This window comes from Anopheles bellator, chromosome 1 (assembly GCF_943735745.2).
Source record: "Anopheles bellator chromosome 1, idAnoBellAS_SP24_06.2, whole genome shotgun sequence".
NCBI classification, from domain to species: Eukaryota; Metazoa; Arthropoda; class Insecta; order Diptera; family Culicidae; genus Anopheles; species Anopheles bellator.
In genome coordinates this window covers 23,280,307-23,350,600 of record NC_071285.1, presented here as the reverse complement: position 1 = coordinate 23,350,600, position 70,294 = coordinate 23,280,307, and the positions used below count along the sequence as shown (strand labels likewise).

Below are 70,294 nucleotides of genomic sequence, written 5' to 3'. Positions count from 1 at the left end.
GCCGCCAGAGCTCTCGCCGAACTCTCGCGCGCCAAACCAAAGACCGGCGGTTGTGGCCCGTTGACGCGAAGCGATTAATAATTAATTCCCACTATAATTTGATATGACACATGCGAGACTGTCGCTGCCGTTGCTGGTGCCGTGGCCGAGGTTTTCAAGTGGCTGACTTTACGATTTGCATGATTCATGCCATGCCAATCGGGTCGGGCCTTCGGTCTCGGCCGGTTCGCCGGCAACGAGCTGTGAAATTTAGGCAATAGGCACGGCCCCTGATTAGGCCCGCCAGTGTCCGCCTGATAACGACCCACGGAAAGGTGGTTTCTGTATTATAAAATGAAACGCATGAAAAAAAAAATTGGACGTTTTGCTGATAAAATGTGGGGAAAAAAACGACCAACTTACTCTAACTGAAACCGTCCACCGTGCGGTCCATTTCAAAGGAACCGCCTAATGCTAGTGGATGGGGCTGTGACGTTCGCCAGTCTCGAGTCGCGCACTCCGTTCGCTAATTATAATCCCCCCGGGCGAAGCTACGAGGAATTCGCCACATTCTTGTCAGGCGGCGTGAGGTGCCCAGCCGCCGTCGGATGACCTGCCTCAACCACGGATCGACGGGGCCCGCTTCGATGTTGATTTCGGTCAAGTGACACTGCAAAATGTCCGAGCCGGCCGAGCTCGCGGCTCGATGTCGGGTGAGTCGAGACAGAGTTTCTCAAGCCACAGGCAGGGGCGGCGGGGTCCTGGGGCGGGCGGGAGTGCAATGCTCGGTAGTTTAGCAACCGCAACTCACCGTCATCGCTTCCTTCGCCGCCTGGCCGGTGGTCACAAACCACATTTGTCGCCGGTCACCGCTCGTGACTCTCGGCGATGGCGTCCGAGCGTTGCCGGTCGTAGACGAATTTCTGGCCGTCTCGGTCCGAACCGCAGTGTTCGCTTACTGGCGGCACTGTCTGGCCGAATGGTTGGCCAACGGATCGATGCAAGTTGCAGAGTAGGGCCTGTTATGCGGTAGATGCTAATTAGGATATTTGTGTGTGCTTCTCACAATAGTGATCCGGGTTCAGACAGGCTGGCTTCGCGACCGCGGAAGTGGTTTTGCATCGAGTATTAGCAATTTTATAGTTCGTTTTACAATACGCATTAACTGAGGAGTTCAGATTCTATCAAAAGTAACAGGAGAGCATACCTTGCCGATGGTTTTACTGGGGATAGTAGCTTTTGCACGAACCAGAGGTGACAGGCGAACTGAGTACTGTGCTCTACGGTTAGTTTGTAAAACCGCAATACTCGTGTCGCCAAAGAACAAGAATTCCTGTCTATACTCTCGGTTGGAACAATTGCCCTCTGTATCACTTTTGATGAATGCTCCAACAGTCTCAATCCCGAGATCGACACACCAACTACTGTTGCCAAAAAATACCGGAAACTTCCTCATGATGTTTTTGTATCGCATTTTTGTGATCATTTCGTGGTGGAGATAAGAGCCGAAACGAAGGATGTGTTTAATGTTATTGCCACATAGGACTTTTCAAATCGTTTCAAAAAAATATAGACGCTGATGAATTGCATAGAATAAGGATTATTTGAAAGGTTATGACATAGATTTAGAAAAAAAGGAAAGATTTTTAGATTTGTAAGCGAATTTCCGACCTTTTTTGCCACAGCATCCAACGAAAAGCCTCATAAGATCAGCATATAAACAAAATAGTTCATCTAAACCCATGTGAAAGAAGTTGAAAATTGTCAGCCAGAGCGATTGGTTATCTTTTGGTTCGCACCGACAACAGTACAAAAATCAAAATCATGATAGAAAATGGTTCGTTTCATCATTTATCATAAGTAGATTAAACGGTATTTTTCGAAACATGATTAAAAATCATTGAAACTTGTAGATCATGGCTTAGTATCGTTGAGAAAAGCTAACAAGTTAATTAAAAAACCCAAACGTGACATTGTTTTAAAAACCTCAAGCAAGGAAACTAACGTTCGGCCAAAACATGTTAATGGACACTACTAACTAGCCATATGAATCAAAGAGGAGCCTAATGAACCGACACCAAAAAAGCTGCTTCGAAGCAAAGGGATATTACACTAATCAACCACTTGTAAAAAGGGGTCCACTTGTCGAACCGCAAACTCCGATACACAGACCTTAATCACTTAACGATGGCGGGCAATCATATCAATTTAAAGGACACCGAATCGCCTCCTCGAAGCACCTCGAGGGTTGCAGGAAACCAGCCATCTTCAGCTGGTCGCAAGCCAAGCCCTCGGGTGGTTCCACGGCCCCCGGTTAGTGTCGGTTGGAGATAATTACTTTCCACTACGACCGGGCCGAAGGGATGGTGAACCGAAAACACGAACGCAATGCTATAAAATTTAATTTCGCCCCGTTTTTCGGTGTCCCGACGATACGGGTGTAATCCCTTCGGGAAATTGGGTTTTCCCCTCTCGCAATCCTTTCGGACCCCAAGCGCTCAGCGCTACCTTGTCAGATGGAGTTGTTTTTTATTTATTTTGTGACAATGTCGTCTCGTTTTTTGTGTGACAAGTGCTGCTTTCTTCATTTGTTGGCTCTTTCTCACTTACGAGAGAGAGAGAGAAAGTGGAGATATAAAAAATGCAAAAGATTTACACTCAGCACACCCGAAGGACACTCGGGCCCGGGCGAAAAAAACCGAGGGTTCCCTGGGCACATTTGCCACTTCAATTTCTCGCCCATTAGTCCGGGCCAACGGCACGATAGCGAAGATCTGGTGTCCGCTGCCAGCCAGCAACAGGATAACGACCGAGCCGAGCCCGGTTAAAGCAAGGAGTCCTGGTCCACCACCGGGGTGGGTAATGTCCTCTCCCACCCCGTCGTATCCCGCACCGGAAGTGTGGTGTAAAAAAGGTGTACGGTACGGATGTACATTTCGCTGCCGCACAGGACTTGGAGATAATAACCAAGAGGCAAAAGAAACAGAAACAGGGAAGACAAGCGAACCTCCCACAAGGGGGCTATGTATCCTGTGTTTTTTCCATGCTTCGGGAGGGCCAGTGAAAACTCGGAAAGATTTTTATTCGACTTTCATTACCCATAATGGACCCACTCTGCCAGGACATGCACTATCGGGCGGATCTCTGGCTCTCTCGCTCGCAGGATGTGTGTGGCGCTGAACCAAGTAAATAGCCCGAAAGGAACGTAACAATCCGACACCGAGGTAAAAACCAGAAGAATTGATTACCTTCGGACGGTGGCCCACTACAGCGATAGTGCGGATGGTCCTTAAAGTTAAACAGTTACGTTTGGTTGCGCCTTGTAACCTGACCTGATGCAGGGAAAATCGTTTCATATGCGAAAGATATCACTTAAAACTCCGACAATGCATCAACTTGAACGCAGAGCTTATGCAATAATCCACAACCTTTGCATCCAATCGGTGTATAAAGCAAATCATTTATGTGTCATGTTGTCGGACCGATAATAAAATAACGATTGGAGGAAAAATGAACTACTTTATCGTGTTGCTATAGATTGTTGCGGTTAGGAAGAAAATAGGTCATGAAATTCATAATAAATCATAATTCGTCCGTAGATCATCCGCTTCGCGACACCGATTGATCGGATTCTATGTGAATGACGTTCGTTTTAAACCCTGACAGGGCATCAACTGGAGAGCAAAAGTATAATCTTATGCTTAATACGGTTCTTCCAGTTCTAATGATAATAAATAATACGTAAGAATCCAAATTCAATTAAATCCCACATAGTCCAATGGATCTGTTTATGTAAAGGATATTAGAGTTTTATAATATTTATCTTACTGTATGTGGCGGCACGTGGACGTTTTGTTCTGCAATTCGTTCACATGCTTCACGATAAACAACATTAAATTTTTATTGCGAAATTAATCAATTGCTAATCGGGTTTCTTTCTGCGATGGATTTTGTTGAGTCTGCTTGCTGCTATGGCTCATAACAATGTCAGGTCAGGAGCCTCAATTTATTTAAAAAAATCTATGGAAACCCAGAACCTTAAATACAAAACAACACATGCGATCATAAAAATTGTGAAAGAAAGAAGAAAAATCTCCACTTAATTTAATTTAAAAACGCGAAAAATCATTTCCCTTTCGCTGCCGTGCCAAGTTGGGTCCTACCGTTTGATAAAGTGCTTCCCGGAGTGGCACGCATCCCGGCAGCGCGGCAGTCCCGAGTGCAATCCGCGTCATATTACTTACCCGAAGAGGGCTCGGCTTTCCAATTACGCCAGCCGGATGGAGCACCGGCACACAACTCTTTGAGTGATATTATTTTTGTAATTTTCTTTTTCGTCTTCATATCGTCCCACGTAGCCCTCCCCGGTGGCGTCACTTCGCGGGCTGCCGGTGAAAAAGTTGAGTCCCGGCGGCACCGGAACCGCTCGCAGCCATCGCCGTTTCCTGCTCCCGGAAGGCGTCCCGTGTTTTAAAGTGTTCATTTTCAGTTCTGTTCCTGCATCCGGCGCACCGGTGATGAAGTTGCTGTTGGAGTTCCCGAGCTGGGCGACTAACCTGGCGAGTGCTGTTCCACACCCAAATCAAATTAAAACGGCGCTGAAGAATGGTGACTGGTGGCAGTTATGGATGCCGGGCCACGAGTGTAGAGTACGGTGGAGCGCATTTTTAGATTCGATTTGACCGGTTTGATCTAATATATTGATTTGTTTTGCAGACTTTTTCTCATCACAAGTTGTCCTTCGCAATGGTTGAACCAACGTGAACTACTTGGTGTGTATTTTATTGACAAATGTTGTATTATACTCTGTTCAAAAAGTCCAAAACACGAACTAGCTTAAAAGAATTATTTCAAAACACGGATTAATAAGGATTGAATTTGAACAAGTTCAACATAAAAATTCCCATTACTTTTTGGCCACATGGGGTTATGCAAAATGGGACTCACGATTTTTGTAGTATTTTTTCCCTGCAAATGAGCTCTTTTCGCGGCACAGAATTTAATTAAACGTAGAGAACCTGTGGGAGTTTCTTGAAGTCCCGAAGGTCCACAAAAACCAAAACCTCCCCCGGGAATCGTGTTACATGGTTCGGCCATGGTTTTTGCTTCCATTGCTTCCACCAGCGTTGGTCCTTTCATTCCAGTCGTTCCCTCGTCGAGCCAGCAGCAGCGTGATAATTTAATGATTAAACATTATCGGCCACCCAGAGCCAACGATCGGCACGGCCCTAGAGGGACGATTCGTTGTTTTCTTTTTTGTTTCTACGCTCAACACTTCCATTTCGTTCCTCTCCGACGGGCACTGGGTTGGGTTTCGAAGTTAATTTTCTGTTTTTCTCTAATGGAACGTTCCGAGGCGCTGGCCTCTTGGCCCGGCACCACTTATGCTCTCTTATTGCGCATTCCACAGCGCGCCCGGTTAGCGGACGGTACATTTCTAATCACGAGCGCGCAAAGTTTGGGCTCAAGGACCAGGGAGGATTCGCGCGAACTCGAGACGTGCCATTATTTTTCTTTCTCACAGTTTTCCCGTGAAGATTGTGCATAAATTGAGGGTGCCAGAGTTTGCGCCCTCGAGAAGGCGCACTCGAGAAACGTTCCGTAACGGTGCCGGGGGCTCCATTAAGCCAACAAGCCCAGGGACAGGAACCAAGCCGAGACAGGATGTCGGGATGAGGGTGACGAAACGCACCCGTCAAAGATTATCCCAAAGTCGAGCGGGGCTCACTCCCTCCTTACCGTGCTTCTCTCCCCCGGGTTCGCGTAAGGACTCCCGGAGGGTTAGGAGGGCGATTTAATCCGAAGGTTGTCCCCGGGATCAGACCACCAAGACCTGGCGAGCCGGCGGGGTGTGCTGTCGTAAAATAAAATACGATGAGGCCAACGAAGGCTGCTGGGCCTGGATGGGACAGGATGGGCAGGTCCTGCGGTCCTAAGCCTCGCTCGAAGGGCACCCCAAATATTTGTCGCTTAAAAAGGCAAGTGGTAAATAAAAGAAGAAAATCAATAAGACACCCGCCTCTGGGAACTGGGTGAAGGTTGAGCGAACCGCTAACCGTTGCACATGTGTGTGTTTGGGTGTCCTTTTGACGATCGCCAGGGTAAGAAATTCGCCACGTCCGTGGCGAGGACGCCGCAGGGCGGTTTTACCGGCAGCGTTCTCGGGCTGCTTGGAAGGTCCCGAAGTTGATATGACCGACACTAAATGCGAGGTAATATTCATGGGATTTGATGGGTAGCCCGGAGTTTGGTCCATAGAGGAGATTTCAACACCGGCCAATGATGTGACAAACATGTGCGGCCATAAACAATAGGCTTTGAGTGGTGGAAACCAATACGTAGGCCGGACGTTAGCAATCGGAGGGCCGAGAAAAGGTGTAGGGGCGTTATTGTTCATTAATAAGAAATTATGAATTATGTGGAAAAAGCATTGATCAAGTGAAGTTTCATTAGAATTTTGGAAGACGTGAAGAACGATGTACTTATACACGAAACTACACGAAAGACAAGACACATGAAACAAGAAAAAGGTAAATGGAAAATTAAGAGTAGAAAACATGAATAATGAACACTTTTTACAATATTTGAAAGCTTGACTGATGCAAATTAAAGCTGTATCGGGAAACAAGTTAAACATTACAAAAGTCAATAAAAAATATAAAACAAGCATCAGAGACTTATAACGTTGAAAGCCAAATAAAGAAGGTCAACATATGAAACAATTCCGTTGCCCAATTAGAAGAACAATAAACTTGCAAGGAGCAAAAAAGAGGAAGCCAAAACGAACAGATGTTTCGCTCAAAGTTTATTAATTAGAAACACAGTGCAAAGAATGTTCATGTAGATGTCGGGAGAATGGAAAACAATGCCCAAACAACCGGACCGCCGGGTTCCGGGGGCAGTCATATTTCGAAACCCCGAAAGCCCAGGTAAGACCCGGTGAAACACATGTTGCCCTTCGGCCGGCTTGCACTTAGCCGGGCTCCTTCCTTCGGTCCCAACTCCCAGCGGCCAATTGAACGGAACGAATCGAACCGATGTTACCGGCGGTAGCTTGGGCTGCCTGCCGACCAAGGCCTCTTAGCGCACCACCGACACCCGGCGGAATGACAGGGTGAGAAAGAGGGGAAGAGAGAGGGTGGGAGGGTCAGCAATCGGGTCGTGGTGACTGTTTTACATCCCTTACCGCCGCTGGCATCGAAGGTCAGTGGGCTTATACTCATTTTCTAACCGCCCTAGGGGTGTTGTGTGAATGTGTGCGTGCGGGGGAAGGGACGGCCACGGTGTCACGGGGATGTCTACGGCAAAGTTTAGCACTTTCGAGCCCCGGTTACGGGTGGGCTTCCAGGAAACTAATTACATTAGACCCTTCGGGAACCCGGCTCCTGCTGCATAACGGTCCGCTGCGCTGCGCTGCAGATTGCGCACCTTTTCTCCAACATACCAATGGATCTAGCGACAGGGATGCGGCCTCCAAGCGGAGGGCCAGCATACATTTTTAATTTCCAGCCCACTTCATCACACTTCAGGCAAGCCTCCCAGCCGGCGGGCCCATCGGGACGCCAAATCCTTTTCCCGCAACGGCGGGCGAAACGAACCGAAATTGATTGCTTTGACTTCTCGACGGGTCGAGTGCGGGGTGGCTCGATAATTCCTCCGCCCACCCGCAAAACCGAATGGACCGGCTGGGCCGGTGCTATCATAACCGGGGCTCTACAGGTACCCACAAGCACCCTTGATCCTTGAGGAAAGGACCACGACGACGTTTAACCCGATCGTTACCGGAGCCATTTCGGAGCCTTTGGGCACCGGTGGCGAAAGCGAGACGAAGCGATCCTAGCAATCCCAGGGCGGCTCCTGTGGCCGTGTCCTTGGCGACGGTGGATTTAAGCCGAACCCGGCCCATGGGACGATGTTGACGGTAAATTGATTTCCAATTTACTCACTCTCGCTCGCTCTCTCTCTCGGAACCATCCCTTGTGGATGTGGATTGGTACGTGCCTTTTTGGAAGTTGTCATCTAAGCCTTACGGCGAAGGCCACCGTTGATAGGGCTTTTTTGCTATCGAATGTGATTAAACTGGCGACGATAAGGGAAACAGATTGTGTGATTTAACAAATAGTTATTACCGTAACGCTAATACTAGAGCTTATCCAACCATTCACTGAACTGGTGCCGTTAATAAAGTCCTTGTAAATATTGATGCCTTTTCGTTGTTGTATTGTAACGGAAAATTTTGTTAACACGACGGGTTTTGTTGGGTTTTCTTACATTTGGCAAACCAACAGCACAGAAACGAACGACGAAAATGAAACATTTCACTTTAGTCATTTACAACTAAACATTATGTAAGATATGTAAATGGCGTCTTTAAAAATGACGATGATGAAATGACGAAAACTTGCGCCGGAACGATGATCAGGTTTCAAAACTTTATGCCCTTTGATAAATTTTAACATTCTCAATACGAAACAGGCATTTGAACGAGAACATCAAAGTGGACAAGCGAACGTCGTACCCAACTTTGTGTCTTTCATTTCCAAAACACCAAAAAGCTAGAAGAGACAGGCCAACATTACACATGTGTCGGTTGTCAATGTTGCATGTTTCAATCACCAAATCAGTAACATCAATCGGAGACCTTCATCGATCACTCTCTGATGCATCACAACAAATGTTTTACTACCACAGCGACAGACCTTTATCAGACCGTTCGAAGGAAGGTTTTCAGTTGAAAACTTACTATACAAGTAGATAAAGTAAGTGCAGCAAGCTCTGGCACAAGGACTTATGGAGCTGCGTAACGCAATACTTTCTATACTGTGGCTTAGCGAAAAGTTTTGCAGGACTTAAAGGAACTCGTTTTGGAAACTCACTTTAAAACTAAAATCCAAAACCTTCGGAGCGATGCCTGTAAGCCGGCCATTTTTTTGGGTCGCTTTTCCGATTTCCCGGCACCCGAAGGAAAACCAAGGTTGACAACCGGGGAGCGGCTGGGAGGGACCAGTTCCATTTGGAAAATTCAGTCATCCTTTTATGGCGAGGACGAGGGCACCCGGAAGTGGGAGCTGATTTGAATCATTCAACCAAAGTATAATTGAAGAGCCTCTTCTCCTGGTCTCTGGCCTCGGCCGAGAGGTCGCAGATCGCGCGACCAAAGGACCACGCGTCTCAAGGACCCTCGTCAAAGGTGGAGCGGAAAAAAGCGCCGCCGGGCCCCCCTCTCGAGTTCTGTCTTCATTCTGTGCGGCCGACAACTGAAGAAGGCCCCGGCTTGAAGTCTTCAGAAATGGTACTGCGAAGAACGAAGAACTCATCCACCATCTCCACCACGAGGAGATAAGAAAGATTCGATTCGAGAGACGAGTCCGCCTCCGCGCAGGATGGGTCAAGGAGTGGATCCGGTCGAGTAGAGCTTCTGTTTGGGTCGCCTCCCGCTCGCCGTCTCGGGTTCCTTATTATTTATTTACCCAGGAATTAAGGCCCCGAAGGGTCCGGGAGCAAAACGAAAGTCTTCTTCGCTGGCGGCGGCGGCGGCGGCGGAGCGTCCTTTCTCTACCCCGTTCTCTCTGTTGCTAGGTAATAAAAACACCTTACCAACCGCCCTTACCGGTGGCTGTTGGCCATTTTTTCCCCGTTTCTCGGTGTGCGTGTTTTTTTGTTCGTTTTATTTTCGCTAAGGTTCCCTTCGCACCCCCTGCGGCTGCTGTGCTCTTGCCAGCAACAATGGTGCTCTGCTTACCTCGTCGCCGGAGACTTTCTCGACGAGACCCTCTCGGGCCATCGTTAGTCGCCTCTTTAAGATCTTATCGCCCTTCCGAGCGCAAGGAGCAACGGCGACAAGACGGATGGAAACTAGACAACAGAGAGTGAGAGAGAGCGAGATAGAGAGAGAGAGAGACTGTGACAGCAAACAGAATTCCGTGCGCACATCTGACTGGCAGCAGCATTTATGTATGACGCTCAACCGAAGAAGTCCCCGCTAGGGATTTGAAGATATTGAAACGTACACAAAAACCCGCGCCCTAGCAACCTAATCTGCCGTGTGCTGAGGACCGAAGAAGAGGCAACGCGGAACACCAAGAAGACGAGCAGTTCGCTAACGGCAGAGTGAATAAGGATCTGTAATAATAACAGAAGCAAAAGGAACAGCGCGCGTAACCCCCGGGGGCCGCGGCCAAGCCAGCAAAGGGCGAAATTAGTGTTGCATTATTTATTTTTCCTTCCCAATTTCCCAACCGTTATCTGGCCGTCGCCGCCGTCATCGCCGTCATCCTTCGTGTGAATTCGTCCTTCATTAGGAGTGAGAAAAGAAAGAGGACGAAATACAAGAAAACAAGTTCGAAGCGAGACAAAAAACGAAGGCCAATGGACGCGAAAGATGCGAATATTACAAGACGAAACAAGATAATAAACTAGCAGACAAAAAAACAAACACACGCACGATACGATTGATAGCTTATCGAAGACTTTGTTTACAGGCACAAAAAAAACCCGGGCACCCGGAAGATCTGCCAAGCTCAAGATATGGTCAAGAATTCATTCTTCTGTTTCGAGCGGCGAATGATTTGCCGAATTTTTTCTGCTTGCTCCCCATTCAGGCGCGTGTTGCCGTGTGCGGCATATCCTTATTTGAGTTGATTAATGTTTGTGGTGTTGACTCGATTTGATCCGATTATGAGTGATCATTTATCTCTTTTTCATTATGGGTGTTTCTTGCTGTTTTATTTGATTTCGGATGCTCTGACGCTCATTCTCATTCATCACATTTATCTCCTTTTTTTCTTTTATGCTCTTTCCTTCAGTGGGTGTGTTTGGTACGTCATTTCATTAATTTATTTATGATTTCTCTTCGTGATGATTTTTGTCTTAGTTTTACTGAACTTTTGTAACATTTTTCTTTATCCCGATGCTTGTTGGCTTATTTGTTTATTTATTAATTACAAAAACACAGTCAACGGCCAACGTAGCCTGATTGAAAACGTCAAGAACTAACTGGCAACAAATAGCACAACTAATCAGTTAACAGTTACCATGAAGGCATGAAAGACAAAAACTATCACGACACTTAGCAAGAAACACATTAAAGTCAAGAAGTGATGAAAATTGGTTATAGGTTATTGTACAAAAAACCTTTTAAACGTGCTAACTGTTTGATTGGAAAACTATTACGCTCGCTTTCCAATCTAATATAATCCATCAAATAAAGCTATTAAAGTCAGGTACCAAGGGTGAACGCGTTCCGCGGAGTAATCATTTTCCGATTTAATTTTCCAATTTCTTTCCTTCAATTTCCCATCGTCGTCGTCGTCGTCACCAATTCGAGGTGATTCTTGTTGCGTGGTATCGCGGAACGCACCCACGACGAGGACGACGAGGACGACGACGGTGTTAACACCACAAACAACCCCCCACAAGGCGCAATAACGATAAACATTACGGCCAAAGTGGATGTATGAAATCAATTCGAAACCATTTTAGATTGTTGATGATAGGGAGCTAATGGCGTTTTTTTTATGTTGCCGCCGATGTTGCCGCTCTCCGGCGGCGCAGAGGCGGCCGGAGCATACGCTCGCCGCGGTTCGCCAAAAAGGGCTCCGGGGCTGGAATCGACACCACGATTCGCCACGCGGCACCCGGGGCTGAGATGTGTCTAATTTTCGTGACTAATGTCCGTAAAATATTCCAATAATCCCGTCCCGAGTGGCGGCTACGTCTGGAGAGGAAATCTATTACTTTCTGGGATCGAGAAGGTGACATTCAGAACGCCATGAAGTCATTACGCTCTTTCATAACCTCCAATCGAGTACCGACGTGACGAGAAAGTTAATTTTCTTTCCATACAATTTCATCATGGGGATTAATAGTCCAATATACCATAATCTTATTAGTAGAACGGATGCGAAATTACCTATCTGGCATTTATTTCATCGAAATTGTCACCTTTCCCATTGTATTGTCCTGTGGTGATAAGATGTTGAAAGAGAGAACTATTGTTTCTTGTTAAACTGCTTCAGAAATATTTTCCAGAAAAAAAGAGACATTGACCTTGTCGCCAGCATCTGGAGATCGTTCGTCAGCTTTTTCAAGAAACAGTTAAGATAATATATAACTTCGGGTTGCTATTCTGAGGGCCAAAGTGTCTTCGGCCCGTATAGAAATTGATAAATTTGGATGTTTGTCTTGCATTTGCGTTTTTGATAACCTAAACTCTTCCTAAAGAACATCCACGTATTACTGTTGCGTGATGGTTCTATATTTTCCAACGTATTTCCACATTAGACAATATTTCCAGCACCCTTAAAAACTTTCTTAATTTCATTCATGACCCTTCCAGAGTCTATTTGTAGTCTAAAGTGCTTTTAATTCAACAAAACAGTAGATTTTCTCAAACATAAGGAAGCAAAATATATTTCGGTCAACAAAAATTCAAACAAAACCAATATTTCTGTTTTTTTGGAATTATGTTACACATAAAATATGTAAGCCATGCACATTTAGACTTACTACACGTTTTATCCAAGGCCACACATTAGTCGACAGTTCAAACCTTATTTTCATGCTCCTTGAGGTACTGCGTGACTATTTGTGGTTTGTGGATTGGTGCATTCTACTGTTGTAGCGTAAAATCTTAACCAATAGGACATTTTTCTTCAAGAATGTGGTTTTCTTACATCAACTCCATCAGGAAAGGTCACGAACTTGCCAAAAATGCATCCCTAGGCCGTAATGCTGGAAGAAATTGCTTCCCAAAGTTGATTTAGCACACTTATAGGAGGCAAGTTCAACTCTTCATAACTGGAGTTGAGTCTTACTTAAAGTTCAAGTCTTGCAGTCTTGAAAGAGCATCCAGAATAAACGGGGATTTAAAGTGAGTGAGGTTAATTTAACCATGTACATGGTAAAATGCGATTCTTTGTTTCAAACTGACCTTAGGTGCAGTTCTTGTTACTTTTGTCGCGCAAACTCGTATTTATAATCATTTGAAGTTTTTGATCGATTAGTTTACAATATTGTTTAGCTATCTATGCTTCTATCTAACTATTCACACTTGAAACGACCCTTTTTGTCAATTGTCTAAATGTCAATAATTCATCATAGTTTTCATGTTTCATTTAACATCCAAGGAAGATGTAGCCGAATGTTTACATAATATTCAAACTTGGTTGATGGACTTGGTTTCGCTGGTCTTTTGCGCTTTTGGTTATCCTAATTCTTGCAGTCCAATTGCGTTGTGTTCATTGATTGATCTTCCTGATCGAAGGCTAGTCTAGACTCAAAAAGTCTAAACTCTCCAGACGTGTTCAGACTTTCTAACGAAAGAACATCGATCGATGACTCAACTTTGACAATTTCTTGACAATAAAAATAGCAATTAAACTGGAGTGTAGTGTGACCGTTTACTCTATAACAGGCGGACCTCCTACAATAGGCAATTCTTCGTTGAACCCCTAGTTGGCGTTTCAAAGACTTTTGTGGAATTAAAATCGGAGCCTTCTCCTGTCATTGAAATAAGGCTTCACTTGCCTTCAAAATTTGCGTTGGCTGCGTGTGTGTTTGTGTGCATCCGATCGGCGGAAAGTGCATTCCACCCGCCACGGCGGCCCGCAGTGCAGCACCCAAAGATTCCGGCCACTGCTCTCCTGTTACCAGCCCGAAGGCCCGACGCCGCCGCCACCGCCGCCGACGCCCGTTAATCATCATCGCCGACGCCGACGGCGGCGGCAATCGTTTCCGATTTATTTATTTAAATTGTTGTCCTTCTGCTGCACCTCACCTCACCGATCCCTCCCGACGCTCCTACGCTTTAATAATGTCAATATACTCGCGAACACACGGGCGGGCGACCGACCGAACGAAACTCAATCGCGAGGTTCGAGATTTCGTCGAGTCCGCGCTCCCCTCCAACCCCGACACCTGCCACCCCGCGCCGGGAATCGATCCGCGGCTCGCGGCAATCAACAAAAAACTTCTTCCCAACAACAACAACAACAACACCCTGGCCGGGTTCATGGGCCCGGTGAGGGAGGGGTTGGGGGGTTCGTGTGGGTGGTCGGGTGGCGGGAGAGAAATATATTTTCGCTCGAAAAACCCCAACCCGCGCGGTGTGGGGGAAGTTGCAGAGGGGCGCTCGAGCGCGCGCGCGCGCAAGGAATGAGGTTTTCGGGTTTGTGCTCTGCGGTCGGTCGGCGGTGGGTGGGTGGGTGCGGGTGGGTAGCAGTGGCCGGGGAGCATTATTGAAGAAACGTTGAATGAACGACGAGCATCGGGTGGCGGTTGCGACGGCCACGGCGGGTGAGATTGTCGAGGAGCGACAACGACTAAAATACGCGGAAAGCCCCCACCCCAAAGGCAGGAGGTGGGTTGGATGGGTGGCGGGGTCCGAGGGGGGTGTAAGCACGAGATCTAGAATGATTGGTTTGCCATGTGGGTGTGCGGTGCGGGGTGGGATGGGTGGTGAGGCGGCCCCCCGGTATGTCGTTGGCGGTCGACTGAGTCGGGGGGGGTCTGGTCTGTGTCATGAGGTGGTGGGGTGTGACGAGTGGGTGGGTGGAAGGGGGAACCGTGGTGCTGGCAGCTGGGCAAAGAGCCGAGGACGCAGGTAGAGGTGGTGAGCCCAGCGGCAGGGTGCGAAACGAAGCGAAGAAGACCCTGCCCCGCCGCCCCGGCAGCCAACCCCTTCACGCTTGACATAAACCCTCGTGCGCGCCCACACAGGAGGGAACGGGAGGCCCCGAGCGAGAGCGAGGGAGAGCGAGTGAGAGAGAAAAAAGAGAGGTTTCTTTTCATAAATAGCCGCCGAACGGAGGATTTTCATTGGTCGAGAGCCACGCCGCCGCCTGCTGCTGCTGCTGCCGGTTGCTGCGTTGTAATAGGGGTTGCCATAGGGGTGACTCCACGTGGAGTCGAACCGAACCCGAGTCTCGCTCTCTCTCTCGCTCACACACAGTCGCCGTCTCTGTTTACACGCAACACTCGAGCGGCCGAGTCGTCGTCGCCGCCGCCGTTCGTTCCGAAACTCATTTCAGAGTGTGGTGTGGTGCGCCCTTGTCACGGAGGGATGGCTGCGGAGCCGGGAAGGAGGGGTCCTCTCCTTTCCCGCCACCCGGCAGCCCATTAGACACACTCGCCTACTTCGATCCGACCCCGGCGCGCCGGACGGGCTCACGGGACGGTCGGACGGAACGTTTTCATTTGTTCGCCGTCGCCTGCTGCGTGTTGTTGGACGAAGAGGGGGTTGGGATGGTTGGTAGGGTCGGCACTACCTGCCCTGCCCTACCCTGGGTTCTTCTTCTTCGTCGCCGACGGCGGCTGACAGGAGCGCCCAGCAGGCAGCGCTGAAGATGGGAAAAAAGCGAAACAACCCAAACAGTTGTTCCCTCTCGTCCGTCCCCGCCTCTTATTCCTCCTCCTCCTGCTCCTCTTCTCTTTCTCCTCTTCTCCTTCTTCTTCTGCTTCTTCTTCTGTTGCTGCTGCCGCTGCTTCTGCTGCTTCGTGTTCTGTTAGGGGCCAACCTCAACACATCACTCGACGACCACCACCGGATGGTTACCCACCACCACTACCCTCCCTCCCCAGGAGGTCTGCGCACCGCACCCAACCCCCTACCGACCGACACATACACACTTGAGGGCCAGAGTTTATCCTATTTTCTGTGCGCGTTTGGCCGGCTGGAGTGCCTCGCCTTCCGTGCCCTCTTCTTCTTCTCCGACGCTCCTTTTCTGATAAACCACTTCATCTAACGATTTCCGTACCCGTGCCCCATCTCGCTCACTCACACCGCTCTCTCGCTCACTCTCGCACTTCTCACGCGCCAGCAGCGCCCGGAAGCGAGGCGAGTGAGTGAGTGAGCCGCGCGGTTTTGCGAGTCCTATTGCGTGTGCATGTGTGCGTGGTGCATCGCGGTGCACTTCTTCTTCCGCCTCTTCGGCTTCATTCGCCCGCGAAGATGACACAAACCTCTCAGGATTATTTCTTCGCCTACTTCTTCGCCCGTTTCTCTTGGTGGCGTCCTGGAACGGGGATGCCTGGCCCGGAAGGACACTCCGGGCTCCTTTTGCGCTGCGTCTCCTTTGTCCGACTCGCCTTGGCGTGCCATTTGTGTGCCTGCCGCTGTGTCCTGAAGCGCGCCCAAGTTTGCCTTACTTTTGTCTGGAGATTCTTCCACGAAGCGCCTCCTTTTTGGGGCGCAGAGGTGGTGCACCTTCGTCCTTTTCGTGCTGTGCCGGTGAACCCAGATAATTTGGCCTCCGCTGGCGGGATCACTTTCCGCGGACGCGGGCATTTCTATTTCGATGTGCCGTCTGCTTCCAGGGCTCCAGGTTTTGGATTCTATTTCACTGGTCGTTGAGCCAGTTGCACTTTCTACGCCCATGTCCTGCGAGCGTCCTTTTTTGACTTCTTTCGCCCCCGGGTTCACCTGTTGTTCGATTTTGCCCTGTACGTGGATTGCCTTTCTAGAAATGGGCTTCCATTAGTAACGGACCGCAATGGTACTGTTGACTGTAGAAAACCACAAAGAATTCATGAAGTATTGCCAAAGATACGCAAAATGAACAGTGGCAGATGTGGCCTAATCTTGCTGTTCCCTTAGAGGTCTGATAGAAGCCTTCCAGGATTGCACAATCGAGGGTTGTAGGTGGTGTAGTTCAGTACTGCATTGTTATCACATCTCATCGATTGAGTTGGACTCTGTCCTTCACATGACCTGTTATTTTGGACGTCGACATGACATGCCTAGGTCACCGGAACCTGGCGAGACATATATGCTACCAGTCTGGGTTCAAAACAGGTTCCCTAGCTTCGACTGTTTTGACATCAGCTGTGAGCGACATATGTAGTTTCACCATAGCAATGAATCTTCTCCGTAATGTTGTTGATGTTGCTAACCTTTGACTCTAGATAGGTGATCCTAGATCCTAGCTAGTCCCGGATGGTCTACTCCGGCGATGTTCTGAAAGAGACAAGCTAGATGGTCCTCTTTGGCGCAATTAAAGGTTTCCTGACAGATCAGCTGACCCATCTTCGCGTGGCTCGTGACGTATTCTTCAGTATTATTCAGTATTATTCAGAAACAATACTCGAAACTTTTGGAAAGTTATTGGCAAAGTCTAAAGTTTAGAAGCACATTAACTAGCTTTCAGTTAATATTTTTTACAGATGCACACGCTTTTACGAGTCCGTTAACTCCGATGAGTGATTAAATAAAAACGTCTAAAAACAAGGCTTAAATAAATTATAATTTTATTTAGAACGTTCTGACTTCCATAAAACAAAAACATTCAAAAGTAATGCAACCTTCAATTTATTACATAAAAAAGTGATGGACCAATAATGGAAATGATCGATCATAAGCGGAAGCATTCCCATTTCATGGCCGTCGCCCGTGCCCGGTATGGAACTGGCCCATTCCTTTGCCAAACTATTCTCCAAGACGTTTTTCATGGCGTTCCCTACTCCTTCGGTTGCTCCTTCGAAGGTAAATGGAAGATGCACATTCGTCATGCGAAGCGGAAGGGCCATTCTTCGGTCGTCGGTTCCATCCAACCGCTCGCGGCGCCGCAAGTGAGAATGTGAAATACTCGCCGTCGTCGCCGTCGGGCTTCTTGGCACAGAAATTCAGTCCCAAGGTGCACTTCTTCTGTCCTCAGTCCTCAGCCCCGCCTCAGTACAGACCAAGGGAGATGCGGACGGTTGCAGCATCCTTGCGCGCTTCGGAAGCGTTTACGGGATCGAGAAATGGAGCCGAGAAGCAGTCACCATTCGTTTCCTTTTTTTTGCGCTTCGTTTCTTCGGTCCATTCCCGTGCCCCTGGCGAAACGCTCTTGCCAACGGTGTGTTCTTCTCACGCTTCTTCCGCTCACCCGGCCCGGTTGTCCTGCCCGTCAGAACTGGGAACTGTCAGGACCACCGTCCTAGCATAATTTAAAAAATGAAAAAAACTCGAAAAAAACATGAAAAAGAGAGGAACCAAAATGCAAAAAAACGATGCCTTTACTATTATTCCGATGATCATTCGCCGCGTGTCGACGCCCTTGACAGCGTTTTATGTCCTTTTTTTCCTTTTGCTTTCCCATTTTGTCTGCCCTCTTGCTGTGTCCAGCGTTCGGCTTGTTTGCTTCTTTTTCTCTCTCTCTCTCTCTCACTGTCGTTCTTTCTTTCGTGTTGGTACCAGCTTGGCGATTGGTATGTTTTACTTTTTGCTCAGATGGTCAACCTTTATTTCATTTTTCATACGGCCGGTTGGTTCGTTCCGTTTCGTTTCGTGCCGTGGCATCGATTTTACAGTCTACCGAGTGGCTAACTTTGCCCGTACCGTGTTTTGGAGTTTGTAAGCACTTCATAGAATGTCCTGCAGATTTAGTTAGCGGTTAGTTTTGGGGTCTTGCTAGTAAGTCTTTGTTAAAGGTTTTCTTTTTGTTTGTAATTTGTTCCATTTTAACCTTTCACAATTGTTTCCCTCTCCTTCTATACTGTGTTGTTTCTCTTTTTCTCTTCTAGGAATTGTTAGTTTTATTAACATGTCCCCGTTAGTATGATTTTGTTTAAGTTCTACTTTCTTTCTTTCTACTAGTTTATTTAATAATATTTTTCAAAAAATATTGAAAGTTTTTCACCAAAACCGACTCATGACTCTTACGGGTACACAAAAAAATGATTCTGTTTTACTGTTCTCTCGCTGGAAGCCAGAATTCAGCTGGTCGAAGGACCCCATGCTGTGAAGAGGCGGTGGCATGAGCCATGGGCGGAAAATGAAATAAAAAACGTCTTAAAAAAGTACGTGTGTCCCCGGACGCTGATCCTTACCTTCATCCCACGTGCATCCGTCGTGTCGGTAAGAGAGTCGCACACGTTGCCGCCCCGTGCGTGCTCCGCTGGAGTCGCTGTTTCTTGTTGGTGCTGCATTTCTGATTACGTTGGTGTTCTGTCCTGTCCTCCTGTGCGATCTGTAGCTCCTCTCTTTTTTATGTCGATTTTCGATTTTATCCTCCCTGGAGGAGAACGCCAGGCTGGAGGGGATCGCATGGTGTCGGCAACAAGCACGAGCGGCTGCTCTCGCGGCGGACTGGAGATTTCCGATAAAAATGTGCAATATTGAGCAGAAGGCGGGAAGGCGGAAGGCAGGAAATGGCCACGGAAATGGGGGATTTGCTCAGCGGAGGAAAAAATCGTGTTCGAATTCGCCGGTGGAAATGAAGGAACGGAAGAGGCGAACAAAAAGAGCCGCATCCCAAATAAACTGGGGACGTGAACGAACCAAGATGCCGAACACACAGTGGGGAACGGTTGTAAGCAACACCACCAAGCGCATCGCAACGTCCAATCGAATCAAGTGTTAACATGCTGTTTCTAGATTTTATGAAATTAATTTAAAAAGTAAAAAGGGCCTGGAAAATAGATAAGAAATGGAATCTGCCTAACAAATCGAAAATGGATTAAAAAGACATCAAACAATGTAATAAATAACAAGTAAACATAACAGATTGCAATTCAAACCCTCAATATGGCCAATGTTGATCAAATAGGCAAGAAAAGAACGCAAAGAAACTGAAAGAGTTGATCTCTAGTATTAGAAATGAGTAGAAGACGGGTCTAGATATAACTGATAATAGTTCAAAGAAGAAAAGCCCCGATTGACTGGAACTAATAAAAAAATTGAATCAGTAGCAAAGCCTCTAAACAAATCGACCCTGATTGAAAACGAAAGGTAACATTAAAATAATAAATAAAAATTAATGTTGATAAAACCATTAAGTAAAACTCAAATTGAAACCAGAAAGGTTTCAACAATTAAATAAAATTCGCCAAATATTTTAATCCAATCAATTGCATTGTGACAATGAACGAGAAGACCATTAGTTGGTGGCAATCATCGGATGGACATGGTCGAAATCTGAAAAACCGTAATCAACAATTGCCAAAGACGGTTCAATTACGTTCGCGAAAATGTTGTGAGGGAACCAACAAAACATGCGCCTCACTGTAGGCAGCTCGGAAGGGGAGTGTCATAAAAATTGGCACCAAATGTAGCTGGTGGATATGACATCGCATCTAGCAAACAAAAAAAGGCAACGAAGATCCTGCTGCTGCCAAAACGCAGGGATTAAGTCTTCGGCACCAGCCGGCTCGTGGAGCCGAGGGAATTTCGAAATCACCTCCGAATAATTTGCCCCAGCGCTTCACCACGATCCACTTAACGGTGCCCATTTTGCCGGTCTTCACGGCCATCGATTTCTGGCGGGGCCCCGCCCTGGACTTCCGACTTTGCCTCACGCTCGGCAAACGGAAGCGAATTGAGTGGTGTTTTGAAGCGCCGTGCCTGTGGCCAGGACGATTGAAAAGGACGACGACGACGATGATGGCTTGGAACGAACGCCGCACCGTGACAGGGCGAACCACTCTCCGGCCATTGAGAGCAAACCGATAAAAGGACAGATTTCTACAGGCCCCGAGATCCTTCCAAGCCGGGTGGAGCCGGTATGGCACCGTCCTAGAGGGTGGCAGCCCGAACTGTCGCTGTTTCGAATGCAGGGCACGTGATGCGAGCTTATGGTCGCTCGCGACAGTCGCTGACCTTGTTTATGGTGCTCCTTTGCACCAGCGATCAGGCGGTGGACGACCCGGAATGGGGGCCACGGCCGAAGGACTCACGTCGAATTCGCGTCCTGTACATTTCCGATGGTGGAGTTCTCGTGTTGATCTTCGGAATGGAAATTGATCCCCTCGAAAGAAGATGTTGAATCGTGTCTGTTACAAAAGAAAGTGCACAACGGGGCCGAGTGTACTTTGGTAACTTTGGCAAACAAAACCAGCATCTGCGAAGGTTGGATACTATTAACACTTTTTGCAACCATTATCGTGATTTTATTCACCTTCATCTTGGTATTTTGGAATCAGTCGCAAAACAATAATTGCTTCTAACAACATTTTCGTACAAGTAATACAAATGTACACGATCATATTTATGTGGGCAAAAATATTGATGTTAGCACCGCATTTTCAATTATTATTTTCAATTTCAAATTATTATTTTCAGGCACCGTTGAGTGATTTCCGTATTTGCTGATAACATTGCTTGCTCAACAAATGAACCTTTCTTACGAGTCTCATGGCGAATTTTTGCATCTGAATTTGAAAATATTCATCAAGATAACCTAGTTTCTTGCTGACATTTTCTAAGCTACTCAAGTTAAGACTGCACCTGTAGTTGCGCATGACTCGCCGTGAAAGGCGATACAAATGACACGTTCATAAAAGTATTTTTCGAATTCCTTTGGCATATGTTACGGGCGAAGTTCGACAAAGATTCATCCCGAACCCCCAACCGCAGCGGACTTCGACCCAAACGGGCTTATTGAACGGGTTCCGTGGTCATTTCCCGTTTATTTTTTCCATCGTCGAAATCAACGACACGACGTAGAAAAAAAACGGACTTCCAACCAAGCCCAACGGTTCGCAAAAGCGCCCCCGGGTTCGACGGGGCAATAATCGTAAAAACATAACGAAACGAAGCAATGCGCTGTGATGTTATATTGCCAGAGTTCGGGTTTCGGAGATGGCCGCCAGTGATGGTCGGAATAAAAATCCCACCGATTAGCATAATTATTAACATTCGACGTCTGCCGCCGGCCCCATCATGGCCGCCCGGAGTCCTTCCCGCTCCCCGTACGCCGTTTACGATGTGGCGCAACCTTCGACGGACCCCGACGGAACGTTTTTTTTTCATTCCTCATGTTTTTCGGCTGATTCCAAACTTCAACTCCCAGTTGATACGGAGACGGCTCATCGGCTCATCGGAAGCAACCTAAGCAAAGCAAAGCCGGGCCAGAAAAAAAGGTTCGCTCCAATAAATTATCAAATCCTTTTCGGCGGAGCAGACAAACGCCAGATGAACCGCCAACGGTCGCCTGGATCGGGCAGCTAGGGTCTGGGGCCGCTGGGCAGGAGCCAAGGCGGAATTCCCACGATAGTCGTGCTAGGAGATTGATGAAAATTGGGATGAAAAAGGGCTTAGATTGTAAATCTAGGCACATTATCAACCCTCTGAGTGATGGGTCTATGGGATGCGGGATGGCGGTTCGGTTCGGTTCGTGGCCAAATTTAATCGAACGAAGGCGTGCACGAGCATAGAAATCGTGCCAGATAAAAGCGATCATCATTTTATTGGAGAAACCCTCATGAAGACGGTGGAACCGAACCTAGCTAGTCGATGGTGTGCCATTTTTGTGCAATCGGAAAATAATGATACTAAATAGGTAATAAACAGAAAAGCGGATATGGGCACCTCGAAGACAAGTTTTTGCGCATAAACAAGCCGCAACAAGCAAAAACATTCCTTCACATGGTACCTTTAATGTCGTGTGGACTCGAAAATGTGGACCTGATGAAAGAAGTTATCGTACCTAAATCCAAACAGCTCATTGCTGAGGATTTCATCTCACAGCAGGACAATCCTCCAATCCACAAGGCTAAGATAGTAATGCAGTACAAAGAAAGCCAAGATATTCATGTTTTAGGCTATTCACTATTCATCACAAAGCTCAGATTTGTCCCCTATCGAAAGCATGTGGGCATTAGTGAAACATCAAGGTTACTTCTTTAATGTTAACTTGGTCCAAGTTTAAGCAATAAGAAACCGATACTCTGTCTCGAAGAATGAACATTTAGCGTCCCTTCTGGTGTACTACCGAAAGAGAAGCCCTACACTTTTCGAGACGGATTTGACGACGCTTACAGATGTGGCCAACAATTCCAAAAGTTGCGTAAGAATTTAGATGTGAAAAGTTTGGATGCTTTTGATTTTGAAGGTGAAGAATGTATTTTGAGCACCATAATACTCTATAGTGACTAACTGGGGCTAACATCCGTGACGATGGCTTTGTTTACCAGAGTTTTTGCTGGTTTCAAGACAAGACTTCAACTTTACGTCCAAGCAACGGATTTCCGGTACTTCTCACATCCAGTAAAATAGTGTCAATCCTTTTCGGGGAATCCTTTGAATGTTGGGCACTTTATATCCTCCAGCTCGGTCGATGACAGGCGTAGTGTCGAAGCGCAGAGTCCCCCCTCGGCTATCGGGGGTCCTTTTCGTGTTCGGATCAAAGATTCTTCTTGATCCCTTTGACTTTTGAAGAAGAATTTCCCAAACATTTTTTTTTGTCCCCCGTCCGTTTCGGTACGGATGGCCTGTAATAAGGTAACTTTTGCTCGCCCTTTTTTGGGGAGAACGCCTCTGGGACGACCTTTGCGGTGGGCCCGAGGGCAAGGAGCAGCTCATTAATAATTCATTAAATTTCTTACACCCCCCTACCGACCCCCCGTGGCCGGGTTTTCGGACAATCTTCGGACAAAGAAATGCGAACGCCACCGGAGCACTCACCGGAGGGAGGGAAAAAAAAGAATACCGAAACAACATCCCACGGCAAAAGTTATTCCACCCTAAGTCCTAGTCCTTCCACTCCAAAGTCACCCCACCGGACCGGATGGTGGCCATTTACTTACTCCTCGACGGATGCCTGCCCACCCGTACCAACCCCGTTCCAATCAGCCCGAAAGGGTTGTGGCGAACGGGAAGTTGGGAACGCTTCGGGACGGATCCGGTTTCGAGGACAAAAAGAGGAACTCTTCGCTTCCGCCAAAACCAAATCCGGCCAAGTTTTCAACCTCCCGTAGGTATTTCCCGTGCCGGGAAAAAAAAATGAAAGATAAAAGTGATAAAATCCCGTCCCCGCCGACTGCTTCCGTTTGTACCTCCACCGGTCTCTGGTGACCTTTTTCCCCCTGACGTCGGTTGCGCAGGGGTTTCAGATAACAAACTTCTTCTTACGGTTCTTCCCGGTTGCCCCCACCAATTTCGAGCTACTTCGGGAGCTGTGCGAAGTCGAGGGCTTCCGGTCCCCGGTCATCGCCCCCACGGCCGGGGTTCCGTTCTGTTTCGTTGCCATTTGACAACCGCCACCACCGGGCGTCTCCATTTGCGGATAATCTTTTGATTTGCGGCACCGCACAGTGGGAGCGCCGGTACCGGTATCCGAATAGTCACAAGCATTTTTAGTACATCATCCTACAGAAGTCCTAAATGATTTGTACAACAAACGAATTACGTTGAGCGTTGGAATGGAGAGAAAACGACGTGGAACGTCGTCGACGTCCTTGCTGAATGATCTTCAATGTCAAATGGCCTGGTCCATTCTGAACTTCCTGTACGGTTGCTACTCCGACTTCGACAAAGGTCCGCAGCTGGATACGATTCATAGTGACTTTAAGGCAGCATTTCACAGAGTTTCCTTACTTGATAATCCTGAACTCTCCTATGATGATCCTATTGACTTTAATATGTCCCTTAACCAATGCCGTAGTGTCGATTTGCTTTCATGCCTTCATAATAATCGTTTTTTTCATGTATCAGTTCCTACGAGGGTTACCTGTGTCAGTTTTTTATCAGTTGTTCTGCTATTAGTTCTAAGCTAGTCCTGTAACTTGTCAACTGGTCAATAATTAAATAAATAAAAAAAATCCTATTAAATTTATTATTCAAATAACCCTACTTAATGCGATCCTTATGTTGCGTTCAAAACACGCATTTTCAATAACAGAATGTAAAAACAAATATTTTTATATGGACATGGCTGAAACGTCTTGACTCTTGTCCTGAGGTCCCCGACGAGTGTCCCACTGTGCGGTTGGCATAAGTTAGCGTTAAGACATTACTTACTTCGCAAAGGCTCCCCGGGACGGTTCGGCCCTGGTCGGTCGCTCGCTCGGTCCGGGTTCCGTGCATAAATGTTCCCGTTTCCCACAAACCACACCGTTCCGGGTCTCCGCTTCCCGCTCTTCCTCACGACCAGGAATCTACCTTCCTCTGGGCTCGGCCGTAGGAAGAAAGCTCCTTGCAGAGGGCGAGCAGAAATCAGTGGACAAGATAACGTCGCCTCCTCGCGACCGGCGGGAAAACGCATCAATTTTCACGTCCACTTTCGTTTCGCTCTTCATCATTTCAAGCCGCGCCTCCCGCACGCCTCCCGTGGCCGCCCATGGGCCCGCGCTCGCGAAACTCGACACTTCGTAATCTCCGCCAACGGATAACTTTTTCTGCCGGGCCCCATCCCGGCCCAGGAGCCACTTCCGGGCAGTTTCCGCGGCCACAGACGGGGGCCGCGAAGGGTGGCTCGGTGGAGGAGAGGTGAAGAAGATTATAAATCAAGTTGAAACTTGGGTGTTGGGCGGGAGCAGCGTGGGGAGAGTTTTTCCCGCTGTCCGCGGCAACGGTTCGCCACTTTCACCCGCGCCACTTTGTTGTCCTGCCAACGCCTCCGCCCTTGTTGGGTACCGTCGCTTCCACCCGCGGTGCCAGTATTTCGACAAATTTTCCCCACCACACGCCGCACGCCGGAAGTCAAGTCGGTTACCGGCGTCCCCTTTGTGTGCGGGATTCAATTAAACTTGTTTTCCTTACTCATTTGCCAACGCCCTGCCACCCTGTCGCCGATCCGAAAGGGTTCCGAGGACCTCCCGGACACCTCGTTTTGCGCCGGGCCGGGTGAATTGACTTTTCGAACTTTCCTACACTTTTGTCGCTCCCGAAGCTGCTCATCTTTTTTCTCCCTTTTTTGTGTCTTGAGGAAATGATCAAAATTCATTCGCCCCATCCGCCGTTTGCGCCAGTTCTTGAACAAACACCGTCTTTTTGGAAGCAGCGAGGAACCAAGGAATATATTTGCGACTTACAACTACGAAGGGAGTTGGCGAAGGGAGCGAGGGCTGGAGCGGAAAATGGTCCCCAAACAAGCCAAGGGCAGCTGAGTGGCCGCATTTCGCGATGTTTCAAGTGGCCTCTCAGTTATCGATTCGTTGAAGAAGTGGTGACAAAAATGGTTTCGCTCATTACTTACTGACAAAAAACGTTCATTACTTACTGTGTTACTTTCTTAGTTATAGAAATTGTTTACCAAAGTTCACCAATTCAATCATTTCATGTACATTCAGGCGCTTTGTTGTAATATGTGTCAATAAACCTGAAAGGCAGCACATTTAAATATTTTACAAAATCCATTTCTCTAAAACTCACGTTGTGATAAATAAAATTGAAACATCCTGAAAATAATTTAGGAGTAATTTAAAACTCTCAAAAAGGGTATAACGTTTAGCACAAAAGATTTTACAAAATGCGAGGATAAAAAATTGTACTCTAGTAAATGAAAAATAAATCAAAAACATTATAACATGAGTAAATGATTTAAATGTAAATGTTTTAACCATACGTATTTAGAACATGCGGTTGGTTTTTTTTAAACTTGCGCCAATAATTATGTGTTATATTTTTTCTGTTGAATTTTGTTTCTCATGCAAAATGTCAATACATAAAAGCATTTAATACAGCAGCATAAACAACTTAAAAAGTCAACATGTAAAAGTAAATTTTGAACAGCTAAAGTGGTAACAAATGACATAAATTGCATTCCATGCGAACTGCTTGTGGCATTTGGAGGAAAAAAAAATGAAAAATAATTAGCGAAAAGTCTTAAGAGCAGTAAAACTTCTCAAAGCAAAACAAACAATGAAAAAACCACAAACAAAGCAAATGCCTTACAGCAATGGAAAATCAGTGAATGGAAATGGACTAAATGGATCAATCTCTCCATTTAGAAGCTAAATAAAACGATCGATCTAGTGAAACTATACATCAATGTTTATAACTTATAACAAGAAGACGGCGTACGCAGAATACTCCAACTTGGAGCGATCGACCAGCGCTGGTGCTGGCGGTCCTGGCCCTTGTCTCTGTTCCTTCGCGCGTTCCTGTCCAAAACACACCTCGTTGGGAGTTGAACGTCAACAAGGACGAACGTTGGAGCGGAGAGCAGGAGAGCGAGGGACTTGCCAACTTCGTTTCGGCGAAGAAGCCAAAACAACCGAACAAACAACCTTCTAACGCGCTGCCGGGAGGCGTTGATGCGGAAGGATGGACGGGCGCCCGAGGGGCTGCCGTTCCTGCTGCCACCGACAAAGATGGGGTGTTTCTTAATTAAATTTCATGTTTAACATTCTGATGATGTTAATTTAGCAGGAAATCCAACACGCGCCCACCGCGCTCTCGTTAGGGCCAAAAGTTCGACTTCTCCAAGCATCCGCCAATGCCAACGGCGACGGAAGGGACGGAACGATCGGAGAGCGAGTCGCGCTCCGTGTTGCCGCCGGTCCGACGATATCGAAGGACTCGGATTCGATCAGATTGTCCAATTGGTGTTCCGCAGCTACGCAGCTTCCGTGCGTTCGGTTTTAATGAGCAGCTACGGGAGCTGGAGGAGGGAACCGCATCCGAGGTGGTTTGGCGGATCCAGCCATCCCTGGCCTCTTGGCAGTTTCGACCGAGTTTGATCTCTTTTCCGGTGTGCTGTGGAGGGTGTGGTGATGCAATTTGCTTGTAATGGAAGAGATTGTGTCAAGTTGGACAACTTCCGGTTTCCGAAGGTCCGTTTCCGGTCGGGCCTCGCACTCGTTTCCAACAAGATACATAATAACGAATAAAATTGGATTGCCAAGGCTTAGGAGTTCGGCGCGGAGTTCGACAAAGGAAATTTAAATGGAGTAGACACCTCCGATTCTACGTTTAAATTTAGAAACCGTAAACTTCTAGGATGTTCAATATTGATATCTCTTTTACACGTTTTGTCTGCACAGCACTCTGAATTTATTAACTGCGATTAGTACATCATTCAATGAGTTTCTTATAACTTTCTATAAGGAGACTTCATAGGGAGACTGTGAGGAGCTTGAGCTCAAGCAGGTTTCGAAAATGGTTACACTCCTTCAAAACCTTATCTCCATTATTGCACACGTAATCAGGCATCATGCTTCGTCGTCATCCATTGATCAGTTTTGCTCGTTGGACTAGAAGCAGCTACTCTATGATCCTTCCGACAACCGTTAATGTCAAATCATAACAGCATCTTATCAGCATAACTATAAGTATTGCAAAATATCTGTAGCCTTAACAGTAAAACCTCACTCAAGGACCACAGTTGTTACAATCAAATTAAACAAGTCACTGTTGGGGGATTATTACATCGATCGAAGAGATAGATCTAACCTTGTTTTAAAATAGGCTGTTCTAAAAAGAAGGAAAAGTTGTTTTAAATAATAGATTTTTTATCATATTTTGAATGTTGACTGTTTGTTTGATTGTTAGTTGAAGTTGACCTCTTCAAATCCATTCCTGTTTGCAAATCTTTTTTAAAAAGCACGTTCCAACAACAACCCATCAATCGACACTTTTTCTATAACCTTTTCTTGACCTATTTAGACTTAGATCTTTGCAGTGAACCTTTGGAACCATTGGCGAACAAGTACATCAAGTAAGTTCATAGTTCAGTCCTACCTGCAGTCCTCCCGGGAGTCGAGTCGTAATCACTGCGAATCGTGGCCAATTTTAATGATTTACATCGACGTCGTGACTGGAAAGGCACACCTGGAAAGTTCTGTTTACTCCCCCGGTTTAGCAAATCGGAGATCTTCGTAATCGGAGATCGACGATCAGGCGTTGCTCAACCGGAAGCTGCTAACCCCACCCCCGAGGGGAGATCCCCAGCGAAAGAGCGTGGGGGCAGGGAGAACAGAAAAGGTTAAAACTAATGAACACTCTGACGTCTCCAACTACTTGGCGCGGGGGTCGTCGCAGCCTACGCCGCCCGTTGGCGTTACGCACAAGGTGGGCCTCGGCGGCGATTATATCTGATATTTGCCAAATGAATTCATAACACCCTCGACGTCTACGCCGCCCGCCGCCTGGCAGAGAGAGACCCCCATCGCCAACATCAACACTCCATTATTGGTCGGCGAGGCGACCATTTGAGCAATGACCGGCACGAATCGCACAGATCTTCCGACCATGATTACCCGACGACGACGACGACGACGATGTAGCTCCGCCATTCTGGGCGTCGGACTGGGCCGCAACACGCGAGTCAGAGGCAGGGTGCGCGCACACAGAAGTCGTTTTGATTGATTGATGATCAATTGGGTCTTAATTTATGCGAAGTCATATGCATAATACAACCATTATACATTCACCTCGACACGGTTGGCACGCCGTGGGGGGATAGCGCGGACCGGACTGTCCAGCCGTTCGTGATCAACCGCCAGTGGCCCGTGTCCTGCTGGTGCTGCTGCTGCCAGTCCCCAACCCTCCACAACCTTCGCGACGACGTCCATGTTCGTTAATTGTTTTAAAACGTTAAATCTCCGTCACCTCCACGGGCCCGGAGCTCACCGCTCGGACCAAGCTTCGACCGACCCGGACAACCCCCGAGGCCCCGGGCATCAGATCATCAGCGATCCGGCATCGGACCGAAAAGCAGGTTATCTGGCTGGGAGATCTTTAGCGCGCTGGAATTATTCATAAGACATCGGATCGTGGCCGGAGGCCGGAGGCGGTCCGCACTCACTCGGACTTGACGTTCCTCCAGCGGTACGCGCGGCCCATTCTCTAATAGATTTACATCTTTCATTAGGCAGGGAATCCCCGTCGCCCCGGCTCCCCGTCCGCTCGCTGCTCCGCGATGATCGGCGTTTTGTTGTTGTCTTTTTTTCTTCCTCTCGCTTCTACAGATTCCTTTTCTTCCTGCGGTCGTGGTCCCCGCGGACCCGCAACCGAACACAAAGATGGACAGGAAACGAGAGGGGTCCGTTCCGTCGGTGGCATTAGTCCCCGTGACCCTGTCTTTCGCCTCTCTCTCTCTCTATCTATCTCTATCTCGCTTTTATGATTTAGATTCCTCTGCATCGCCCGACCGACCAACACCCGGTTCCGGGCACGGACACGGATGGAGCTGCTTTTGCGCGGCGAGTCCACGGGTATTCCGATTTGCCGGCGGAATGGGTTTGGTATCTCAATTCGTTGATCAAAAGCTCATTATAAATTCATCAACGCTACGCCCGGCCAGGGGTCCGTCGGTGCGCTTCGCCTCTCGTCGTCGCCGGCGTCTTTGTCGTCGGCGTCTTCGCCTGGTGGACTCGTGTTCCGTGTCGTGACAGCCGCATAAGAGCTCCCGAAGAAAACCGTGGCAGGCAGGGAATGGGGTGGATAATGGCATGAAGAGCAACCCTTCAAGATGCCGTCGCGCCTTCCGCCCCACGCCGGTCGAGAAGGTTCCTAATCCGGAATCGTAAACAAACGAAATCTACTCGTAGATTTCCCCGTCGGCACGCTAGCGCCGCGTTCTCGCGCAGCCACTCCCGCCGCCGGCATTCCGATTCGAATCGATTTACGACGGGGCGGCCCCGGGCTCCACGCATCGGCTGAGAGGGTATCATGTTGCCGGGTTGGCGCTCCGCTGTGTCTTCGAACCGATCCGCCGGTCCCAGGGCCGGTTGGCGAAGGCGAATGGAATGGAGGCATAAATTTGTGTAGTTATTACTTAATCTCCCGGGGGCCATCGTTCGATACTTGCTCGGTGTGATCATTTGTTACGGGCTTTGCCGAGATCGGCCATTGGAAAGAGTTTACGCTGCTGCCGCCCCCGGAGGGTTGACCCGTGTCCATGGCCGGCGACAGGTGGGTGGGTGTGCGAGTGTGCCTTTAAGGGCGTGTGCGCGGGGGAACACAGCGAAGGGCCAGGTGAAAGCGGACGGAGTTAATACAATTTGTGTTTTCAGGATTAACACGCTCGGATGTGCAGCTAAAGTTCACATGATTACGAGTTAGAAAAGCCGGTCGATGGTTCGATTGATGAGCAAACGAACGTAAAATTAGCTGCGAAGAGAATCTTACTTAAGATAGAGTTTAGTTATTTACCAAAAAAAGTCCAAGTCCAAAAGCTGCTCAAACTGTAATTGTTTCCCAGTACATTTTAATTTAGTTAAACAGGATCACAAAATGGTTTGTGAAGAGTATTGCAAAAAACCACTCAAAATGTGATGTGCAACGTCGAATTATTCAATTATTAATTTGGTGCAACGGAAAATGTACTTTTAAACGTCGAATTGCTTCGATCATCGATAATCGACGAAACTTTGTTCCATTTTGACAGCGCCGTGCAGCCAGCATTCGTCCCGAACACGTTTATGATGTGCAGTTGAACTTCAAACGTCACAACGGCTACTGCATAGGTCCGCGGAACGCTCGTAGCATTAAGGGCGGGAAACGGCCTGGCACGACCTGAATCTCCCGATTGGCGGGTTTAAACATGGTTTTGTTTACCATCACGCGTCCTTCAGGAAAAGACGAAGAGAAAGTAAAAGTCGGTCCAAACAACAATTCGGCTAGCGGTGAGGAAAGCAAAAGTGCTACGAATCGAGACAGCAGACGCAATGTCGGATCCCCACGACGAACTGTGTCCACCGAATCCGGAAGACGATGAGCTAACGTTACCGCGCGCCAGCATCAACAAGATCATCAAAGAACTGGTAAGACCCGCGCGGCACACGCGCTACCCGTTTCGTTGGCGCCCAGCACAAACTCTAAGCCGTTCGCTTGCCGTAGGTACCTTCGATACGGGTTGCAAACGAAAGCAGGGAACTGATACTGAATTGCTGCACCGAGTTCATACACCTGATCAGTTCCGAGGCGAACGATGTGTGCAACCAGCGGAATAAGAAAACTATCAACGCAGAACACGTTCTCGAAGCGCTCGACCGGCTCGGTTTCAAAGACTACAAGCAGGAGGCGGAAGCGGTGCTGAACGATTGCAAACAGGTAGCGGCCAAACGACGGAGACAGAGCACGAGACTCGAAAACCTGGGCATCCCCGAAGAGGAGCTGTTGCGACAGCAGCAGGAACTGTTTGCCCGTGCGCGGGAAGAACAGGCGGCCGCAGAACAGCAGCAATGGTACACCGTGCAAACAGCGACTCTACAGAATGCGGAACTCTTTCAGAAGCAACTGTCGCAGGACGAAGACGATAGTGACGAATATTAAACGAAACAAAACTGTACGATTTCGGGTGTACGTTAGTGAAATAAGGGAAAGAAACAGAAAGAACAATTGGTTTGGTTCCGACATCTGTGTGTGGAAGTAGTGTTTATGTCCAGATTTAAATAGCCAACACATCAGTCTCGTGGCTGAGCTGCGTTTGTAGGTTGGAGAGTTTGTTCTTCAACACTTGCACACCCATCAACACGATGTTCTCCGGTTTCAGCGCTCCGGATGATTCGACGTTGAAGAAGAATTTGTTCGGTTTCAGTTCCCAATTGTATTCCGCCTCATCTGAAGTGGAAGAGCGCAATTGAACAAATGCAAAGTATACAAGTGGGCTTGGGAAACTTACATTTATCGTCATCCAGTTCGGTGTGCTCCGATTTTGGCCACTCGTCGGGTTTCGGGTAGAGCGTGTGCCGCATCGCATTATCCGGATCGTACTCGAAGCTTACGCCACATGTCGGATTCCATTTAGCGTGCTCCTTGCCGAACCCCTTTTTGGCGTACGCCTTCAGTTTCAACTCCTGTCCTTTGCGCAGCTTAATGATTAGGATTTCGTCCGTCCCTTCCCCGTACTCGTTGTCTTCATCGTCCCGATGCCTGGAGGTGACGGGTAGAACGCGCGGATCGCTAGATTTGAGATCGGCCGTCGTCACGTGCCGTGTGTGTTCCTCGTTACATTTCACGTCGAGCGTGAACTCGACACTGCACTCATTGCAGAAATCCAAGCACGTACAGTCGCGGCTGTACTGCATGCGATCGACCACCTCGTCCGAGATTAGTGGGATCAGCCCGACGCGATGGGCCAGAAATTCGTCGGCCAAAACCGTCGTATTCGACTCTAGCTGAACCCAGTCGATGGCAAGAGTCGGTGTTTCCGCGATGAACACTCGCCGCAGGCTGTTTGCGACACTGGAAAAGCAAAACGAGCGCACGGTCAACCCAACACACCAACGATGTGAACCGGAAATTTGGAGGACATAAACTTACCTCAGCTCGGTATCTTCAACGACAAACTTTACGTTCTCGTCCGTGAGCTCGGAAATGGCGACCGACGGTTGATTCGCGTACGGCATTTTGTTTCAAATTGGAGAAAAAGTTATAAATCCCTTCAAACTTCGCGATTCTGCGTCCGGCAAAGTTTCCAGCCGCGTCTGTTGTGAAAAGAGCAACAAATTCTGACGCACGAGTTGTTGGCTTGGCGATTTTGTTATTGTGCTACCTTTTTCACCGGACGGTGCAGTGTTTACGTTTGGAAAAGGCCGGTGGGAGAACGACGCGCGATGGTTTCCGTTGTTTCGCGCGGCTTTCGAGAAGATTTCTTAGGCTTTCTGGCCAATTTCGCTGCAATCGGTTCTCCGCTTTTTGAGGCGTATTGTCAGGAATGGCGAAAACAAAATTTCCAGTACATATTCTGGTACGTATCGTATCATCGGTAGTTGCCGCTCTTATGACCATTGTTTTCCTACGAACGATTGCTTATTGCTTTCAGTGGCCGCGGCACGGTGGTGGAACTGGTGGAATTTACCATAGAGGTTTTGCACATCGCAAAACAGGCGTTTTTTAGTTCGAAAAACCAACTGGAACGGATCGGTGCTTTCTTCACACTTTACACCGTGTACTGTAAACAACCGTCGTTTATGTTTTGTAAAATACGGCTCACGCTGCCGCAGTGGCGAGCGTTTCGGGAGTTTGTCGACAAACCGTTCAACGACCAACCGCTGCCGCAGATTTCGCTCATCCTGTGGAAACTGTTCCAATCGAATGCTTTCCATTTCGTACAAGAAGATGTCGAGCATGGGTTCGATTCGTTCATGGCGAAACGATCCACCACCGGCAGTTTTGACGATAAGGAACGCCACATGCTCCGATTGAATGCGAGCATGGAGAAGGAGCTCAGCGGATTGCATGCTCCGGATGGACTGTTGAAAGGCTTAGAAATACTGGAAATGGCGTATAACGAGATGAAGGAAAAATTGCAAGGTGAGTAACCACACCGCCCGATTTATTGTTTTCGGATTTCAAATTTTACACCCTTCCCTGCTGCTGGCCCCATTCATCCGGACAGTGGAAATAGCTTTTCCCAGAAAGCATACCTCTCGGTGAACAATCCTTGCTTATTTTTCAAGTCATCACCGATTTCAAGATAATTATCGCTGCTCGATGAAACAGGAATCCAGTCCAGCTGTGGCAGCTTGGCTCGGTTGGGATCACTGGAAAAGAAGTAATACTCAACGATGCTTTGGTGCGATGCTGGTCACATTGAAGAAACTATCTTACCCATGCATAGCAAAGCTGGCCCACATGGAGGTCATTCGAACAACGGTTTGATGCTCGGGATCGGTGGCGTTGAACATTGGAGCAAGGAAAGGGCCGGTCAGTAGGTAAATTAGATCGTCATGATGAACAGCGCCGTACGGTTCAGTTCCAGGATAGTAGACATGACTGTACCGGCCAACGTACGCAAACTTGTACTGATAGACCGTCGTATGTCTCGAAGCGAGGGCAACCAAGCGATGCATTCCGAATCCAATCACTCCATCAGCGAAGAGCTATGCGGAAGACAAATCAGATCTTTCCTTTTGCTTATCATTTCGTGGAAAGACTTACATAATTCAATCCCGTCAACGAGTTATTCAGGGTTAGCGGTTCTTTTCCCAGAAACTTTTCCCGCAACAGACGAGTCTTGACCCTGCTTTCGGTTGTATGTTGCTCGTAGAGAAACATTACCGGCGCTAGCGTTTCAAAATTGCGCTCCAATTCCTGCCGCAATGTCTCGTTGCGCAGAAAATCCACAGCCGGTCCGGCGAACTCGTCCTTGGTAATGCCGGCCATCAGTGGTACCTTCATAAAGTCCCCCTTTCGGAACGCTTCCGTCGGATTGCGGTCCAGAAAGCGCTCCTGGCCAAAGTCTGGTTCAATGATCGGCTTCCACAGCAGAATCGGGTTCCAGGACAGGACAAACATTTGCTCCAAAGTGTTGGAGAAATCCTCCGACGGTTTTTGTCGCAAGCATTCAAGCATTACCGGTATCGATTGGGTGTCGCAGTCGAGTAGATTGGCCTGCTTCTGAGCCAGTTCCAGTTGATGGTTTGGTACCTCCCACTGAGACGCCGGCGAACCGCTCATAATGATCGCTCGATGAAACAAGCCTTTCGACATAGGTGATATCAGGTGCAGCCCGGTGCTCATTGCACCGGCACTGTATCCCATGAGCGTCACCGAATCGGGACGACCGCCAAAGCTGGCAATATTGTCCCGTACCCATCGAAGCGCAATTGCTTGATCTTTAAGTCCCATGTTGCCAGGACATTCGGGGGTGCCGGTACTCATGAAACCGAGCGATCCCAGCCGATAGTTGATCGTCACGAACACGATCGGATGATCCATCATGGCGTGGGGTCCAGCGAAGGTATTCGATTGTCCCGAAAGCGAGTAAAAGCCTCCCGGATGCAGATACACAAGCACATCGCGCGGAATGATCCGTATCAGCTCCCCGGGAATCGTCTGCGTGTAGACGTTAATGCGTAGACAATCTTCCGAAACCTTGTACGTTTCGTTCATGAACGGCTGCGGACACATTGTGCCATCTTCCGTGGCATCATATGTTCCGTTCCATGGTTCCGTAATAGGCACTGGCGCTCCGAAGCGCAACTTTCCGGTGGGAGGCTTGGCGTAAGGAATTCCACGGAAGGCATAAAATTTCACTCCCAAACGTGACTCCAGTACTGAGCCTTCAATTGCTCCGAGATGAGTATGAACAATCACTGGAACCTGGGATGGTGTGCATGATATTTCTGATAATGCAAGTGCAACTAAAATCAAAATACTCGTTTTCATTTTATAAAACTACCACGGGTCACAGTGTCTGGAAATGAACTGATCTTCAGTCGCTTCAATTTTCGGTTTTTATATTACTCACCCGAATCACCCGAGTTAGTCGTTGTGCAATCGGCAAGCTCCCGTGGGGGGATTTTTGTTGTTTTAGAACTCCCTCAGTTAATTATTCACCATCAAACGGTAGCGGTGTGATGTTTGAATGTGGTGGCGCATTTTGCATAATTTGAGCGTAGTCTAGACCGTTGGATGCGTACAATTTAAATTGGTTTTTGCATGAATTGGCCATTTGTGATCTATTAATGAGCCGTTAGTTGCTGATAATGGAGGTTAGTGTGAAGTTTATCGAGTGTGGGGAAGATGATAAGAAATGATGTTTTGTTCCAATAGCGCAGGATGTATTCCGCTAGTGCCTATCCCTATGATGCTACTCACACTAAAAAAGGTTTTTGATTTTAGAAAAAAAATTAGCCATTTCCACTGTATTCTGTTAACAAATCTTCCATTAATACATATATTTTTCTTCAAACTTTTAACCGATTAATGCTTGAAAATTTTAATGTGCGTTGTCTGCGGTGTTTGCATACGTGGTATGTTTTTCACCGGGTCAATCCAGGGTTAACTCCGTCTGGCTGAAACTGTCAAATTTCAATTAAAGTTCTCATCAAAACAAATCACATCGGATTTGGGGTGTTTGCATTTTCGCACGGAACGTTTTAATAATGTCTGAAATAGTGTTTGATCCGCGTGCGTACTGCAAAATAATGCTGCACGCCGCCAAGTACCCACATTTGGCCGTCAACGGATTGTTGGTGGCAGAAACCGGAAAACTTGGCACGATAGTGGATGCAGTTCCCCTGTTTCATCAGTGCCTTCACGTGTCACCGATGGCCGAAGTGGCCCTGGTTCAGGTAAGAATCTCTGTTTTTTCGGTGTCTAAAAAATATTATTGCTACGCAATCCCTTCTTCGGTACTCTATTTTTAGGTAGAGGCAAAGGCCGCCAGAAGGGGTCGCCAGATTGTGGGCTACTACGTGGGTTCCGATAACTTTCTGGACAATCGCTTCGAGCGGGCACCGGGAATCCGGATTGCGGACAAAATAGCGGAAAACTGTGCCGATGCATGCGTGGCCGTGATTGACAACACGGCCGTGACGATCAACATGCAGTACCCGGCGTTGCGCATGTGGCAGCATCGGGATAACCGTTGGGTGAAGGCGAGATGTCTGGTGGACAATGAGCGCGTGACGCTCGATGCCGTTTCGCGATTGCTGCAGCGTGGCGCGGCCAAGGAGCTGAACGACTTCGACAACTATCTGGACAACACGCAAAACGATTGGGACAATGTGCATTTGAATGTCGATTTGAAGCAGATCCTAGCGATGTATTAGATGCCGCGCTAGATTTTTCGTCACCCCTATTTTACGTACCAAATACGAGGAAAATATATTAAATGGATCCAGTTTGAAGAGAACTAGTAAAATGGTGCCTGAATAGAATATTTATTTAAAATGTCACAAATGATCCTGCGAATGACCGGTCCGGTCACTGGTATCGCGCGTGGCAACCTTTGCAGAGATTTAATAATAAACCAAAGGATTTGAATCTTTAAAACTAGGTGTTTATGAACGCTCCCAATGGTGCAGCTTGTTGACAAATCTGTTCCATGAATAAGCATTCATAAACCGTTTTGAAGGCGAAACTCGTCACTGCAACCTACACACTGCACACGGAGCAGCACCGATGGCCGTTCTATTCAAATTTCTTTCTTCTTATCGATCGTGTTCTTTGCATTTTGCATATTTCTCGCGAAACCATCAGATGGCGAACCATCTTCTTCTGACGCAAGCGCAGGTGACAAAATACCGCAATCGACGCTAATGGAAAGCCTACGCAGCGATTTCGACATGCTGCTGGCCAACCCGGACGACGGCGCCATAGGCGGCAGGACGGAACCGGACGGCCCGCCAGAACGAAGCGAGGAGCCCTCTCAGGAAGGAGGAGGAGGCGAGGGGTCGCTAGAGAGTGACCCGCCGAAACAAGGTAAGATCGGTGTTAAGCGGTACAATCTACGCCGGAAAGCATACAAGACTGCGGTCGGGGCGAAGAAATTTCAAATCGCTGGCCAACCAACTGACGATGATCCGGAGGAACCGGATGCGTCGTCTGTCGGAGAGGCGACCGCATCGTATGAACGTATCTACAAAAATGACCGTGGCCGATCACGGTACGGTTTTTTAAAAAAGCACTCACTAAGGTGAGTAAGATCTTGACTTTCCGCGGCTAGTACGGATGCATCCTAAATTGTTTGTTTTTTAGTGAAAATGATAACCTGGACATCTAATGCGGAAGTTGCCGTTCGGACGGGGCGTCCAAATGTTTTTCGAATAAATCGACACTGCGTAATAAAGATCCTCAACTAGCTATCGCCGCATCTAAACTTAGTTATATTGGTTGTTTTAAATTAAAATCATTATTTTCTGTAAGATTCCGATCATAGTCCGTAATCGTCATTGGAGATCAACTTGGAGTCGCGCCCAACATAAATGGTTCGTCACGCCGTATTCGACCGATCGGCGTCAATAATGGTCGGTATTCTTCTCATTTTATAGCGTTTACCTTGTGCTCTTTCTTCCATTTTGGGAAGGTGGTCGATTGGCCGTGTTACTTCCAGCTTCGGTGCCGATCGGTTTAATCGATAAATTCTGCACTCTTTTTCCCGCGACCCGTTGGGAAGGTTTCACCGCGCAGAACAATGTGCCAACAAATTGACTCGTCAGCCGGGGTCGTGACGAACGCTTTAACACCCCGTCGGGTGTTTATGGTCTTTACGCGGCCCGCTGCATCGCCGAGCTGCGTACTATTAATCTTCGTTCAAGGATTGGCGTGCACGCAGAACACACGATCAACGAAAGTAGCTGGAAGCGGAGCATCGGCGGCTGAGAAGGATATGTCCACCTACGTGGCGTAGCTCTAATATATGGCCCCGAACCCGGTGCACGTTCCGAGAAATGGTTCCGTGCTCTACCAGCAGCGTCCAGGCGTTTGTGTTGCGGTGAGCGAAAGTGATGTCATGCACATCACCGGCTAGCAGGCCCCCCCAATGAGTTATATGCCCTGACCCGGGTTCCGCTAGGGCTATCAGCAAGGGAGCTATATCAGTCCGCGCAAACGAGAAAGGGGTGCGGATCTCCCGGAAGAGTGCACGGCACCCGGGGGCCATCTGGGCGACTTTCGTGTATCACCTGCGGCGATCGGCACCGGGCGTCAGGATTAGTGTCGCGTGCGGCCGTGTATCTCTAACGAGCGGGGCACGTTGAGCGTGCTCACGAATGAGTTATCGTAGTAGCCTATTGGCCTTTTTTAAGCCAACGATCCGAGCCATCCGAACGATGGCATGGATTTATTACGTCTGGCACCTTCTAAGGCGCGCATTACAGGATTAGAGCGATTGGGACGCGGACGCCATCCAGGAAGCCGTGTTTACGGTCGAACCAAGAAGGATTAATCAATTTTATGATCATGCCTTCCGCTCCTTTTTTGGGGGCCATCGTGTGTGTTTTGTTGCTGGCTGTTTTGTTTTTCGTACCACCTCGATCGTCCTCGATCCGCAATCGACACTTTGTTCCGCGAATCGTTTTCGGTGAAGTCTTCATTTGGTCGCGCTCCTCCATTCCGGCGAAATGATTCACGTGGTGTCATATTCTCGCCACCAAATGTGTCGGCGAGTGAGAGATCGCCGATCGTGCTCGAGTTCGATGAATGATTCGAGGTGACCACTGCCTCTTCCATGGCTAAGACTGGGGCGGAGCTGCCACCGCCAGGTGGTGGTGGCGTGTAATGGCTGTGAAACCTGAAACCGCTCGATGATTCGCCCGGAGAAGGTGGTTTACGCGCCTGTCCGCTGTAAGCTCACGCATCTTCTTCCGAGCGTAAACGACGCCATTTAAATGCTAATGGACGAGCCGCCGCTGGCCGCTGCCCGCGCGCGTTCCCCGGTGGTTTGCGGTTTCTTCGGTTCGGCGAAACGATTTATTTATTGGCTCAATCAATTTATTGCGCCCACCGATCGCTCGGTAGGCCATTCATTGATAAAACACCGCGCTTGGCGTGGCGTGCGGGCAGCACGACTAATTTATGTGGTGCGAGCGCGATCCGCCGAGCGGACGAGCCTGTCGAAACGTTGAAGAAATGCGCGATCCCATAAAGTTGTCAGGCAGGCATCACATAAAACAAACAAATTTCATGTACGTTCGGCCAGCATTGGGTCGCCATGCGGTTTGATATGTTGCCACAGCTCTCTTGGAGAGGTGTCACCATCACGACGAGCGGCTGCCCACGATGATTAGCATTCACTTTTGGGATCCGGCTTAAGAGCGGCCAGCGTCGAAGCGGTCGCTTGGGGCCCGATTGTTCCGGAGGTTGTCCGGAGCGAAGTGACGCAATTAGTAGATCCCCAAGCCGACGTGATACGTGGGGCGGTGTAGGAAGTCCGTGACGGTTTGCGGATGGGGCTTGGAGTTTGTGAATGGGACGAACCAGATTGCGTGTTCGGGGTGTAGTTTTTGGACCGTTATGGACCAGCACAGCCATCAAAATCGATGGTGTACGATAAATAACGAGAAGCAAAGCTCGTTATTCTCCAAACTCCAAATTACAAACTGGCGTCGATGGGGCGGATAATGACGGTATCGATTTAAATTAACGATGGAATGAATCTCTTGGCGGCGTTATTTGAAAGGTGGTTCTAAATTCACGTATTGCACCACTAATCGATTGCTGCTCACGATCACGGGTTTGAGCGGGATCTCCACGAGGAGTCCGAGCGGGTCGTCGGATGGTTCTGAAGCCGAACGACCGGCCAGACATTTTGCCGCGCCATGATGATGTGTTGTATGGCACAGTGGGAAGGCGAAGATCTGCGTATCTCATGCCGCCAACGGCGTTGGTCAGTACGAGACTGAGACGGACCTACGCAGAGCTCGTGGCGAGATGTCTGTGCAGATGGTTTATAAATAACGAATCGCACTACCGGGGCGTCTAGCACCGGGGTATACTAGAGATCGTGAGCTCAGACTCAGCCTCGGTGATGTCAGTGGGGGCGTCAGTGCGAAGGAAAGGATTTCGTACGAAAATTTCCGTCCGCTTTGAGACCATGCGGCCGGTCCACCGGTGGTCCACCGGTTGGTGCATGAATCAGTCTTTCGGCGGATCTGGTCCGCGTTGGTTAGAACCCGCGGTGGTGTCGCTCTAGCGCGATCTGCGGTCTCCGAGTGTTGGGTGCTCCAGCCACATCGGCGGCGGACTCGCTGATTTCGTGGTGCGGCTCGTTGGCGCCAAGGTGCCAAGTGGAAGTGATTGATTGGTTGATCGGAGTGCGTTCGGATCGCCGCCAGCCGGTACCGGTCGCGAAAGGTGAAAACGGGTCCAGTTGTGGAGCCGTGACCTGCCCGTCAAGACCCATTCGTCATACGCGCCACACCTTACCACCGGGGGATTGCCTGTCCGGATCGTGGAACCTCGGCCCGGTCGCAAGCAAAGGGGGAACTAAAACAAATAACGTGCGCACGATGTGCACCAACAACAAACTGGTCCTGCCACTTGTGGTCGTGGCGGTGATCGTTGCCTGGGTTGGCCGCGTGAGCTCCGAGGGCACGGTTTTCACCGGTGAAAGCTGTCGCCAGTCGGGGGTGCTCGTTTTCTATCGCATCAAGCTCGTCACCAGCTGGTCGAAGAAGCTGTTCCCCAAGCACTACCCGGAATTCCGGCCACCGCCGCACTGGAGCATGACTTTCGGTAGGTTCCAGAGGTTCTCTATACACCAATCAATTATTTGTGGGCTTCATTAGGAGGATAATTGGAGAGCCTGGTGACTGTCGCTGGTTTATGATAACTTCGACTCATACCTATAAGAAAGGTGTGCTCGTTAGGGTGCTGCAAAGAGACAGGAACTGTGGACCAGGTTTAAAACTTGAATTACATTTTAAATTTAAATTTGCATTAAGGATAGATTAAAGTAGCTAGCTTTTAGTGCGTAAAAAGAGATGAATGGCAATATTGCAGATCAATAGCTCTATAATCACAAGTAGCATAACATAACATGTCCTCGAAGTTACAATTGTTGTTTTTTAAAAAAGATAACACTTTAGTCACTTTGGCACTTTGTACAGTCACTTTGTGAACTCGTGGAGTTGTGTGTTAAGCGTTCAAATTTTAGCTTCAAATGGTAGAAATAGAGAAAGAGATAATAATTAGTCTAAAGAGAATTCTCTTACGACGTCTGTGGCACAAACTAGTAATTACTGTAGTCTACAATTCATTCATTACTCTGGCCAATTTTTATATGTTCAATGCGTAGTGCTATTTGTTGAATTTTCTCAAACTTTTGTTGGATTCGTTACTTTATGATGTGCTTGGTGCGACGTTCAGAAAAGATCTTAATCGATTAATCGATTAATATGGCATCTACTATGATTTAGTAATATCACTCAAAAGAAAATTTATTGGCACATTAACAAGTATCTAGACGAATAGAACAACATATTCTTTCAAGGCTTTCGAGGCAACAAGGGTAGTATTACGTCGAATGAGGATGACGAAGAAAGTAGTGTAATGAGATTCCACAGATAATGACATTTTATTTTTAATAGTTTTTTCGGACTTTTTTTAACAACTCCTTCGGAATGGTATAACATTTAGCAGTGAACAGTGAATTTTTGGCTGAAAAGGCCGTATGTGTACGATCAAGTTCGATCAAGAGGTTAGGTAGCGCTGGAATGGGAAACAAAATTAATTTTTATGTAAGTCTCTTATTGACCCTTTATTTTTTTAAACGTTTCATAAGTCGATTTTTTTTATGAATGTCCCAGTAGGGAGATATGAAATATGACACATGAATGGAGCTCAGCTCAGGAATGGCAGTCCATCCTATAGTAACGGGTAGTTAAATTAAGGCAACGTTATTGTGGTATGCAGGCAAACAATTCAAATTGTTATTGGTATTGTTCCGTGTCACGACGCCGTATCCGATCCCATCTGAATTGCACGCGCCGAAATATCGTCCGTAATTCCGTGCCCCAAAATAGCACATAAAAATAGATCATAAATCGCAAATCGCCCGTGCCCGCCCGTGCCCGCCCGTGTCACCCGAATTCCTTTCTTTGCACCCAACGTGCCGTGATATTGATAGGGGTTGGGATTAAGGCTGAGTAATGGTTGCACCACCGTGTTCATAATTCAGCTCAAAAGGCGATCAAAGCGCAAGCCCCCCGAGCCGAGAAATAACAAACGATTTGCGGGCGCTATGCTCGGGCGGGTGGCCACCATTTAGCCGCACGATTAAGCGTGTTTTGCGTGCACCTAAATCAACATAATGGTCGGCTGCGTGTGCGCGTGTGTGTGCTTGGACCTGATGAGAGGATCGTGATCGTGATGGTGCTGCGTGGTGCGTTTTCGGCATCATGGCACTGGCCCAGCCGCAGGAGGTGCATATGAATCATGCGAGTTTATGGATGTTTTTAATAGAATAAGATTGGCGGGTTATGTTTAGCGAGCGTCGTGCTGCTGCCATTGTGGAGCGCATCCTGACCACTTACTTTATCTCTTCACATGCTGGGCCGCTGCGTAGGCCAAACGCATAACGACAGCTTTCGCCTGTTCGAGATGAAGCAGCTGGCGTCGGGCCCAGTGGCGACCTTCGCGGAAACAGGTCAAGTGGCGCCGTTGGAGGAATCCCTTGCCCAGCGACAGGACGTGCTGTTCGATGAGTTTCGGCTGCCGAAGATCCGCAAGGGTAAGGGCGAAAGTGAGACCACGTTCTTCGTCGACGGCCAGCATTCGAGTGTGTCGTTCATGGCGAAGATCGTTCCGTCGCCGGACTGGTTCGTCGGTTTGGACTCCTTCAATGTAAGATCTTCGTGATGCGTGAGCAAGTCGGGGAGCTCTAGAAGTCGCTTCTCTTTTCCCTTTGAGCAGCTCTGCTCGCGGGGACGCTGGATCGATAGGACGACGGTTCCGCTCCATCCACTGGACGCCGGCACCAGCAGTGGCCTAACGTTCACCTCGCCCAAGTGGCCAACGAACCCGCCGGCGGTGATCGAACGGATCACGGCTCGCTACCCGCTCCACTTTGCCAGCAGCTTTTTCTATCCGGAAATCAAGCATCTTCCCGCAATCGCACACGTCACCTTCACGAAGGTAGGCCAAGGTTCAAACCGCTCTCGTTGTGATTTCGACTTCTGAGACACTTGTGACGTGATCCTCTCTCTCGCTCTCTCCACAAGATTAAAGAATACGTTAATCACAACAACGTGCATAAGAAGGTGAAGCGGCTCAAGCACAAGCAGCGCACGAAGTTGCTGAAGAAGCTGACCGTGCAGCCGACGATCCGCGGCGGCGCTGCCACCGTATCCGGGAACTACAATGAGAACGCGGTCGTGGACGAGACACTCAACGCGGCCGACTGCCGGGTTAGCGCGTGGACGACCTGGAGTCCTTGCAGCACGTCGTGTGGGCTCGGCAAACGGAACCGCGTCCGCAGCATCCTTCAGACGCAACGACCCGGCGGCCTGGAGTGCCCGCCGCTGGTCGACACGCAGTGGTGCGGTTCCGCACGGCAGTGCACCGTGAGTGACAGCTACTTCCGATGGTGAAGGTTACTGGTGGTAATAAACTGGTGCGAAGAAGAAGATGGTTCGTTGGAAGGTTGGTTCGTTGGTTTGGCTACCGCATGAAAGAACTCCGTTTGAAGGTAAGTGCTAACGTCAAGAAGGTTGAAGACGTTTCTTGTTTATTTTTTTATTTTTCCTAATGATTTGTTAATAATTGTATAATAATGGACTTTCTACAGTTAATTACTATCCGATATCAATATATTAGCATAATAAATAATATATACAATTGACTATACTAATAATTCATATTGCTGACTAGTGAACTATCGCAGAATCATAAATAACCATGCTGGACATGTCTATCTTAAGCCATTTTTGCAATTAAAACTTTACAAACTAAATAAAATTAAAACTTTACAAACTAAAAGCCTTACCGTAGAACATTGTACTCAAAAAAGTAGTTAGCTAATTGGCTTATTAGTGGGAATCGAAATGTTAACAAAAGGTAGTACATCGTCGGGGTTCAGCGAAGTCTTTTGGTGTGGACTTAGTTGTGATAGAAGTCATGAGTAAATAGCTCAATTGTATGCATTAATGAAAAAATGACACCATGAAGTATGTGCGGAATATAGATATTAAAGTTTTTTTTTTTTTGAAAGAACGGATTGAGCTGTAATCATATTATCAAGTATTTGCATTTATGAACTTTTTGCTAGTTTTGTAAACAATTTTAATCTATTTTTTTTTCTTTCAGCTTCAAGCTAATATTATTTTACGTTATTTATCATGTAATTTGATAGTTTCATAGCAGAAGAACTTCGATAAATTCCTGAGTAACATTTTAGACTATTTTATTTCTATCAGAACGGCTCAGTACAACTCGGAATCACCGTCGGTACGAAATACTTAGTGTGCCTACATTTTTCAGCCAACACTCTTTAACTTTCGGAATTTTACTAACGATTTTTGGGCTTGTGTTTTTGGCCTAATACGTGAGGCATTCCCGTATTGAACCTCTTTTGACCACCATTATTAACAGTATTACACAAACATTTCTGTAAGGATGTTCAGCGTCTTCCCTTTTTGAAGGGTAAAAAAGCTAAAATAGTCTATTTCTAACTCTGATTTAACACATAACTCTGATATTAACTAATTGGTTCGTTTGTTAATTTTGTTTTCAATTTAAAAAGCTAATATCGAACCAATAGAAATTCCTTAAAGAAATTTTAATAATAACCGATGAAAATTTAACAAAAACAGCTCAACAGAATTGGAATTGCTAACTAATAACTTGATTATAACCAAAACCTTATTTAAACAGTAAATCATAGTCACACTATTCTACAAACGCACACTATACCGCTTAACAAAGGCTTTGTTGTTTGCTAATGTTGTAAGCCAAACGAGGTCCATTGTTTGCAAATAATTTTGTGAGTTGTAATTTTCTGCCCACTTTTCCATTCACTGAAGTAATTAAATCATCGTCAGGAAAAGCTTTCCTTCGGCTTATTTTATGTTTTCCAACTCCACCGGCTGATCCGGTTTGGTAAGTCGAAGAAAAGACGATCCCCCAAAATAACTTCGAAGGCGATAATCAATGAAAACAGATTGAAAGATATCGATTTCATTAACGGAGCTGTGCCGGAAGCTAACACCACTTCGAACTCTTCGACTTGCCATGGTGTGATGTGTATTACATCAGCCTTTAACAAATACGATCGGCAGGATTTATTGGCCACCTGAGCTCTGGACAACTTTGCTTCTTTACCGTCCGTCTGCCACAGCGGGGCGGCAACCAACAATCGCTCGCGGGCAGTTCGCGCGGCGCGACAACATAAGGCGCGCGTGCGTGATGAGACAGATTTATGTTCCACTGTCTTCCACATCTTCCGGCCCCGAGTCTTTGGGGCCGGCATTGTTCGCGTGTGAAGCGGAAAAACGCCCGGGCACCCGGGTGGTTCCGATGCAGCAGAAGGAAGCAGCAGTCGCCGGGCTTCGCGTGATGAAGATGGGAACAGACACCGTTGTTGTTGTGCTGTTGGCTTTTTTATTTATTCCTTTCGTGCCAACATAATCGCTCCCGTGGTACCCCGTGGGCCGCCGTCGCCGCCGGCATGTTACAAAATCAAACACGAATAAGGGCTATGAAATGTTGGTTATGTTTTCGATTAGCTAAGACAACGGTGGAGCGCGAAGGAATGTCCAATGTGAAGAAATGTCCAACACCCGTCGCCCGGGTGTTGTTTTCTCCAGATTAGTACACCATTAATAACTGGAACAAATCGGCGAGACGTCTAACGTGGCCTCCGGTGCTGCTGCGGCTGTGCGGCGCTGCCGAAAGTGTCTCGAGGGAAGAAACGGCTTTCATTACACGGTTTGTCCCACGGGTCCGCCATCGGGAAGTGAACACGTGAGCCCGGCGGCCGTCGCTGCAGTGCAGTGTGTAGATGCGGTCCATTCTCGATTGACCCTTTTCAATCCCCAGGCCCGCAAAAGGGCTGGCAGCATCGTGTTTCGAGATGTCAAAGCTGCTCCGGTGAAAGCTGGCCCGGCCCGGCAAAGAGGTAATAGAAAATTGTAACATTCGATTGTCCAGCGGTGCACCGGCAAAGCAGATTTTTGATTGACGCAAGAAAGCCCTCCACGAATACGGCGACGGCGAAGGAAAGAAAATGTTGTTTCCGATCGGCGTGGCACTTTAGTGTCAGGTTGAGTGTTTGCTTTTAAAGGTGCTAAGTAAGTGTTGGCCAAGCGATGGTGTCGTTCGCAACACCGCAGGTCCATTTACACTTCTGTTTTAGTTGCATTACTTATGGGCCTTCGTTTTGTTTCCATATTACAAGGAATCCGTTACATATTGATAGACAGTATTCTCACTTTTGGTGTTAACACTTTATTTTAAATTTCAATTTAGTATTGAAGGATGACTGACGCAACATTTGAATAGTCTGATTTCACTAAATTATTGTACCTTCCAAGCTAGTTTTACAAATGCTTGCTTCCTTTTACAGTTAAAAAATGTTATCTGTTTTCTTTGCTCATTTTCTGATTTTTAAAGTGAAACGGAAACATTCCAAATTTTCTAAATTAAATTGCATAACTACAGGCGTATAAAAGAGGCACGATTATTTATATATTAATTTATTATTTACATGATATTGTTATTTATTTTTAGTTTCAACATGTAGAGTGAAGAAGAGGCTCTCCATTTCGTTTGATCTTAGTTTTGATCGAACCGAACGCACGAACAGCTGCCAAAAAGATTGAGAAAGCTGAGTGATCAGTGATATCGGAACGAATTAACCAAAGTTTCCGGTTGGTTCGAAAATCCAAAACAACAACATTGCAGACAAACACACTCACGAAGCGACACCACCCCGCCCCATTGATGAGTGAAGCCTTAATTTATCGGCCAACCTATATGTAATACTCATTAAAATCGCATTCCCATACCGCGGACCCCACACAACGCCAGACTGAGCTGGTGGCCCCGCCGATGGGCCCAGCGATGTGATGAATTAGCGACAGTGCGAACTGATTTACGAGCCAAACTCGTTACGCGAGAGATCGCGCTGATTGTAGGTGGGGGAGTGTGTGAGAGAGTTGGCCACATCCGTCGCGATTATCTAATGGCAGCTTCCGCTCGCCCCGTTGCATCGACGTTGCATTCACTGCGCGCCGTTCCATGGTTCGGCTTCCGCGACCGCGGCCACATCAGCCACGGTACGATAAAATAGTTAGCAGTTAATTAAGTTCGCAAAACGAAGGCCGCCGGAATGGTCAGCTCGACTACCGGTCGGGGTATGATCAACGATGAGCGACGCTCCGACGCCGGGAGTAGGCAGCAGACATCGAGCTCTACTCACACGGCTCAGTGCTCGGCGCAGCGAAAGGCAGAAGGGTCTGTTAATTAATTATCACGCAGCGAAGGCTGGTAAATTGAATTTCTCTGGGTCTACAAATAATTTGCACGATGGCGTGGTCTTCGTTAGTCATTTTCCTGATGGATTATGTGAAACACGGCCAAAGGCGTGTTGCGTGAAATCGCGTGGACGCGGCTTTCGTAACTGACGGATCGGGGTGCCTTTTGGGCACGCATCCGTGGCGTATGGGAAGATGTAAGCTTTTGTAGTGATTTAATGGTCCATTTGCACAGCATAATTGATCTTAAAACGTGTGATGCAAGGAAACTTGATTTACGGCCCCGCTTCGCCATTCTAAACAAATGTCTGCGATTAGTGAATTGTTAAAAAATGCTGGCTAGATGAGGTTTTTCATGGTTAGTTTAAGCCAAGGAGCTAATTTCATTTATTTATTGTTGTGAACGATAAAATCGTCCTAATAGACAGTCTCAGTGAATCAACAGTATTTCAGCTTCCAGCTGTATCTTCTTCGTTCTTGCAAAACGCATAACGTTAAATGATGTTTCCGTCATGATTGCTTGTTCGAAAGATTAAATATCTAGGGATGATAATTGACGGAATGAGAATTGAGAATTCAAACTGGAATTTAATTCTCATATCGATGCCGTGCCTTGTTCACGGTGTCGGCATGCCTTGTTCATGAATAACAATAATCTCCTGTAACTATAGGAAACGATGATTCGATGGTGATCAGCGTCATTTTAAGAATGGTTTGGAAAATTTAAGACTGGATAGAAAAAAATTATAAAAAGTTATCCTCAGGATGTAACGCTCCTACCTTTCGTAACAACAACATAAATGGACACTTTTGGTAATTTATTGTTTGATAATAGCAATCTCGCAGAATCTGCTTTATGACCCACAAAAATTAAATCAATCTAATTACAAATACAATAAAATATCTAACAACAGTTACAGTTTATCCTCATTTCAGTGGATCTTTTGAGTTAAGGCAATAAGCCACCAATTTACAAAATCTGAAACCATGTCCCCATATATTCAAAAACTAAACACATCTAATGATACGGCTCGTTACTAGTCTACAATTATGTTCCTTAATCAAATGTGTCGCGATGTTTTTGCTTTCCTGCCTTCATAGCACTTCCTTTCATACTGTTTTATTCACATATCTCTCAATATTCCTAGCACTGTTGTCAGCAGCTTGCACACTGTTCTGTAATAAATAAATAAATGGGCTTAGTCGAAGATTGATTGTTTCCAAAACTGTGGCGCGATCGTTTATAATTTATGCAAATTCGACACTAAATGGTAGAATGAGAGTGGTAGGGCTTATTTTAATCATTTCGTTATGATTGGCCAAGTTGCTTCCTAAGGTCCTTGCTCCGCACCTGGAGCTCAGTTTTCCACTCCGTACGATACAATACGCGAGATTAACGAAGCCGAACAAGAGCACATTTGAACCAAACGACGTCGGACCAAACGAATCCATTACATTGGTCACCGTGGCGGGACGCAACATAAATCTCTACCGGACGGACTCTACGCCGGCCGCCAGCGTTAAGCGAGTTAGCGAGTGTTTGCGACAGGTTTGCGCGTGAGCTTTCTTCTTCTGCGGCCACGCTTTTTATTGCTGAAAAATATGAATGAGTGTTCGGGTTCGGTCTTTTCCTCGGTCCATTGCTTCCCTCTCTCGCTCTCTGTGGAAGGAAATGATCATATTTTAGTGCCGAACGCGCTGCTCCGGCTAATGCAGCAAGCCTCCGGGCCGCGCGGAACACGTTTTATCCCACTTTTTGATAAGCCTTCCTCGCCTTATGTTTGTCGCTTTCTTTCTGCCAGGATTTCACGAGCACGAGGGGCAGGGGCGGGGCGCAAAGCACCACGACGGGCACACGACCCCGGGAGTCGTGTGATGGGCTGCCCAAGATCTTCACATCCGCCCCGGGGTTCCCGTGTCCGGTGTCCAGGCTTGTCGAAATGGGCCTTAACGGGTGGTGGGCCACGTGGCGAAGGAAAATGATTCATAAAATATGGCCACTCGGTGTGGATTGGGTGTGCGGATAAGTCATTTCCTTCCGCAACGCCTTATCGCGCGCAGGGCGCGCCGTGTACGGCCGCGTACGGCCTGGTCTGGCTCTGGCTTCTAATGACAAGTAATTGCCAAGTCTCACCGCTTGGCTTGGTGGTGTGTTTTGATAGTGCCTCGCGAGCTGCTGGCACGCAAATCCGACCGCGCCAAACGAAATCGAAACCAGTCCAGAAAGCGGTCGGCCGGTGCCGGTCCGGGCAGGTTAACGGTTTAGGCATCGTGCGCCTTAAAAGGATATTGAAATTTTCTCGATTCATATCAATTTGCGCTTTCGTTCGGGTACGCGGCCAGGCCCCGGTTGCTTGTTGCTCGTTTTTGTCAACCTCCCGGTCCCCAACAGGTCCAACGTGGCACGCCACGCACGCCGCAATGAAGGAAGCGGACGCTGACCAACTGCGGCAGGAATGCAAACTTTCCACCAGATTGCCTGTCCCGGCTCGGCAGCTAGGCCCAGCTATCGGGTAATTACTGTCGCGTAATCACCTGCGCTCGGCCAGCCGCGTCGCCTAAAAGGTACTTCCTGGCGTGTGAGTTTTTGGTGATGGAACGCTTTTCCCGGTGCGGCTTCCCGTTTCGCTGACTTCCAGTTTTCCACTTTCGCTTAAAGGGGGCAAGCATGGAGTTTAGAAAGATTTGGAACTATTCTATGTTCGGGTCCGGGAACGGCCCAAGACCTAACAAAGCGCGACTTCCGCGCAGGAAGTGCCGTACTTTGCGGGCTGCCGACTGGCAAGCTTCCGTGTGACGGTGTACCCACGAGTAATTGCCACACCGCTCCCATTTCTCACCGTCGGCGCGAGTTGAGCCTATAATTTATGTAGCCTAACTCACCGGTTGGTCGGTTGGTCGGTCGATCGGTCGTAACTCCAGCTTACGAATGGCGGCGGCGGTTTTTCCGAAGATCAAACTCACAGATACTGCCGCCGCCGGTGTTTGCGGGCCTGAACTGCAGCAAACCTTATATTTATTTAATTCCGATTTTAGAGCTCCAGTTTGCGCCCATTCAGCTCAGCTTCGCTTCCCCTAAAACCCCGGCAAGAAGAAGTTCGCGCAATTCTTTGCTTTCGACGCTCACTTCGCTTCCTTTGGGCGGCGGCTAATGCCGTTGCGAACGGAAGCAAACGGTGCACGACGAGAGGGAAAAATGTAAATACGCAGGCATCAGCGCACAGATGGATGGTGCTGCGGGCAGGAAAAATCCGTAAAGCGCACTGGGAAATTAGTGTAATTTTCCAATTTCGATTATTATTGAGCGTTTACGCTGAGCAAATAAAGCGGTGCGCATTAAACAGCAAGCTGTCGGCTATTGGTTGGCAACATTGTTGGCCGTTTGTGGACGGCCAGGTGAAAGAGAACGCAATACATCGCTTCCTTCACTGTTCTTTCGTCTAGTCCAAGTTCTTCCATTTGAACTCTACTTCTAAATTCTACTTTTCCAAATTCCATTTCCAACTACGTTGTGATGCCCACTACTTATCCTTTGTTATTTTAATGAAGTTAGTTTTAATGAATTTAATAGTTTTAGATATGTACCGGTTTTTTGTTCATTTTTCTCTTTTTGTTTTATGATCTTGAATCGTTGAACCGAATCATATTGCTACAATTGCTTTAGTCACCTTTCAAATGTTTTTTACAACCGTACATCAACCATTATCAATCATATTACGACAGCGTATACAAATATACAACTGTTTCTTTTTACCTTCTGTGCATCTCTTTACTTCCTGTATCTTTTCTTTTTATGATGTTGCAACTTTATATTTATTGCTATATTGTTCCTCTTATATACCACTATTTTGTGTGCTTTTAGTGTTTTGATTTCAATTCGTTTTCTCCATTCTCACATTAGCAAGTGTGCATCTGTGTTTCGTTGACGTTTTCCACTTCTCGTTACATCTGTTTCCTGTCTATTTATTTCTATTCTATTTCTTTTCTATTTATTTTTCAATTCTGTTTCTGATCTTCTTCTTTGGACACCTGCCTTCTAAATAATTCTTCTACTTATCCGTCGATGGCGAGCCGCTGAGCAGTCTTTCCCTGCAATAAGCAGCCTGCAAGTAAATCTTTGTTGATCACTGTAACGTTGTGTTTTTATGGAACCACCAACGCCAGCACATTTCTTATTTATATTCACTTAAATATTGTACTCGGTTTTGTACAGTTTTCGCATCGCTTTGCGAGTCGAAAGCCCGATCTGCAAGTTCATAGCTCCGTCTCGGTGCAGGTGTTACGTCATGTTCCGTTTGTTTTTGGTTCGCTTCGTCATGTTTCTGCTTCCGGCGGCACTGCTGGCAGCGGAGGGCATTCCAGTGCGTCCAGTACGACTGCGACGACGTGAGTCCCGATGCCTCGAGGGCACTACGGGCCAAGGAAGGCCCGAGAAATCGACCAGGAAGAGCCGAACGGATGTGTTTCTCCTCACGCTTGTGTGGTATTTTTTCTTTCTCTTGTTTTGTCCCGAAAGCTACGCCCGCTACGGCCACCGGAGAGTCCGCAGGATCGAACTGGTTGCGCAGAAAAGATGGTTATCGCCCGAATCGAGACTGTATCAATTTAATCTGTGGCCCTTGGTAATGGGTTCGATGCCGGCGGCGAACTATTACGATGATGATGCCCGTGACATGCCCTGCGTCGTGTCTGTATGTGATTACACAATCGGGCCCTGGAGTCTCACGGAGCTGGAGCAACTTGGGGATACAACCTCGTCCAGCGACTTCCCGGTATGGTCAAGGCTCTCTCGTCGATGCCGCAAAACGGGGCTGGCAATCGTTGGGTTGTTTGGTTTTCTGTTTCGTTGATTGATGTTTGACATGGCATCGGCATCGGCCTCGGATCGTGGTCGTTAAGGCCGTTTTTCTTCGATCCTGTTATCCCGGACCGGTGTGGATTTCGTTTCATACCATTCGGACTCGGATTTCGGTCTTCGGACTAAGGTCTTGGAGGTGATCCAATCTGCCGCACTTATTCCTGGTTCCGTTATGCGTTGAGCGAAGTTGTGCGTTCGTTTTATGTTTTGTTTTGAGTTTTGGCGGTATGTGTCTGGTCACTTTCGATTTCCGGTTTTCGGCCTCAACTTTGTCGTTCGTTTTCCATTGTTTTGCAACGGATTTTTGTTTGGCTTCCGTTGAGCAGTGGACGATACTTTTGAGATGCGGATTTGGAACTATACAGGTACCTTTAGAAACGATTGAGGCACAGTTTTGTATCATTTGAGATTTTGTGGTTGGAATAAAATTAGAAATTTCTTTGTAAAATATGCAGGCAAACTTTCATTCTCTTAAGCTTGCTTACCGAAACGATTTGCATTTCTTTTCAATGAAAACAGCAAATTTGGAAATGCTCGGACCGTTCTCAACCTAGAGGTAGACAGTAGTATTAGTGTACTAGTTAGTATAGCTGCAGAAATTTTGTGAAAACAAACGTATACATGAGTGAGAGCACATCACATGCATCTTAATCTATTTTCGATTCTACAGACGATCAAGATCGTGCAACCGAGATCACCAAAAATGAAAGAGAGCCACACACTGCATGGACTGAACAGTCCTGGTATTTTAAAGATATTTACATCTCAATCCTGGTATTAACATCCCCAACATGGTTACCCTCGAGGCCGGTAGTCGATAAGTCGGTACTGCGGAACCTCCAGGCCTTCAAAATACTTATCTAGTTTCAGGATGAATCTAATTCTCTGGAGATCTGGTTTGAGGTTTTGGGAACAACGGTCTTGTTTAGTAGTTCCAGAATTTGGTGTTGATATTTTATTTTACGAACCAGTTTCTCAAACGAAGAACATTTTCACCAATAAAACAGCATCCATTATTGTAAACATTTTAATTCCAACACCAAACGACATCTTACGTTTTCGTTTGCTTATTTCTTTGTTAAAAAAGTCATTACCAAGACTGCGCCTGCGATCGACAATAGGGACACAATGCAACAAAGTACAGTAAATACGGTACCTTCCCGGTGATTTTCGCAGCATGAATCCCGGCCTTCCGCGGCCCCGATGAAAGACGACGACGCACTAATGACGGTTTTTTGTTTTCCTCGGTTGTCCCAACGAAGCGCCCACCGCCAATGAGGCACCGCCCGGGGCACCAGTAATGAGATCTCGCGAACCGATCTCGGCGCAGCAACAATGATCAACCGTCAACCGGCAAAAAGTCGAGTAAGGCAAAGCCGAAAAACGGCAAACTCGGTGGCGTTTTCCAAAACCCGAAACCAATTCCCGGTCCCGTGCGGAAGAAAGTGAGAGTGGCCCACCACCGCCCGGCGTTCGTAATCGATTTCGGTGGAGCCTTTCGTTTCGGTAATAAGGATCATTAAAATTCATGCGAAAGAAAGTGGTGGGCGCAACCCACCGGGAGGGGTGGTGGGCCGTCCTCTCCCAAGAATGCTCGGGAAGGCCGGCAGGCCGCAATGGCGGAAGTTGCCAGCCAGCGGCAATGGTTGTGATTGGGGCCACTGGCGACAACGATCGACGTGCGGGGACGTGCGGGTGACAGGCAGTTATGCAATGATCGCGGGCGCCCGAGGATAAGGCTCGGAGTTTTGGTTTCGCTTTGGAAACGAAACGCCGATTCGCTCCGAGCCAGGCGGGCGTCGTCTGGGAGGAATTATAAAATCATTCTCCGCACTGTAACGTTGGCCAGGTTTGTTGACTTTCGAATCGCAATAGACCATTGTTTGGGCGCATTGTCGCACACAAACACAGCCTTAATTTGTCAAACGCGCGGCTAACCACCCGGCGACTGATTTGCAGATTTTTTCCATTTCGTTTCGCACTTTTTCGCATAGGTTAATTGTATTACCCTTTGGCTCCGAGTGGAACATTCGGACCATTTTGGGCAGCTGTTAAAGGAAGAGCAACACGAAGAAGGTAATTTTGCAGCTCTGTGACTGGTTACCATATTAAATTTAGGGCGAAAGGAATGCGTACATTGGACAGTGGAGAATCTAGTATTCTGCTGGACTGTTTATGTTGAACAGCGCGGACGCCCGGTTTATGCTGCGATAGCACCATGCCGATTATTCTTGCGAGTTTGACTCAAAATTGCTCAATCAGATCTGGCGATCGTAAATCAAGCGCAACCACAGCGACCCGAAATCAGCTAAGAATCACACATTACGCTGGAATGTTTATTCTGTGATGTTGGTCTCATAATGTTGTCCTAATTTTGACCAACATTTACATAATTAAAGGTTATTTATTTTTTAGATTTAGTTTTCGTTATTTTTATTAGTAATTTTTTTTAGTTTTCATCAGTCACTAGCCGTCCGTGGTCACAAAAGTACGTTGTGCAAAATTTCACGCGGATCAGTCGTTTTGGAGGAAAAGCCCAACAGACAACCAGAAGCAAAAGGTGCCTTCGCATCAAAATCCTTTCGAATGAAGACCGGTTCCAGCAATATTTGTAATAGTGGTCCATGATGTACCGTTTTTTTGTTGTTGCAAAAAACCCTATTTTTGCTGGGTCGTCTGGCCGAAATTTCCTTAATGTTTCCCCGGAAACTTCCGAAGGAAACTGAATTTTTTTTTTCGTGCATTTCTACGAGTCTTACCCCTCTTTGATGTCTCATTTCTTTTAATAGCCAAATTCTTTCCAATTCCAGTAGAAATAAAGACAATTCTAACGATGGAATTTGCAGTTTCAATAGAAAATGTTTGGAAATAAATGTAGACCGATGGTCGTAAGGAAAAAAAAACTACAATGAACAGCCCGGCGCTGGCTGCTTCCAAACGATCCTGCTCGTCAGCTTGCGGATCACAGGGGTTCAGAAGTTTTGGAGAAAAAGCTGAACAGACGACGAACAGACTCACATTTATTTTCATATATGAAGATGAGAGAGATTACGATGTCGTCTTCAATTTTCAAGACACGCCAATTACATTTTATCTGCCATGATACGGCGCTTCCGTTTCGAGCCTCCCGAGGGTATCATGCCAGCCAGATGATAGGGAGAAGAAATAATGCTGCAACGGGCCCCAACATCGCCGTCGACTTACGGATCTGGTTTGCACCAAATCGCGCTTGTTTCTCCCTCAATCCTCGTGGCCCGACACGGGAAAATACGAAAGTGAGCCCTCGTGTGACCGTTTGTTTGTCTTTTTTTTCTCTCGATTCCCCACCTGATGCGCCCAGCTTATCGCACCGCAGCGCACCGCATCTTCCCACCGGTGAGCAAATCCGTTCGGTCGCGTTTTCATCGGTCCAGCCGAGAAGGGGCCGGTTTCGCGGTCCATTTCGCTCAGCTCCGCGCTGTGTTGGTCCGGCAATGACATTTTACATTACACTGGCAATGTGCCGATTGGCGGTCAGTTTCCGGTTCCTCGAACGCGAACGCCAGCGTCAGCCAGCGAAGGGGGCCATTAGCGCGAAACCCGCGCGACACACCTCGGAAAATGGCAGTCGGCTGGCCAAAAGTATTCCAGCAAGGGTGCTTGGCAAATTAAAACATTGCAGTCACCGAACAGTACATACAACTAGCAAATGTCACAGCAAATAATTACCTTCAATAATGTGACTCAAGTCAACATTTTTTAATAAAACATTCATCCAACAAATAAAAATAAAACAAAATATTATTCAATAAAATGTACCTAACCTAAGCGCTCTGTCCGAATACTTTTGACTCCAACGGTATGCAGTGCTGGTACTGCATCGAGTGGAGTGTTGGATCGCGATCGTCGTCAATCCAATCCAATTCCGAATCCGGATTTCGAGCGCACAAAGGCCCCTTCGACGAATGGTACGTCGAGGGGACAAAGTGGTGTCCTCAGGTGTGCCACGGACGTCCGGGTAAGGTTCACGTTGGCCGCGGGTTTTTGCGCCACGGAGAGATAATTTATCACATCCCATTCCCATCCGCGGTCCAACACAGCCCGCGAATGTCCGTGCAAGTGCCAGGGACATGAATTTGTCACGCGGTGGAACGCTTTTTCGCTCCACGTCGACGATGATGCTCTGGTTTGGTGGCCCTAACATCGTGTTGCAACACGTCGTAGATCCGCGTAGGGCATTAGCATATCAGCACTCGGGCATGACCGGGCCGGTGATCGGTGTTATTAGCCCATGGGATACGGTACGGCGTGGCGGCGAAGCTGGGCCCCCGGAGCTGAGTGAATAATGATGGTTAATCAAGCTTCAAGAAGTGGGGCTTTTTCTTCCGCCTGATGAATAACACCGGGCACACCGGCCCTGAATGGCAGATTAATTGCAGATCACGAGCAGAAAAAGGAAGAACTTATTTTTCGCACTTTGCCAAGCATAATAACATCGCGCAAGGCGCAACATGAATGCCGCGGTTCGCGGTTCAAAGAGTCGAGCCACGGCACGCTCGCGATTGTTCGGCGAATGGAGGGTCGACTGATGCTTCTTTGTTCGGTCACCGATAACAGCTTATTTCCCGGGCGCTCTCGGCAAAGGGAAGAGTGGTTCCCGTCCCGGTGCCGTACCTGATCGCTTTTTGCTATCGCCAGGCTCGTGGTGGGGCTAATCAGCATGATTATTGTAACGCATTTACCGATGAAAGGTAGGCCAACGCGCCCGGTACCGCACGATTGACGGAATTGATGGCCGTCAAACAGCCTCGGAAGGGCCTCGGAAATCATCGCCCAACCACCAGGTTTTCCGTTCGTCATGCAAACTGATGAGCGAAACAAGTTACCGGGCCGGACTCGGGGCGTTGACTTCTCGTGCTGATGCGTGGACAGAAGGGTGGCCTTTGGAATATCCTTCGCGATATTCCATGTTGCCGTTTTGGTTGTCATCCTCGTGCAGGAGGGCACACCGTCGGTTAAAGGTATTTCCAATCAATTGTTAGAATTTTATTTCCACATAACACGGTGTTCAAATATGGTATTTTCTATCTTTTGTTTCTTTAGTTTTTATTCTGATACAAGAAGGTTCATCTGTTGATGCTGCATCGAAGTCTCTCTGGCTCGGATCTAGAGCCTTTTCAGAAGAGCTTTGAGCAATGTTTTGAGTCATTGTTTTGAATAAAAAACCGTTTACTTTAAAATATTTGCGTTCGATTCGCGTTTAATGCGATCAAACGACTTCAACGTCACATCAAGCGAGGAACCTACTTCCTGAAAGTCTGCACATTGATCTTCGTTTGAAAACCTCGATGACAAATACTCATTGTTTTGCAGACAGGCTTTAATTCCTCTCTGCCAGACGATACCTGAAAGTTCATTAAATCATCAGAGCGATTCGCCTCGCTCAACGATCAGCAAATGAGCCCGTACCGGCCCGTACGCCGTTTGGACTTTTATGCCTTTATAATGAATCACTTCGTCGCTTAATTGCCGCCATTCCAACACTGGACTCGCTGCGGGAGGGCGGACGATCCCCGGGGACATGATGAATGAGCTGACAGGCGTTAAAACTGATCCTACCCTGTCCCTGTGCCTCCGATGCAATTGCAAAGAGATCATCTGCCTGCAGTACCACCTCTCAGACACACACGGCCAGGGGGAGCACACGGACTGAGGCGAGGCGAATGCATGCTTTCACTGATCGTACCGATACTCAGCTGCGGCTCCCGTAGGTCGCCGTGGCTTCCGAGCCACCGATCAGCCATAGAGCGCAGTTCCCGACGCGGTGCAGTGGTCCCTTTATTTTCCTGTCGCATGTCGTTTTACTACATCGGAAATTCAGAGGTCAGTTTCGCTAACTTACAGTGGTACTGTATGGCGGGACGAATGAGATAGACAGAACAATGACAAAGTGTGCAGATCCTGAGGGGCTATATTTTGATTCCCATTGTTAGTTTCTTTATTTTTTATGTTTGGCTCTTCCCCAGGGTGATAAGTACTTGCGAGAGAAAGAACACGGAGTAAATCGTTTGTTTCGTTCTGTTAAAGGTATGTAAATAAAAATTTATTTGAGTTTATAAGTCGAGCCAGCACATTGTTATAACGGAGGTTGTGTTGGTGCTAATAAATCTCGAATTGAAGCGAATCAATCATAACGCTCTCTTCTCGTCCTCTTTTGATTCATCAAATTAATCAGATTAATCGTGTCCTTTTGATGTCTGTTAAATGTCTGCTTTGTTTTGTCTAAGAAAGTGTATCGTCAATCAATCGTAAGCCTCAATTCCAAGACAAAAAAATCGTAACAAAACAATAAACAAATGTTGCCTCTGCTGCCAGAAACCGCTTTGTTCGGTCCATGCCCGCCTTATTCGGTCCATGCCCGTTGTAGCATAAACAGCACAGTGCCGGTGTTATTGATTACGAAATCACTAAACACGAACACACACAGAGCATAAACCTGTCGTCGCCGGTGACTGCCTCGCGGCAAGGCGCCCGGAACACGGCCTCGCGGAACTCGCACCCGATGGAGCAGTAAATTTCGAGCGCCAAACAAGCGCCGATCGTGTCGGGCAACATAAATCGTAGTCCGCCCGGCAAGTCATCGCGCAAAACACAATCCCAGCAAACCTCGGTGCACCTCGAAAATGGCGGGGGGCCCTCCTTTATTGCAACTTTCTTCTCGCGCCATGTTTCTCCTCGGCAACAGATGGCGCGTCGCCTTTTGGGTGGCGTGCCGCAGTTCTGCTGCGTTGTGTTTTCTTTCTCGTGGCACCATCATCTTTCTCGCCGTCTGACGCGATTCACGATCGTAACGATGTTAATCTCACTTTCGTTACCGAAACGTGATCTCATCGCCGTCCGCGCCGGCGATCGCAAAAGGATGTGATTGTTTGTTGCTCCTGGTATCCTTGGCGTCGTCGGCAGCGCCGTTCCCTCGAAGGCGGCCCTCGAAGCGGTGCGCACAAGCCGAAAGAAAGACGTACCGAAGGCCCTTTTATGCTCGGCCAGCGCGAACCGGATGTGTTGCATGTGCACGATCGATGCGTTCCGCGGACACCGACGAAGGGAACCGCGCGAACAGGAACCTGTCACAGGCGTCACTGCGCTGCTCTGCTGGTCGCACGGAAAATCGTGATCAGTGCGTTACATCATTAATTATTGTTTTATTACGCATGATTGATGACTCGGTAAAACTGCTCCATTTTACCGTCTCGACGACGACGACCGGAGATTAGATTATGATATAATACACGACGACCGTTTCGTGTTGTCGTGCCGGCGGCGGCATCGTTCAATTTTCAACATAACCCGACCGAGCGCCTCCGGCGACGGCCCGGGTTGTAATTTACACAGACGGACCGTTTATGAGGCGCTTTGCATTTATCGTTAAACGTTCCCTTTTTTCTGTTTTTTTTTGCTTGTTCCTCTTTGAAAGACGATCACTATCTATCGGCCGTTGGTGGTCGCCACTTGACGACAGGAACAGCAAGAAAAAAGAAACGAAAGAAAAAAAAGAGGGCGAAGACTGTTCAAAGCCGAGAAATTGGATTTTTTTGTCCCCGAAACTATGCTGCCGTGTCCGGTCTGGATGCTTTTACTTTCGTCCGTTTTATAGATTTTACTGCTATCAGCCGCGATTCATTTCGGTTTGGTGGAGGGCAACGTTGTCTATAAACAATATATTTTCAAACGCACCACTACCGGAATGGGATGGAAAGGATTTAATGAAATTGATGTGATTGGCTGCCCAAGTGGGTCCGATGCGGCGAGATAACGCTTCCCAAGACCGCTCGCACTAGAAAGTAGTCTTATGTCAGAAAATGCATCACTTTGTGAGCTTAATTAGATCTAACTGGCGCAGAGCGCTACCAGCTGCCGTGGAAGATTGATGATAAAAGTTGTGCAAACATTAGATCACCACCTTCCGTGGCTTCCATTTTCATGTTAATTCGCGGCTGACCGGACCGTTTTGCATAAATTTTACACCGGCGCACCAGGCGGCGACTGGCGTAAGAAGGCCGGGATCCAAACGAAGCCCCCAAAACGACGACTCATTTCCGCGTTTGGGTGGAAAATTGCTTTTTGTTTTTGGGTGAGAAAAACGGCGCCGTGAGCGATGCAACATTCGGGTGACGTCGCACGACATCTGCACGCAACATAGGCTCACCGATCGCGGCGATCCACTTTAAAAAGTGGAAGAGTGGAGTGGAGTTAAAAAGGATTTAAGTAATATTTTCCTGAAACAGATCAGTTATCGATCAGATTCATCTGTTAAAGATGAAAGAGTGAACTTGAAATTATTCTTTAAAACCGCTATCTAAGTTCGTAGCTTCTTCCTAAAACCCAATATGTTCGCCTGTCCCATAGAGATTCCTCGTACGATCGCGCCACTACTTCGGAAGCTTTCGCCGGCGGAAAACTGTCTCTCTCGGGAGCGCGAGAGAGAGAGAGAGCGCACGAGAGCGGACTCTCGTTTTCGTTGCCTTTTCCCGGGTGGAACCGATCGTTGCGCTCACTCGGAGCGGCACAGCATCGCGCGCGCATTTATGCTCGCCGGAAAGAAATGTTAAATATAGTGCAACCCAAGCGGCCCACGATCAGTTTGTGGAAAACAGCGTTCACGACAGCAACGTTCGGCTCGTGGCAGCGTGGAGTAGGGTTTTGTTTGGGCTTCGGCAGGTTCCATTCCACCGTACGGACGGTGAAAGAGCTTTTACGACCCTCCCGGACCGGCGCGGCAGGAACCGGAAAGTGATGTGTTCATATTAAAAAAAAATCTGTGCTTAACGGGCAGAGAAATGAAAACAAACTCATTCGCCGACTTCCGTGCGCGTGGTGAACCGATGTAGAGAAAGAAACTGCTTTCAGTTTCACGCGGCCACAGGTTGAAGGCGCGTGCGGAGCAGCAAGTGAGTGTCAACGACACCCTGCGGATCGGTAGATCTATCGAAAATTGGCATGCTGTGACTTGGGTCCAGCGTGACTTGGGTGCCCGCTTGTTGTGCTCCTAACGAGGACGACCAGTAAATTAGTGATCGAGTTCGATTGCAGCGTGTGAGGTTTTGCTTTCGGAAGCACCAGCTTTATGATTGACCAACCAAAGTGACCCCCGGTGGGATTCGGCTCTGGATGTGACCACTGCGTGCGTGAGCTCTCGTGTTTGTGTGTGCCCATCCTCGCCGAAGCTTCGGTGGCCGCCTGATTCGGTGACTTGTCGACTTGCAGATCACGTGGCGAAGCGACGCGAACCAATTACCGATCGACAGCACGACGGGACCCAGCGGGACGCTCGACACGGCGGGGGAATCGTGTCGAATTCGTGACGGTGATTCTGCTCTGCTAGTGCCATAAAAGGGTCCCTGCGGTGGGCCGAGGGCAAAAATCAAATCCGAAAACGCCCCATGTGTCAACGAGAACGGTGAGAATCGTGAAAGCGCAGCGCGCATCATAAGTCAGAGTCGGAGTCAGTGTCGCACCCTCCCCATAGCCGGCGGTTCCGGTTGTCTGCCTATTTTAGCAGAAATAAGTTAACACGACGAAAGCAAAAAAAATACACGACAGATAATTAATGAACATTGTGTGCCGGTGGATTCCTGCTGGCTTCGGACTTGATGCTGACGTTGCAAAAAGGGTAAGCACGATCGGGATCGCTCACAATAAATGATCAAGGGATTTGCGCACAGTCCGTAAGTGGTCTGCATGATCACGATTTAGTTTTTTTTGCCTTTTCACTGTACATTAAACGGTCATTATCACCGCAGGGGCTTTCGGAGAGCGCTGTCGCTGGTATGGGACAAGTGCCTTCGGTTTGTGTGATAATTGGCGATCATTTTAGTGAATCACATAATGCTTTGACTTTTCATAAACATTTTTGCAGGTTGTTGTAAATACGCTTTAAACAACGATCATTCTCTTTATCTTTCAAATGTGTTTCAAAAATTCGAATGGAGTGGTCAAGATATTTATTCAGTTTGTTCGAGAATTTGAAGCTGTTAGATAAACGTGTATTGAACTGAACTGCTTTCTAATATGATTGATATGGTGCGAAAAGTTTATTTTAAACCTGGCGCTCACCGGTTGAATCGTATTGCTTAGCATTTCTACAATAACAGAGCAATACTCTAACTTTTTGATATTTTCTAACTAACACAGGGATTTCCGTATCAGTTTATCGTTTTGTTAAAACAATTGAATTCAGATGCACTTTTGAAGGATAGAATGTTAGGAAAGAGTATATGACAGAAAAGCACTCTGTGTATTGCAATGGAAAGAGTTAAGAACTGTTTTCAATAAGAGAGTTAATGATTCGAACCCATTTTGGTAATTGCCTTAAGAACACTTTCAGTGTCCTAACACACCTAGAGGTATCCCGTTTACTTTATTTCAATTTTGGAAAAAAGTGTCCAGGATAAAACCCATTGTTTTTTTCTTGGTCATTCTCATTGTCGCATTGCAATCATTTCAAACGGATTCCTACTCATTTTGAAGAACTCTGCTCGGATCGTGGTGTGCTTCTATTGGCCTTAGCTCTTTGGTTGATGCAAAAGTTTCACAATTCAATCGAGTAAACCCGCGATAAGGCCTCCAGAAGCGAACGAAGGGAAGTGAATAACTCTGCCTTCTACTCGGCTTAGGTTATATGCTCATTTAAGTATTTCCTTCCCGCATTGTTTGACATTCCTCACTCAGTTTGAGTCGAGTCATCTACTTTTCCAAAAACAAAACACAGTCCGTAAGATCACCGACATGCATCACCTTATATTTGGCAGGACGGAATGGAGTGCAGATTTAGGGTTTTCATTACTCCACACCGCAGGCATTTTTATGTTGTACACCCTTTAATTAACCTTAATTTTAAATGTGACTTGCAAGCTAGGCAAAATTTTGAACCATTACCCGAGTGGGTCTAGTGGACAAAATGGTTGCCAGTTGCGAAAGTCCCAACAGAAGGTGGTCCCCCCCGAAAAAGCTGCAATTCCTTCATTCGCTAGTCAAAGCGGCGGGCAATCAAAGCGCACCGAGCGCAGCTTAAAGTTCACCTTCATCATCATCGTCACCGGCGGCATGATTATGATTGCGCACCGCACCGACACACGATAATGAACTATTAATAGGCGCAACATAATTCAACGCTTTCGATTCCCGCCGCCAGATAACATAATATAAAATTAGTCAATAAACGCCGCGTCCCAGTCCCGGCCGAATGGCAGCGCGTCACGTAGGCGTCAACCGTGGGCCCGGCCCGCGAACAATAGGGTGGGTAGCAAATTGGATTATGCCCTCACGATTATGCTCACGAGATGGGCAGTAGATAATCCGTCAGGTTGCGAAGGCGAAGATTAAATTAATTTCGCTAGCTCCGGGGACGCGCTGGTTGTTGCTCTGCGCGGAACCCTTTTCGGGGTGCGATGGTTTAATGTGATGATTGCGCAAGTTTTCTCCCGTCGCGCACCACGCTGGCAGCAGGAAAGAGAGGCATCGAGAGCGAGAGAGAAAGCGAGCCGAGATCTCCTTCTCTTTTCACATTATGACCCCTTAACGCCGACGGTCCGAACGACGGTCGCCGGGACGGTTTTGTGAAAAGTAAAAGGTGTGACCTTCCAAATGAAAGCGAACCACACACACACACGAGGGTGCTGTGCGTGGAAGATCACGATCAAGGGTCCCGCGGGTCCCCGGTGCTGTCACGAAAGGATGAAAAACGGACCTTTCATCCTGCTTCATGCAGCCGACCAGGCCGTTTAATGGCTCCTCACCGAAGGTTGGATTTGATACCGGCAATAAAAAAATAAAAAATGATCAACCGCCCTCCACCCAGCGACGAATTGGACACACTCGAGAGGCCCTCCGGAGCGTGGAGAATCGAGTGACCACAGGGACTATGTTTATGTTAATAACGCGCTAACTCCAGCTCCCCATCAACAATGTGCGTTTAATTTCCGTACCTCGCTTTTACGACCGTTGAAGTCACTGCAAGTCCCCGAGGGCAAGTCGTAAACGTTTACGATCGGTCGCGATTTTGTCACCTCACAAACGGTACGATCTATGCTCGTTCCCGGGTGGTTTTTGTTCCCATCCTTGGTGAGCTGCACTTAGCAGGGCAAACATTAGTCCGTCTGCAGCAGCAGCAAGTGCACTGCAGCGCGGGGCTCGGAAGCCACGGCTGACAGCATAACGTTCCGCTGTCGTTCCCGCAAAAGGAAGCAAACGGTATGGGCCGGTTGAGGGCGTTGGCGGACGCCTTCTTGGGAGTCGTCGGGAGCATTGCGCCCAGTCTGTCGCAAGGGGACACGGCTTTGCGTGAGAAGTGGACCCGTGTGTTTGTGTTTTGCGTTTTTGTTTCCCACTTCTCGTTAATGGCCCTACCTATCTTATCGCGGGTCGCTGGGAAGGGCTGGGACTTCGCTATCGCTCAGCCGAGGCCAGTTTCGTTGACCGTGTCTTCTTCGGCGCCCGTTGGAGTTGGACGCTGGGCCTTTTAAATGGGCCTTTTTTCCTGCTGCTCTGCTGCTGATAAAGATACGATCTGCTTGACGTTCCGCAGCCGTTTTTCGCTCTCCTGCGTGGAGGTTCCGGCTGGGACCGTGGCGATTGTTGTTGGGAATGGACAGGCTAAACAGGCAAAGTCTCTGTCACGGGCCCACGGGTTGTGTTGGGTTTTTTTGTTAATCTCTGCGTCGTTGTCCTCAACGGGTTTGCTCGTGATTGGCGTCTGGAAAGGCACCGGCACGAGACACGGGTGCTTGGGCTGGACAAATATTGGACGACGGACGCCTTCTTTAGCTGGAAGCCGGAAGTGTTGCCTAAGCCAACGAAACCCTTTTTCCACGGCCGTGCGTAATGGTATTAATCGAAAGGCAAATAAACAGAAAAGACTCATGCTGGGTGTCCATGAGGCAAGCCATAGTGTCATAAATTTTAAAATTTTATAACCAACGTGTTACGTGGTTTTTTGTATTATATTAATTGCTTGTTACTTGTAAAATTCTATTTAAATAGACATAGGGTCTTGACAATTAGCGTTTGCTTAACTAATGTGAAAGAAATGATAAAATGAAAGTAAGCTTGAAATATGAAAGTACGAATACGAAAGTGAAATACGAAAGTGCGCAGTACGAAATTCGTTGTGTTTCTGACACCACTTTTGCTGTTTTTTTTCTAATTATTAGAAACAAAACTGAGAATATTGAGACTTGTTCACTCGTTGACTAACTGTCCCAGGGCGTGTCAGCTAATATATATAAATTTTGACCCTTTGAAGGTAGCACATTGTTAATTTTAAACATAATTGAATTATGAACAGAAAACAATTTATTCATCACAATGCAAACGCACACAGAACAGAACAACAAATACCCAAAATATTGTAATATAAAATGCCTAGCCAAGCCAAGCCTGGCTTGCCTAATTTTGTACATCGCGTTGAAGCGGAACATCGAGCGGAACCAAACAAACATAAGAGAAATGTAATTAGAAATTTTGTCCAGAAATTGTTCATCGTTTGAAAAAAATAAATAAATTTAGCAGCTTGTAATGCCACTACTGAGGTAAAGTAAAACCATAAGCCCTAGCAGGATCGTGGCACTTGACGCGATCGCCCCTCGTCGCACAGCGTGCTTGTTAAGATAAATATCTGGAATCTTATTAAGACTACATTTCCAGCTGACTGACTGATTGCATGGCCGCCATCTGAAGGGCCCAGCACTACCTGGATGACTTGTGGATTGTGGTGTCGACAAGTTGCATAGGAGCCCCCCTGGCGCTCCATCTCATTGTTTGATCACGAGTCACGAGGTGTTTGAAGTTATGGTTCAAGTGGCCAACATGTGGGCGTCAAAATGGCGTGTCCCGTCCCCATTGGATAAACGAGGAAAGTAGGAAGTGATCGCAAATAGATGGAAAGTAAAGAAATTTTGTTTCTCGATCGATTCCTGTATCGAACGAAGCGAAACAATTCCCGAGTGTCCATTTGGAAACCGAAAGCGTTGGTAAATGTGTGCAAACCTTCCTACCGTTCGTAGTGCTGAAGAGACGGTAGTCCAACACTTGCAGTAAGGTTAAGCTTATTTGGAGAGCATAATCGGTCACGCGGTCGGTGAGCGTAAATTGGTAACGAAGGGGTGCAATTTTTGCCAACGCTCAGGGTTTGATTCTCCACGCTACAACTGTTTGTTGAGCACTACTGTCGAAGGTCTGAATGAAGTCGTCAGTGTAGCAGCGCGTTTTGTGCAATTATGAGGAGAGCACAGGGGCATTGAATGTTCGCCGGAAGTATGACAGCTGTTTGACGGCATCCCATGATGCGCTGGTACTGAGCGTGAAATGATAAAGACGCAAGGTGGCCTGTTGAGCAAGGTGGAGCGAATGGTTGTGGGGCTCCAATCCAATCGATGCATTGTGCATGCAATTTATGATGCACATCAATTGATTTCATGCTAATGTGTCTCGGCGCAGAAAGCTGATTTAGTGTGACGCTTCAGCAGTGGCTGATAGTGGCAATATTGTTATGAAACCTTTCGCTCTTGTGGTTGGGTAACGCAGGCCACAACATAAACCGTTTGATTGCGTATTATTGCTTTTTGTTAAATTCAATCCAGCGTTTCAACATTGTTGGCAGTTATTGAAAATGTTAAATATTTGGATGTGCTTGAACTAAGTAATGAAATAAAAAATTAATATTGCGATTTTTTCATACTTGATTCCTTCACTTGAAAGTATTTAATGTATGTAATGTATGTTATGTATTCACTTAAACTTAGTTCACTCACTAGACAAAAAATAAATTTTTAACTGTTAACTTTTTTGCATTGTGTCGTTCCGTAGGCCGGCAGACGACTGCCCAATGTTGGTCGCCACCGAAACGGCAATCCATTAAACATTGAGCAATCGTGGGGTCGTGCGTGAACTTTCACGCTAATCTCGCCGGCAGATGCCAATCGGCCCCCGCCTCCCGGGGTGCCAGAGCCAATGCACCATTCACAGGGCCCTTTTCGGTGCCTTGCTGCCAGCTTCCAGTTCCCTGCCCTGCCAGCTTGCGACCCTCGCGCTAACGATCGTCTCGCTTCGATGCCGATCAGCCGACGACTAATTGGCCAGACATCAAATCTTGCCGTGGCCCGGTCGTCGTGAAGCTCACACGCTGGCGCGGCAGAATGACGACGCACACGGCGCTTTCCGTGTCGTCCGCGTGCGACGTGTTTTGCGTAAGACCGTGAGTTCGATCGTGAAAGTACGAAAAGCCCATTTTACCGGGCACCCTCTCGCCGCCGGTATCGTCCTTCACCTGTGCGCCCCCGGTGTGTGCGCTGGCTCGTTATCTTCGGAGCGAAATCTCAAGTGGATTACTACTTGCCCGCTGTGAGGGCACCTCACGGGAGGCGAGGCGAAAGTGTCCCAACGCGCGACCGCAAACATTGGACTGCCGGTCCAATTTGTTTGGGTTTGGGAGCTCGCGAAATCCTGGCGCCAGCCACGATCAGTGTTCAGCCCAGTTCCGGAAGTGGGCAATCACTCAACCGAAAGCGGCAGATTATGATTTGCTGCGATGTTTCCCTTTTCCAATGCCGGCCGCAGATGGTTCGTCCATCTTTCTGTGCCAACTTAACGAACTTACCAATCAATTACGCGCTTTCCGTTTATTTCTTTTTAACGGTTCACCGAAATAAAGGAGCTACTTTCCGGTACAGCACGGTGGAAATTAACACTTCTTTTCCAGTTAACTTATCTTGCAGCTCATTATTGCTTTATGGGTGTGCTGCAAAATAAACCAGGCAGCGTTGCAGGAGATCGCGCAAGATAAGTGAAACAACATTCTGCAACTGCTATTGCATGGGGGCCTTATCCTCAATTACTGCTTCGATCGGATAAGGGTCGGATGATTAAAATGCTCCCGGATTGGATTCCTGATTATGGAATAGTTGAGCAAAAAAGGAAACCTCTTATCAATGTTGGAAATTTTTATGGGCCAGACAAACATTGATGGCCTCAGGAAGAATCTACGATTTTTAAGGTTTGTTTATTTGCTTTGCACGTGATTTGAACAAATACATCATTTTATCTTTAATACACTGAACGCGTGAATGTTACGGAATATTAAATAAGCATTTTTTTCTTTTGTGGTATTTTAACGCCCCAAGTTATGCAATCGGCTTTACAATTGGTACGACTTTTTATTGGATTGTCGTATGGAAATATCGACATTCTGATAAAAATCTTATCACTGATGCGTGTAAATATAAAAAGGAATTTAAATTAGTTGATATCCTCATCCAAACTCATGTCAATGTTATCGACTTCCTAACAAATTATCATAATTAACAAGAGCCTCATAATTATATTCTTGTCGCGCCTTTCTTTCCTTGCCAATTCAATCACTTCTTCTAAATTGTATTTTTCTTCCAATAAATTTTCAAATTCACTTATTCTGCGACGCTCTTGATGCTTACAAAGCTCCTCCAAGGACTACAGTGCCATGTTCAGCAAACAGTTCAACCACTTGTCACAAATATGTCCGATATAAGCTTTACGATGGTATATTATATAGGTACTTCATCGTTTGAAAATCATGCAAACGATAAGAGATAAAAGAGCAATTTCCATCACTCTTTTGACTTGGACAGATCAATTCTTGGAATCTGCTCAGAAGGCAAAAAAATCGGATTGGTCCACTTTTTTATGCTGAAATATAACTGAAATCCTCAAATTTTGCATTCGCCGTGTGTCCGCCTTTTCACGATAGTGCCTCTCTGCATGCCTTTGACAGGTACCAAAACGGGAACAGCTAGTTAGCTCCGATTGGTTGGCCCGCTAACTGGACTGCCTGCCTTCCTGTCACATTCCGAGCGCGTTTTGCATCAAACTTTTCAAACAAACCCCATTGAGGTGCTCGTCGTTGCTCGCTCCCCAACTGAAAGTGGTTGGCCTGTCTCAGTAGCCGCAACCAAAAACGCAGTGGCCTCGCACTTTGATGGATTGCTGAATGGCGTCCGGGCATGCGCATCCGGAATTGTTCCGGTTTGGCTCTTTCGCGGTGAGTTAAGTGAGCCCGTGGGATTTGTCCCAACTAGTGCTCGGCATGCAGGCCCCAAATGGTGGCCCCAAAAAAGGGAATCAAAGATCCAAGATTTGGAGTTATCGGCCTCGGTGCTCCCGGTT

General features: G+C 47.5%; 5 protein-coding genes across 5 annotated transcripts; 3 read left to right on the top strand and 2 right to left on the bottom strand.

The window, feature by feature from the left end:
- The first annotated feature begins 31,136 nt into the window (after positions 1-31,136).
- LOC131216621 (protein Dr1) lies at positions 31,137-31,907 on the top strand. Its single transcript, XM_058211158.1, has 2 exons — positions 31,137-31,383; positions 31,460-31,907. Exons 1-2 carry the CDS (start codon positions 31,288-31,290, stop codon positions 31,892-31,894), a joined length of 531 nt encoding a protein of 176 aa, XP_058067141.1. The 5' UTR covers positions 31,137-31,287; the 3' UTR covers positions 31,895-31,907.
- A 61-nt stretch (positions 31,908-31,968) lies between these two features.
- On the bottom strand, positions 31,969-33,039 carry LOC131216119 (DNA-directed RNA polymerase II subunit RPB3). Its single transcript, XM_058210531.1, has 3 exons — positions 32,885-33,039; positions 32,244-32,806; positions 31,969-32,182 (listed from the first exon to the last, which is right to left on the bottom strand). Exons 1-3 carry the CDS (start codon positions 32,968-32,970, stop codon positions 32,010-32,012), a joined length of 822 nt encoding a protein of 273 aa, XP_058066514.1. The 5' UTR covers positions 32,971-33,039; the 3' UTR covers positions 31,969-32,009.
- Positions 33,040-33,950: 911 nt separating this feature from the next.
- LOC131215252 (juvenile hormone esterase) lies at positions 33,951-35,734 on the bottom strand. Its single transcript, XM_058209640.1, has 3 exons — positions 34,505-35,734; positions 34,175-34,446; positions 33,951-34,107 (listed from the first exon to the last, which is right to left on the bottom strand). The coding sequence occupies exons 1-3, from the start codon at positions 35,732-35,734 to the stop codon at positions 33,951-33,953; spliced, it is 1,659 nt and encodes a 552-aa protein (XP_058065623.1).
- Positions 35,735-36,395: 661 nt separating this feature from the next.
- On the top strand, positions 36,396-37,247 carry LOC131208290 (ER membrane protein complex subunit 8/9 homolog). Its single transcript, XM_058200973.1, has 2 exons — positions 36,396-36,642; positions 36,718-37,247. The coding sequence occupies exons 1-2, from the start codon at positions 36,454-36,456 to the stop codon at positions 37,120-37,122; spliced, it is 594 nt and encodes a 197-aa protein (XP_058056956.1). The 5' UTR covers positions 36,396-36,453; the 3' UTR covers positions 37,123-37,247.
- Positions 37,248-41,301: 4,054 nt separating this feature from the next.
- LOC131215251 (spondin-2) lies at positions 41,302-44,382 on the top strand. The gene is made up of 4 exons (XM_058209639.1): positions 41,302-41,527; positions 43,359-43,636; positions 43,706-43,927; positions 44,014-44,382. Exons 1-4 carry the CDS (start codon positions 41,302-41,304, stop codon positions 44,380-44,382), a joined length of 1,095 nt encoding a protein of 364 aa, XP_058065622.1.
- Positions 44,383-70,294: the final 25,912 nt, after the last annotated feature.

Excerpts from the sequence above, each read along its gene's own strand:
- LOC131216621 (XM_058211158.1), top strand. The coding sequence starts at position 31,288 with ATGTCGGATCCCCACGACGAACTGTGTCCACCGAATCCGGAAGACGAT. Across the intron at positions 31,384-31,459 it reads ACAAGATCATCAAAGAACTG|GTACCTTCGATACGGGTTGC; the intron begins GTAAGACCCGCG and ends CGCTTGCCGTAG.
- LOC131216119 (XM_058210531.1), bottom strand. The coding sequence starts at position 32,970 with ATGCCGTACGCGAATCAACCGTCGGTCGCCATTTCCGAGCTCACGGAC. Across the intron at positions 32,807-32,884 it reads GTTGAAGATACCGAGCTGAG|TGTCGCAAACAGCCTGCGGC; the intron begins GTAAGTTTATGT and ends TTGCTTTTCCAG. Across the intron at positions 32,183-32,243 it reads CGAACTGGATGACGATAAAT|ATGAGGCGGAATACAATTGG; the intron begins GTAAGTTTCCCA and ends CTTCCACTTCAG.
- LOC131215252 (XM_058209640.1), bottom strand. The coding sequence starts at position 35,734 with ATGAAAACGAGTATTTTGATTTTAGTTGCACTTGCATTATCAGAAATA. Across the intron at positions 34,447-34,504 it reads CGTTGACGGGATTGAATTAT|CTCTTCGCTGATGGAGTGAT; the intron begins GTAAGTCTTTCC and ends TCTTCCGCATAG. Across the intron at positions 34,108-34,174 it reads GCCAGCTTTGCTATGCATGG|TGATCCCAACCGAGCCAAGC; the intron begins GTAAGATAGTTT and ends CTTCTTTTCCAG.
- LOC131208290 (XM_058200973.1), top strand. The coding sequence starts at position 36,454 with ATGTCTGAAATAGTGTTTGATCCGCGTGCGTACTGCAAAATAATGCTG. Across the intron at positions 36,643-36,717 it reads CCGAAGTGGCCCTGGTTCAG|GTAGAGGCAAAGGCCGCCAG; the intron begins GTAAGAATCTCT and ends CTCTATTTTTAG.
- LOC131215251 (XM_058209639.1), top strand. The coding sequence starts at position 41,302 with ATGTGCACCAACAACAAACTGGTCCTGCCACTTGTGGTCGTGGCGGTG. Across the intron at positions 41,528-43,358 it reads GCACTGGAGCATGACTTTCG|GCCAAACGCATAACGACAGC; the intron begins GTAGGTTCCAGA and ends GCCGCTGCGTAG. Across the intron at positions 43,928-44,013 it reads CACACGTCACCTTCACGAAG|ATTAAAGAATACGTTAATCA; the intron begins GTAGGCCAAGGT and ends TCTCTCCACAAG.